This window comes from Spinacia oleracea, chromosome 2 (genome assembly GCF_020520425.1).
Source record: "Spinacia oleracea cultivar Varoflay chromosome 2, BTI_SOV_V1, whole genome shotgun sequence".
Lineage (NCBI taxonomy): Eukaryota > Viridiplantae > Streptophyta > Magnoliopsida > Caryophyllales > Amaranthaceae > Spinacia > Spinacia oleracea.
The window spans coordinates 6,314,912-6,387,000 of NC_079488.1; the positions used below are offsets into that span (position 1 = coordinate 6,314,912).

At 37.2% G+C, this 72,089-nt stretch overlaps 4 protein-coding genes, 1 non-coding gene and 2 pseudogenes across 5 annotated transcripts; 2 read left to right on the forward strand and 5 right to left on the reverse strand.

Annotated features, from left to right (window-relative positions):
- Positions 1-5,007: 5,007 nt before the first annotated feature.
- On the reverse strand, positions 5,008-5,107 carry LOC130468211 (uncharacterized; annotated as a pseudogene).
- A 20,170-nt stretch (positions 5,108-25,277) lies between these two features.
- TRNAT-UGU (transfer RNA threonine (anticodon UGU)) lies at positions 25,278-25,350 on the reverse strand. The gene has a single exon. It is a non-coding gene; the product is annotated as a tRNA-Thr (tRNA).
- Positions 25,351-27,247: 1,897 nt separating this feature from the next.
- LOC130466761 (NAD(P)H-quinone oxidoreductase subunit J, chloroplastic-like) lies at positions 27,248-27,883 on the reverse strand. Its single transcript, XM_056835362.1, is given in 2 exon segments — positions 27,248-27,820; positions 27,823-27,883. Coding segments are annotated over 2 exon segments (474 nt in total). The 3' UTR covers positions 27,248-27,407.
- Positions 27,884-27,999: 116 nt separating this feature from the next.
- Positions 28,000-28,833, reverse strand: LOC130466760 (NAD(P)H-quinone oxidoreductase subunit K, chloroplastic-like). Its single transcript, XM_056835361.1, is given in 3 exon segments — positions 28,000-28,416; positions 28,418-28,535; positions 28,537-28,833. Coding segments are annotated over 3 exon segments (831 nt in total). The 5' UTR covers position 28,833.
- Positions 28,834-30,873: 2,040 nt separating this feature from the next.
- On the reverse strand, positions 30,874-43,770 carry LOC130467199 (ATP synthase subunit beta, chloroplastic-like; annotated as a pseudogene).
- Positions 43,771-47,596: 3,826 nt separating this feature from the next.
- On the forward strand, positions 47,597-53,159 carry LOC110777208 (UDP-glycosyltransferase 74E1-like). The gene is made up of 3 exons (XM_021981816.2): positions 47,597-48,007; positions 50,653-51,053; positions 52,139-53,159. The coding sequence occupies exons 1-3, from the start codon at positions 47,683-47,685 to the stop codon at positions 52,859-52,861; spliced, it is 1,449 nt and encodes a 482-aa protein (XP_021837508.1). The 5' UTR covers positions 47,597-47,682; the 3' UTR covers positions 52,862-53,159.
- A 1,014-nt stretch (positions 53,160-54,173) lies between these two features.
- Positions 54,174-57,403, forward strand: LOC110777207 (UDP-glycosyltransferase 74E2-like). Its single transcript, XM_056836428.1, has 2 exons — positions 54,174-55,292; positions 56,157-57,403. The coding sequence occupies exons 1-2, from the start codon at positions 54,915-54,917 to the stop codon at positions 56,877-56,879; spliced, it is 1,101 nt and encodes a 366-aa protein (XP_056692406.1). The 5' UTR covers positions 54,174-54,914; the 3' UTR covers positions 56,880-57,403.
- Positions 57,404-72,089: the final 14,686 nt, after the last annotated feature.

Here is a 72,089-nt window from a genome sequence, read left to right on the forward strand (position 1 = left end):
CGGGGTTAGGCTGACGGCGAGGCTGCAGCGTCGGTGGCTGAAGCAAGGTGGTTCACGGTGGTTGCTGAAAACAGAAACAACCGAGTGAGGGAAGAAGAAGAAAAAAGAAAAAAGAAAGAAAGTAAAGACGAGGGGGAGGAGCTACCGACGTCGCAAACTGTGGTGACAGACCACGGTGGGTGTCGGCGAGAGTGTAGGTCGCTGGTGGCGGCGGCTTGGCAGCGGCAGCAGCAAAGGGGAGGAGAGAGTTACGTGAAGGAGGGAAGGGTTTTGGTGTTTGATTTCACGTGAATGGAGTAGGAGAGAAGAGGGTTTTATTTTTTTTTGTTTTTTGTTTTTTTGTTTTTACTTGCAATTGAAAGAGGGAGTAAAGAGTTATGGGCTTTATCATTTGGGCTTCACCCAATTGGGCTACAATTAGGATTTAGGTTGTTTGAATCCAAAAGGGTTAGGATTGGTTTCTAATTTCAATCGAACGTGTTTTCGTAATTCGAATTCTTTTCAACGTAAAATTCTAAAATTATTCTTGATTGCACAAATCGTTAAAATATTTAGAATATATTTAAATAAAATTAAATATACATTAAATATATAAATATAATAAAGTTCAAAAATCGTTAAATATTTAGAACGTACTTAAAATAAAATAAATATACGTTAATTATATATTTATTACTTAAAATTCATAAATTCTATTTAAATATAAATAATATACGTTAAAATATATTAATAAAATTTATAAATTTACGGGGGATTACAATTATGGTAAGTGCGAATCATGTTTACTTGGCAAAATGACAAAGCAACCTTTCTCTAAAGTTGGAGAAAGAGCAACTGAACTATTGGGTTTAATCCATACAGATGTATGTGGACCAATGAGTACAAATGCTAGAGGTGGTTTTAGCTACTTTATCACTTTCACTGATGACTTCAGTAGATATGGTTATGTCTACCTAATGAAGCATAAGTCTGAATCCTTTGACAAATTCAAGGAATTTCAGAGTGTAGAGAATCAATTAGGCAAGAAGATTAAGGCACTGCGGTCTGATAGAGGCGGTGAATATCTGAGCTATGAATTTGATGATCATTTGAAAGAATGTGGAATTCTATCAGAATTGACTCCTCCTGGAACACCACAATGGAACGGTGTGTCGGAACGGAGGAACAGAACCTTGCTAGACATGGTTAGGTCAATGATGGGTCAGGCCGAACTTCCAATAGAATTTTGGGGACATGCACTAAATACAGCTGCACTCATTATAAATAGAGCCCCGTCTAAAGCCGTTGAAAAGACTCCATATGAGTTATGGTTTGGAAAGCCTCCAAAAGTGTTTTTTCTTAAGATTTGGGGATGTGAAGTATACGTCAAACGATTAATTTCAGACAAACTTCATCCAAAATCTGACAAATGTATCCTTGTGGGCTATCCAAAGGAAACAAAGGGGTATTACTTCTACAATACATCTGAGAACAAGGTGTTTGTTTCTCGAGATGGTATCTTTTTGGAAAAGGATCACATTTCCAAAATGACAAGTGGGAGAAAAATAGACCTCGAAGAAATTCGAGTCGAACAAACTCTAGAGAATGCTCAAGATGACATTCAGGATGAAACTCAGAGATATTTAGAAGTATCTGGTGAGAATCATGGTCAATCTAGAGATGTAACCCCGCGTAAATCGCAGAGATATATATCTCAACCGGAAAGGTACTTAGGTATTTTGACGAACGAGAGCTATGATGTTCTATTACTTGAAAGTGATGAACCTGCGACTTACAAACAAGCTATGACGAGCCCTAGCTCCAAGCAATGGCATGAAGCCATGCAATCTGAATTAGACTCCATGTCTGAAAACCAAGTATGGGATTTGGTCGATTTGCCAGATGGCTACCAAGCCATTGGAAGCAAATGGGTTTTGAAACTGAAAAAGGACAAGGATGGGAAACTTGAAGTTTTCAAAGCTAGATTGGTTGCAAAAGGTTACAGGCAAGTCCACGGTGTGGATTACGATGAAACCTTTTTGCCAGTTGCAATGCTAAAGTCTATTCGGATAATGTTAGAAATCGCTGCATATTACGATTACGAAATATGGCAGATGGATGTCAAAACCGCTTTCTTAAACGGCGTTTTAACAGAAACTGTGTTTATGACACAACCTGAGGGTTTTGAGGATCCAAAGAATGCTAAAAAGGTATGCAAGCTAAAGAAATCAATCTAAGGATTGAAGCAGGCATCCAGGAGCTGGAATATACGTTATGATGAAGCAGTCAGTGACTTTGGTTTCATCAAGAACGCAGACGAATCTTGTGTATACAAGAAGGTTAGTGGGAGCAAAATTGCTTTCCTAGTATTATATGTCGACGACATATTACTTATTGGAAATGACATTCCTATGTTAAACTCTGTCAAGATTTGGCTTGGGAAATGTTTTTCGATGAAGGATCTAGGAGAAGCACAGTACATATTGGGAATCAAGATTTACAGAGATAGATCTAAAAGGATGATTGGACTTAGTCAAAGCACTTATATTAATAAGGTGCTTGATAGGTTCAAGATGGCAGACTCCAAGCGAGGCTACCTACCCATGTCTCATGGAATGACTCTAAGCATGACTAAGTGCCCAAAAACACTTGATGAGCGTAGACGAATGAATGAGATTCCGTATGCATCATTGATTGGTTCAATAATGTATGCTATGATATGTACACGCCCGAATGTTGCGTACGCACTCAGTGCTACGAGCAGATACCAGTCAGACCCAGGAGAGGCACATTGGACTGCTGCCAAGAATATTCTGAAGTACCTGAAATGACACAAAGATGACTTCCTGGTCTATTGATATGCGCGTTTTATATAGTATTTTCACCCCCGTCCCTTAGTACTTTTATGCGTCAATTGAGCTCCTAGGAGCCGTTTTTAGTACTAATCTGTGCATTTGAGTGTGCCTTGAGTTTCAGGACTACTTAGTGAGAAATTGGTCTTTTTAGACCCGTTTCATGATGATTTAGGCCACTACACGATCCCGATGGGATTCGGGACGACTATTGTCTACTTACGGGAGCCCTAGATGTTCATGATCGAGCCTCAAGTTAGACTCGGTGTTGCGGACGAAGGGCGGATCACTTAGCCCTCCGCCTGGTGGATTGCCCCTCGCCCATCGGGCGAGCAAGCAGAAAGAAGCAACAGGCAGCAGGCGCTCGACGGGCGGTGTTTCGCCCGGTGCCCACCGGGCGCCCATCAGGAGCAGCAGCACAAGAAATGTCATCTCGCCCGACGGGCGAGTGGCGCCCGACCGGGCGCGTGCGGATGAATCCCAGAAGTCTCCCTCCGCCCGGCGGGCAGACTTGCGCCCGACGGGCGGATTTCGAGCTGGTCGCCCGTCGGGCGGAAGGTCGCCCGACAGGGCGACGACAACCCAGGAGCGTTTGTGCGCGCGTTTGCCTTAGTTTTTCTGGTTTCCTAATTTTATTTTGGGCAAAAACTATAAATACTAAGCCCATATGTTTTAGTTGGATATCTTATTTCCTAGTATTAGACCCTTAGTTTATTTCCTTAGTTTAAATTCTCTCTAGATTTATGCAAACACTTAGTTTTCAATTTCAATAAAAATTCAAGCTTTCCATTCCTCTTGTTCTTCAATTAAGGTATTATTCTTTATTTCAATTCTTTGTTTAGCTTTAATTATGTTTTCAATCATGCTAATTGCTTTGTTTATAGTTAATATGCTTGAGTAGTCTAATTTCTAGGGTTTTGGGATCCATGAATGATATGAAGGGATATTGAATAATCATGATTGTTGGCATTGCAATTGATTCCTATTGATTGGTTTATTTCACTATACAATTAGATTTGCGCAGGTTTAATTGTGGTAGTTATGCAATATCAAATTAAGAATCGAGAGATGCAATTTGATGTTTAGGCTTGTGTCAATAGGTGGAATTAGAGTTAATACGTAGCGAGAGCCCGTTAATTCTAAGTCTATGATTAGTATCGATTTGAGAGAGCATGCTAATCTAATTAATTACTTTGTTGATTATCGTGATTGTTCATTGTTCTGGATTGTTATTTGTTGGTGAACCTATGCCCTAGATTCCTTAATATATTGATTCATACTCGTTTAATTATCGTTCGTAGTCTTAGCATACAAATCACCAACCAACTCTTGTTCACAATAGTCTAGATTAATTAATTGATAGTAGAAAGAACGCCTGTTTTCCTGTGGATTCGATCTTGACTTCCCTTGCTACCTAGCTAGTGGACTTATGTTATTTTTGATTAGGTGATACGACTTTAGCCTGTCAAAATTTGGCGCCGTTGCCGGGGAGACGGTTTTATTTTCTATTGTTGATTGCTTATCCTAGATTATTGTTTGTTACTACTCAAGGAACTCACTTTCCTTGAGACCGGATCTCACATTGTTTTGTAGTCTTTGTCTATGCCCAGGACCTTAGGTACTAGTAATCTCACTCCATTCGATCCTGAGCCCGAAAGAACCTTTCGTAGACGAAGAACTTTCATTGCACAGTGTGGGAGTTACCCTGATTCTGATCATAATATTGGCAATCTTTTTCCTTCAGATACAGATTCAGTTTCAGAGATAGAGATGGGTGACGAAAATCTTCTGCCGCCACCTACCCCACGGCTTACAGACTATTCTAAGCCAAGTCTGTCCGTGCTACCAAAGGCGATCATGCCTTCTATTGCAGCTGAGACCTTCAAGATCGAGCCTGCATTGATTAACATGATTGAGAGACGCCAGTACGGTGGGGAACCAGGTGAAGATCTGAATCTTCACATTCAGTCCTTCATCCAATATTGTTCCACCATCAAGCAGAAGGGATTGACTCCGGAGCAGACTATGGAGATACTTTTCCCATTCTCTTTGAGTGGGAAAGCTAAACTGTGGATAAATGGGTTGAATCGGGCGATTTTGAAAATCACTAATTGGGAATCCTTGGCTCTTGCTTTTTATGTTAAATATTTTCCACCTGAGAAAACGGCTCGTCCGAGGGGTCAGATATTAGGTATCTCGCAACAAGCGGATGAGAGCTTGTTCGAGGTCTGGGAGAGATTCAAGGATTTGCAAAGAGAATGCCCGCACCATGGTTTGGAAGATTGGTTCTTGATTCAGCAGTTTGATAATGGTTTGGGCAATGAGTCTAGATGTTTGTTAGATTCGGCTGCCAGTGGGAGGTTCATGCAACTTGAGGTGCCTAGAGCTATGGAGGTGATTGAGGAGATAGCCATTCACAATGCCCAGTATGGGAATCCTAGAGTTCTATCTAATAGGGGTGGTAAGCATGATTTAAATTCTATTGAATAATTAACTTCCCAATTGAATGCTTTACACTATAAGTTTGATAATATGCAAGCAGCCAATGCTCAACCTACCCAACCTGCTAGTGTAGCTGCTATGAGTGCCCAACCTGCTACTGTTTGTGAAAGTTGTGGAATGTCTGGTCATTATGCACAGGACTGTAGGAGCTATGTTGAACAGTGTAACGCATTTCAATCCTACAAACAAAATAACCCATTCTCCAACTCTTAAAATGAGGGCTACAAAAACAACCCTCTACTAGCCTACAGGAGCAACAATATCCAGAACCCCCACCAAGTCCAACATCCACCACAACAGCCATACCAACCCCCACATCAACAATCCTACCAACCACGGAACATCTACAACCAACAGTCTAGTGGACCACCTGGGTTCCCTAGACAACACACATCACCTCCACCACCACAACCTCAAGCCACACAGCCTGACCCTATGCTAGTAGAGATGCGAAACATGATGCTTCAAATGCAAAAATCTCTAAGTGAAAAGGATGCAAAGATCGATGCTCTTACTGCTTACAACAAAATCATTGACACACAGTTGGCACAGATGGCTACTACTATTGCAGGGAGGCCACCAGGCCAATTTCCTTCACAGCCCGAAAATAGGGAGACTGCTAATGCAATTACATTGAGGAGTGGTAGGGATTATGATGGTCCTTCTATGCCGGTTGAGGTTGATCCTGGGGTGTCTGTTAGTGATCTGGTCAGTGAGGAAATCCCGAAGATAGTTATGGATAAAAAGGAAGCTGAAAAGGTAGTCAATGAGAATGAGGCTACAACTGAGGTTAAGAAGGGGGCAGATATTCAAGCACCACCTATTGCACTCCCCTTCCCAAACCGACAACTCAAGAATAAGCTAGACAAGCAGTTTGGCAGATTCTTGGAAGTGGTCAAAAATTTGCAGGTAAAGGTTCCTTTTATTGAATTAATTTTACAAGTTCCTGCTTATGCTAAATTCATGAAAGATATTTTGACCAGGAAACATGCTTTTTGTGAGGTAGAGACTGTAGCTTTCACTGAGGAATGTAGTGCTTATTTGCAAAACAAGTCTCCACCTAAACTTAAAGACCCCGGGAGTTTTTCCATCCCATGTAACATTGGCACTGTATTTATTGATAAGGCTTTATGTGATTTAGGTGCTAGTGTGTCTGTCATGCCTTTGTCTGTCTGTACTAAACTGAATATGGGTGAGCTTAAGGTTACTAATATCACTCTACAAATGGCCGACCGTTCTGTCAAATACCCCTTAGGTGTTTTAGAGGACGTCCCTGTTAGAGTAGGTAAATTCTATATACCTGTAGACTTTGTAGTACTAGACATGCAGGAGGATTCTCAAATTCCCATAATCTTAGGTAGACCCTTCCTTCACACGGCGGGGGCGGTCATTGATGTTAAAAGTGGGAAATTGACTTTGTCTGTTGGGGATGATAAGGTGACTTTTAATCTGAATAGTGCCTTAAAAAGCCCCATGCTAGAGGAGGAACAATGCTATCGTATAGATGTAGTTGATTTTATTACTCGTGATAACGTCTCCCAAGTTCTCGAAAGAGATCCCTTGGAGGCAGTGCTTTGTTGTGAGTCTTCTGCAGGTGATAGCAGTTCTTGGAGTGCTGAAGTGGATGCTCTGGAGTTGGCTCTTAATGGTGGAGAATCTGAGCCAGAGAGCACCAAATTGAAGAGGTTAGTTCGGCCGGTTTGTTCTGTTAAAGAGGTAAAGAAACCCGAACTTAAGCCTCTTCCTCCTAACCTTAAATATGCGTTTTTAGATGATGAACAACTTTGCCCTGTGATCGTCAGTACTGCACTTGATGCAGACCAGTTATCCCAACTTCTTGTTGTGTTGAAAAGGCACAAAAAGGCCATTGGGTACAGTATTGATGATTTAAAGGGTATTAGCCCTGACTTTTGTATGCATAGGATACATCTAGATGAAAATAATAAACCATGCATCCAACCCCAGCGTCGTTTGAACCCTGTCATGCAAGATGTTGTAAAAGCCGAAGTTATGAAATTGCTTGATGCGGGTATTGTATATGCTGTGTCTGATTCTAAGTGGGTGAGTCCTGTTCAGGTAGTGCCTAAGAAAGGGGGGACAACTGTGGTGAGAAATGAAAAAAATGAGTTGATACCAACTAGGGTAGTCACAGGTTGGCGCATGTGTATTGATTATAGGCGTCTTAATGTTGCTACTAAAAAGGACCATTTTCCCCTTCCCTTCATTGATCAAATGTTAGAAAGGCTGGCCTGTCACAAGTTTTTCTGTTATCTGGAGGGTTATTCTGGTTTCTTTCAAATTCCCATACATCCAGACGACCAGGAAAAGACTACCTTCACTTGTCTCTATGGTACGTTTGCATATCGTAGGATGCCTTTTGGTCTGTGTAATGCACCCGCTACTTTTCAACGTTGCATGATGAGTATCTTTTTTGATTTTATTGAGTCTATCATGGAAGTGTTTATGGATGATTTTAGCGTCTATGGTACTTCTTTTGGTTCTTGCTTGCTAAATCTGACTAAAGTCTTGAAAAGATGTGAAGAGTGTAATTTAGTCTTGAACTGGGAAAAGTGTCATTTCATGGTTACTGAAGGGGTGGTTTTGGGACATTTGATATCTGATAAGGGCATTCAGGTGGATCGAGCTAAGGTCCAAGTGATTGAACAATTACCCCCTGCAGTTAATGTGAAGGGTGTTAGAAGTTTTCTTGGTCATGCGGGGTTTTATCGCCATTTTATCAAGGAATTTTCTAAAATTGTTAAACCACTTACCCAGCTCCTCCTCAAGGATGCCCCGTTTGTGTTTACTGATGCTTGTCTCGAGGCTTTTGACAGGATCAAACAGGCACTGATTTCGGCTCCCATCATTCGTTCTCCCGAATGGGACCTTCCGTTCGAGATAATGTGTGATACAAGTGACTATGCAGTTGAGGCAGTTTTGGGTCAGAGAAAGGAAAAGGTTTTGCATGCCATCTACTATGCAAGTAAGACCTTAGATGAAGCTCAAGTTAATTATGCTACTACTGAGAAGGAGCTTCTAGCCATAGTCTATGCCTTGGACAAGTTTCGCACCTATCTGATTGGGTCCAAGGTGATAATCTATACTGACCATGCGGCTCTTAAGTATCTGCTCTCAAAGAAGGAAGCCAAGCCCAGGCTTATTCGATGGATACTACTGCTACAAGAGTTTGATCTGGAGATTCGCGATAAAAAAGGGGCTGAGAATGTTGTTGCAGATCACCTGTCTAGATCGAGGTATGATGATGGTAAGGGATCTACACCGATTGATGATTCATTTCCGGATGATCATTTACTTGCACTTGCCAGTCAGTCGCCATGGTTCGCAGATTTTGCTAACTACATTGTGGGGGGAATTCTTCCGGCCGATCTTACATATCAACAGAAGAGGAAATTCCTACATGACGTCCGCTTCTACTTTCGGGACGACCCTTATTTGTTTTGTGAGACTGCTGAAGGGATGTACAAGCGTTGTATTCAAGAATGGGAAGTTCAAGGTGTTATCAGTAGGTGTCATTCTTCACCTTATGGTAGTCACCATGGACCGTCTAAAACAAACGCTAAGCTGTCACAATGTGGTTTTTACTGGCCTACTATGTTCAAGGATGCACAGGCTTTTATTATGGCTTGTGATGCGTGCCAGAGGGCCGGCACTATTTCGAGGAGGTATGAGATGCCACAGAACGGGATCCTTAAGGTTGAGGTTTTCGATGTATGGAGAATTGATTACATGGGACCATTCCCATCGTCCAAGGGTAACTTGTATATCCTTGTTGCTGTAGATTATGTGTCAAAGTGGGTGGAAGCCGTTGCCTCACCTACCAACGATGCAAAGACAGTCATTTCTATGTTCAAGAAAATCATCTTTCCGAGATTCGGGGTTCCGCGTGCTTTGATTAGTGATGGAGGGTCACACTTCCATGAAAAGCATCTGGATGCGCTCCTGCGCAAGTATGGGGTTTATCACCGCACTGGGCTAGCCTATCACCCTCAGACAAGTGGGCAAGTTGAGGTCTCTAACCGAGAGATCAAATCTATACTCGAGAAAGTGGTGGCAAAGTCTAGAAAGGATTGGAGCGATAAGTTGGATGATACTCTATGGGCATACAGAACCGCCTTTAAGACACCTATTGGTACCTCCCCGTATCGGTTGGTGTATGGCAAGGCGTGTCACTTACCAGTAGAAATGGAGTACAAGGCTTATTGGGCAATAAAACAACTCAACATGGATGCCAAGTTAGCCGGTGAGAAGCGGTTACTTCAATTGGGTGAGCTCAATGAATTCCGACTACAAGCCTATGATAGTGCCCAGATTTATAAGGAAAAGACCAAGAAGTGGCACGACAATCACATTTTGCATAGAGAGTTCGCGGTGGGCGACAAGGTTCTACTCTTTAACTCTAGGCTTAAGTTATTTCCTGGAAAACTTAAGTCTAGGTGGTCTGGGCCGTTCACCGTGACTATGGTAAGCAAGTTTGGGTCCGTTGAAGTAGAGAATGATAATGGTGAACGATTCAAGGTCAACGAGCAACGTCTGAAGTTGTACCATGATGGGGCTACTGTAGGAGTGGTTGAGGTCCATCACCTCAATCCCTCCGCCTCATAAACTGCATATTCAAGGTAACAAGGTCGAGGGGGACCTATGAATAAACCAGCGCTTTGCGGGAGGCAACTCGTATTTCATTGCTTTCGATAGTTTAAGTTTTGCTTTGTGTGTTTTGTAGTTTAGTCTCTTTTCTTATGAGTGGTGAGGAGAGATTATTTTTACGGTCTTTGGGTGTTTAATGATGTACAGGTTTAGCTCCTAAGCACGAAAAGATAGAAAAATCCGCGAGGAGCAAAGTCGCAATAGGCCCGCCGGGCGAGAGCCGCCCGACCGGGGGCGAGGAGAAGATTGCAAAACGTCTACCTCCGCCCGTCGGGCAGACCTGCGCCCGACGGGCGGAGAGAGAAAAGCCTTTTTCGGAAAATCGCCCGTCGCCCGCCGGGCGGGAGCTGCCCGACCGGGCCCGTGCGGAATGAGAAACCAATGTCGCCATTCGCCCGACGGGCGGACCTGTGCCCGTCGGGCGGCCTACGAGCCGCAGGCCCTTCGGGCGAGAGGAGAATTGCGCATTATTACCACGGGATTTTGAGTATTGGATCACTTCTCCTTTCAATCATCTCCTTCAACTCCTCTCAAAATCCATTAAACCCCAAACCCTAAGAACTTCAACTCTCCATATCTCCCTCATCTCTCACTCAAATTCATCAAGCCACACACCAACATCATCCTCATCACATCCTCTTCAACCTCCACCAAACAATTTTCACTCTTTCTCACTCTCCACAAAAAACCCAATTTCACCAAAAACATTTCAAAACTCAAATCATCTTCAACAATGGGTTCAAGGCCAAAGAGAACTTGCACGGGAGCAACAAGGAGACAAGAGGAGGCTTCCACAAGCCGTCCACCACCACCACCTCAGTTTGCACCGGATTCGGCCTTCCCGAACATGATTCTAACTAGCGAGGAGCAACAAACCCGTCTTGCACACCTCAAGCTTCGGAAGGTAGTCCCTACTCGATTTATTTGTCAGAAAAATTTGCATGATATGGGTATTGAGAGGGATGTTAGGAGATTATTTCATGGGGTGGGCATGAAGCACATGTTTTCCATGGTTCGATTGACATTTAGGGATCTTACTCTTGAATTCCTTAGCCCATTTAATGTCACAAAAAATGGATATAAGGATGTCACTAGAGTTTCTTTTCGATTGTTGAATAATGATTTTAATATGCCTATTAAAGATTTTGGTGCAATATTTGGATTATCTGTTGAGCATGATAGGTCCCCCGTGGAGGGACATCTTAATAGTTCAATTTGGGGAAAGTTGACTGGGGATTTCAATCCCAGTAGCATGCAGCATTTGCACGCATCTAGCGTGCAACACCCCGTCCCTTTTGTTTGGTTCCGATTCATGGCCTTTACCATCTTTGGGAGGGACCAAAAGGAGAATGTGAGGAGCACAGAGTTAGAGGTGCTCGGGGGGTTTTTGTTGGATGGAAATGAAGGATACAAGATGAATTTGGCCCCTCACCTTGCCATGCATTTGCTCACTACTGCTAACCACCGCTACTTGACCGATATTGCTTTAGGGGGTTTAGTCACCCACATTGCCATAGCGGTGGCAAACTTTGCTGAGAGGGACTGTGCCGCGGTCCGGGGTAACAATCTGTTAGATTTGGAGTATTTTGGGAGCCTTTACAGGGTGCACTCTGAGTACGGGGAACTTCTTCCCGGTCAGATGTCATGGATGTTCCAGAGGAACGCTCTCTTTACTCTACCGGACACCACCGGGCTCACCAGTTTTACGAGGGGTCAGTCCCATTATCTGTATGTAGGTGAGCAGGCACCACCCTTAGCCCATCCCCAGCCCCAGCCACAACCCGAGGCCGCGCCTCGCACATATTTCCGGCGGGGAGGGCGTAGAGAGAGAGGGTCGGGACAGAGAGGTAGTCCGACTCCACAGGAGGAGCAAGGGTCTTCAGAGGAGTTGGGGGCCATTCATGAGAGGCTGGGCAGACTTGAGCTCGGTTTCCATGAGTTTGCCGCGGATCACCAGAGGACTATGTTTCCTTTCTACGATCAGTACGCCAGGCAAGGCTACATAGCCCCAGATCATCAGCACCTTCCTGGTTTACTTACCCCGCGGAAGGGTACGGAGCCCCCGGTTCCATGGGCACCTTCACGCCCACCCACTACGGGGGGTTTGGAGCGGGCAGTAGCGGCTATGGTGGCCAAGGTGGCTAAGGTGGCGATGGTGATGATGGTGATGATGGCCAAGGCCATCAGTGATGCTGTTGATGATGATGATGGTTCAGTACCCCTTGAGCCAATGAGGACATTGTCTGATTTGGTTTGGGGGGGGGGGGGGGTTCACATTACCTGTACATATTAGGTATGTTTTCCTTTTATTTCATCATTTACTTATTGTTGTGTGATTATTTTGGTGTGTTTATTGCTTTGTAGAGTAGTTTATTGCTTTGAAAAAAAAAATACAAAAATACGTTCCGATGAATACAATATCATGCTTCCCTGTGCCCCTTGAGCGGAAATTGATTTGATTCTTGGTATTTGATGATGGGAAATGTAGATGTGTTAGCCATGATTTGATATTCGATTGCTGTGATGCCTTAACATGAGTCAACTCCGACTAACTACTTGTGGACTTGGTGCTTGACTAGTTGACTTGGTTAGGATGTGTGATAGCTTCCTGGTGTGTCATTGATTTTGAGTATTGGTTTGCAACTATTAGTAGTGTTCTATGACTCATATACATGCACATTGTGGAGGACGAAGGCATTTTTCTATTTAGGTAGCCTTCAGATGAATTTAGATATATTTGTTCCCTCTTTTTCTACCCATGTTGTGCTTGTGTCCTTTATTCGGTGACTAACCATATTACAAGCCCATGAAAGCCACATTGGTTACTAGTCCCAAGCCTAGCTTGGGGGAGCTAATAGTAGTGAGGCGAGGGAGTTGTAGTGTGGTACATTTTGAGCATATTGAGTATTGAAAAGGGAAGTTCTTCTTATCATGATTGTAGTTGAAATAAAAAATGAGCTGAAAAATGAATGAGATGAGGAGAATAAAAAAAAATTTGTGAAGGTTCCAAAAGAAGAAAAAAAAAGAGAAGAAAAAAAAAAAAGAGAGATTGAGCAAAAAAAGAAAAAAATCGTTATTCTCAAAATAATTCAAGCTTTTGTCACTCCGGTATTACAATTTCTTATCTTCATGAGTGATTGGTTATAATTGTGAAATCAAGGCAAGAAAGTATAGTGTGGTTTGTTTGTTGTTTTATTCATGTGTTGAGTGGGAGAGTTGTGGTCATCGTTTGTGATTGATCATGGATTTGCTAGGATTTATGCTCCCCAAAGCCAAGGCTTTAAGCTCACATTTTACCTAAATTTACCACACCCTTACCTAAGCCTATCATTACAAGCTTGAAAGACCTCCCGACCTTTGTGCATAGAGTTGTATTAATGTGAAAGTAGTTTTTTATCAATGCAAGTTATGACATGACACATTCCGAGTCGACTACTAGGTTGAGTGTATGCTTTTCTAGACACACGAGTGTGTGAGTTTGGGAGGGCATTGCTCACGTATATGTTGGGAGGGGAGCGAACGGGTACATCTTTTATCCGCCATATAAATGAGTGACGAGTGTGTGAGCACTAGTCTTGAATTCCATTGTGCATTTGTGGTTCGCTTTGCGTGACGATTGTTAAGGTGGATTAGCGATTGAATGGATTTGATTGGTTGACATTGATGCATGCTTGTTGGATTTTACCTTGGATTATGTTTTCATTTTGAAATATGTTGGGGGTGAAGTTGGTCTTGTGTTCATCGATGATTTCCTTGCTTAGGGACAAGCAAGGATCTAGCTTGGGGAGGTTTGATATGCGCGTTTTATATAGTATTTTCACCCCCGTCCCTTAGTACTTTTATGCGTCAATTGAGCTCCTAGGAGCAGTTTTTATTACTAATATGTGCATTTGAGTGTGCCTTGAGTTTCAGGACTACTTAGTGAGAAATTGGTCTTTTTAGACCCGTTTCATGATGATTTAGGCCACTACACGATCCCGAGGGGATTCGGGACGACTATTGTCTACTTACGGGAGCCCTAGATGTTCATGATCGAGCCTCGGAAGTTAGACTCGGTGTTGCGGACGAAGGGCGAATCACTTAGCCCTCCGCTCGGTGGATTGCCCCTCGCCCATCGGGCGAGCAAGCAGAAAGAAGCAACAGGCAGCAGGCGCCCGACGGGCGGTGTTTCGCCCGGTGCCCACCGGGCGCCCATCAGGAGCAGCAGCACAAGAAATGTCATCTCGCCCGACGGGGGAGTGGCTCCCGACCGGGCGCGTGCGGATGAATCCCAGAAGTCTCCCTCCGCCCGGCGGGCAGACTTGCGCCCGACGGGCAGATTTCGAGCTGGTCGCCCGTCGGGCGGAAGGTCGCCTGACCGGGCGACGACAACCTAGGAGCGTTTGTGCGCGCGTTTGCCTTAGTTTTTCTGGTTTCCTAATTTTATTTTGGGCAAAAACTATAAATACTAAGCCCATATGTTTTAGTTGGATATCTTATTTCCTAGTATTAGACCCTTAGTTTATTTCCTTAGTTTAAATTCTCTCTAGATTTATGCAAACACTTAGTTTTCAATTTCAATAAAAATTCAAGCTTTCCATTCCTCTTGTTCTTCAATTAAGGTATTATTCTTTATTTCAATTCTTTGTTTAGCTTTAATTATGTTTTCAATCATGCTAATTGCTTTGTTTATTGTTAATATGCTTGAGTAGTCTAATTTCTAGGGTTTGGGGATCCATGAATGATATGAAGGGATATTGAATAATCATGATTGTTGGCATTGCAATTGATTCCTATTGATTGGTTTATTTCACTATACAATTAGATTTGCGCAGGTTTAATTGTGATAGTTATGCAATATCAAATTAAGATTCGAGAGATGCAATTTGATGTTTAGGCTTGTGTCCATAGGTGGAATTAGAGTTAATACGTAGCGAGAGCCCGTTAATTCTAAGTCTATGATTAGTATCGATTTGAGAGAGCATGCTAATCTAATTAATTACTTTGTTGATTATCGTGATTGTTCATTGTTTTGGATTGTTATTTGTTGGTGAACCTATGCCCTAGATTCCTTAATATATTGATTCATACTCGTTTAATTATCGTTCGTAGTCTTAGCATACAAATCACCAACCAACTCTTGTTCACAATAGTCTAGATTAATTAACTGATAGTAGAAAGAACGCCTGTTTTCCTGTGGATTCGATCATGACTTCCCTTGCTACCTAGCTAGTGGACTTAGGTTATTTTTGATTAGGTGATACGACTTTAGCCTGTCATCTATGGTGGAGATGATGAATTAATTGTTAAAGGCTATACGGACGCAAGTTTCCAAACCGACAAAGATGATTTCAGATCACAGTCTGGGTTTGTCTTCTGCCTCAACGGAGGTGCAGTAAGCTGGAAAAGTGCTAAGCAAAGCACCATTGCGGATTCTACAACTAAAGCGGAGTACATTGCTGCACATGAAGCAGCAAAGGAAGCTATATGGCTACGGAAGTTCATAGGTGAACTTGGTGTAGTCCCCTCCATTAAAGGACCAATAGCCCTATATTGTGATAATAACGGAGCTATTGCACAGGCAAAGGAGCCTAGACACCACCAAAGAGTCAAGCATGTACTTCGTAGATTTCACCTTCTACAAGAGTTCGTTGAAAGAAAAGAAGTCGAGATAAGCAAGATTGGAACTGATGACAACATATCAGATCCATTGACTAAACCTCTGCCGCAGGCGAAGCACAACTCGCACATTGCAGCTATGGGAATCAAGCATATTGGAGAATGGCTTTGATGTCCTTATTTAATGTTTTAAAGTTTTAGAGTTTAATTCTTTGTAAAACATTATTGGTTAATCATTCACAATAAATGAATAGAATTCATTTTTCCATTTAATTTGTGGTTTATTAAATTATGAGTCCCTTCAATTTGACGATATATTCAAGATAGACTGTCAGGAACAGTCCTGTGACTAAGAAATGTCTATCAAGTGAACTTGAATGTCAAAAGTTGAAAATGGTCCCTGGTCGGAGTTTTCTATAAAATTGGACGTATAGAAAACGTTAGACGATTAGAAAGCAAGATGACTAGTAGTTCTGTTTCTTGAACTATGTGGACATGGCAATGTCATAATCATTTGCATAGATACTTACTTTGGGAAGACTAGTATCGGACAGACCTATGAAACTTTACTGTAAGAGATGAAAATCTGTCATAAGTAAATTTCATTAAAATTATTAGACACTAAATCCTCAATACCTGAGTGATTTGAGATTACTTGTTTGAGAACTGGTTGCTTTGACGTTGACCAACCGTCGCACCGTAAAAGGAGGCTATAAAGCCAACGCTCAGGTAATCACCTATCAAACGAAGTCTAATCTCAAGATTGGGATTGTCCTCCCATAAATCGGGATGAGATGCTTAAAAGTTGTACAAGACCACTCGGAGAGCTAGAAACTGTAAAATGCATGGCCGTGCTCGGATGAATCATAGGCTATGATTATCTGTTTATTTGATCAGTTGAACTCTGAAACCGAGAAACACCTCTGGACATAATAAGGATGACAACTCTTACCTTATGGTCAAGACCAAGCATCGAGCGACAAAGGAATTAGGTAATGCACACTTGTCCCTAAGGACAAGTGGGAGACTGAAGGAAATAGTGCCCTTGGTCCAAGTATGCAGTCTAATAAATGCGGTTCAGTATTAATTAACAAGTTAATAATTCAGTGAGATCAAGTGAGCTGAATGCCTAGCTAGAGGCCGCTTCAGTTCAAGTGGAATTAATTATATTAATCCACAGCTTACTCTTGACTGAACCCGTAGGGTCACACAAATAGTACGTAAACGGATCAAGTATTTAATGGCATTAAATACTCCATCTATGGATATTCGGAATCGACGGATCTTGGTTTCAGTGGGAGCTGAGATCGTCACAAGCAAGAAATGAATACTCCGGAAACGATGATATTACCGAAAACGGAAATATGGATCGTATCGGAAATATAAATATTATCCAACTCGTAAATGTTGCCGGAAACGGAAACATGGTACGTATCGGAAAATATTAATGGAAATGGAAATATTGCCGGAATCGGTAATATTGCCGGAAACGGAAATATTGTCAGAATCGGAAATATTATCGGAATCGGAAAATAATTCCGGAATCGGAAATATTAAATATTGGTCGTATCGGAAATGATTTCCGAAATCGGAAATTTAATCGGAAGCGTATCGTACGAATTAGCATCGGACGAGGCTCTCTAGACAAAGGCCCAGCACGAAGCCAGGCCATCGCCCAGTAAGCCACACGCATCACCAACACACGCCAAGCCTCGACCAGGCCCAGCGAAAGGCCAGGCCCAGCCAAGGCCTTGGGCGCGCGCGCGGACACAGGCAGCAGCATGGGCCGAGTGCTGTGCGCTCAGCGTGGGCCGCAAGGCCTGCGCGAGTGTGCGGTGCTCGTGCGATGCTCGTGTACGTGCTATACGAATCCTAAAGCTATCAGGATTCGATATATGATTAAATTCCTAATCCTAAAAGGATAAATTAATTAAATAAGAGTTCTACTAGGATTCTAATTTAATTAATTCGTATCCTAGTAGGATTCCAATTCTCTTTCCATACCCCTATAAATATGTGGCTTGGGTTCACAATTTATAACGAGTTTTGAAGTATTCAAAGTGATTTTTGAGAGCAAAAATTCAGTCACATTCTTGCCCATAATTGCCGAAAAGTGTAGCACCTTAAGGGCGATTCTAGTTGGTCAATCTTAAGGCGGATCCGGACGTGCTGTGGACTATCTACGGAGGGACGGCACTTGGAGTCCTAAAGACTTGTTCTTGTTCGGTTCGGGCGCAGCTAGGGAGGGCACGCTACAAAGTGTATGCACCTAAATTATGCTATATGATTATGTGTAAATAATATGTTTCCTGGCTTTATGGTTTTTCCGTATGATTTATGTTTTGTCATATGTATCATAACCTAACATGTACATCATAACCGAAAAGCACCAAGCAGTCACAACGAAAAGAAATGGTGATCCGGTACTGATATCTACAAAACCAGATGAAACAGTTCCTTCAGAAACTTCAACATTTTCTGACTCATCCTGCAGATCGAAATCAAAAAAATCATCTTAACAACCAACATCTTCCAACAAGAAAATATGCAACCATATAAAGATTGCAAGGCAGAACCTTTAACATCTTTTCAGGAAAATAAATTTAAAGATAACTGTTGAAAAATTGAGGTTTAAACTACTAACAACTACAGAGAATAAAATCTAAATCTTGCCATTTTCCATGATTACATTCGAGCTCGATTGATCGGCATTCTGTACCTCTTAATTTCTCCGTAGTCTACTGTAAATAAATTTAATCTAAAAAAAAGGTAAATAGAAGTAATTAGTGAAAGTGTGAAACCCGTGTCCCTTCTTCTGGGTTACTGTTCTTAGGTACCGTATACATATTTAGCAATCACCCTAAATCTGTACCGAGTATGTTGATGTACCGTATACATATTTAGAAATCACCCTAACAAATTAAGATAGGCAATAGAAAAAACAAAAACTACACAAAAGAATCGCATAATTAACACTCACGCACAATACCATGAAGCCATTTTATTAAGACTTCCTAATAATTGTAAGAGAATCAAGTAATACAAAACAGAACAACAAAGATCATTCAAATACAACATGACATTATAGGATTCTTATCTTTTAGAGTGTCTCATTTAGAAATTCTGATAGAGAAAAACAACTACACTATAGAAAATTATTACCCTAAATTCACAAAAAACAAAGAAATCATTGATTGATAAAACCCTGTATGAATTAAGTTTTCGCAAAAAGAACCTTTAACTAAAAAGTAGTGTGCAGATTAAATGATTCCATCTCTATTTCATAAGTTTGAACTAGATAAGTTGCAGTGGTCCATTTCTAATCATTAACATATACAGTAAAACAAGTACAAATAACGATCTTCTAATCGAAGTCTTGACTCATGACAATAACATAGAAGTATCTTGTATGCCAAGAAAAATCCGTTTTCACTATTAGTCGCCAGTGGTGTTGCCTCTCATAAATAATCAAATAAATTCATATTTGTGTTCATGAACTGGTTGGCACAAACAAACAAAATCCCAGTAACTCAGCAAGGCAATAATGGGAGCATCAACAACCTCACAGCTGCCAACAACTATTTCTGTAGCAACCACTTACCAGAGTTTAAACACTTCAATGCAGCTCATGGGAACTAGATAAGTTGCAAATGATGTTTCTCTACTAGTGTGAAGACAAAATCCTGAAATCCATAAAGAAAGGGGGAAAGGAAAAAGGCGGTTAGAGTGTAATACGGGAAAGACTTGAAGAGAAAGAGTGATGCCTTTGGTTTGTGCTCAAATAGAATGGAAAATTATCATATCAGCATAACACACATTTCTATGGGAACGGACGTCTCTTCTAAACTACCACTAAAAGAGAAATAATTTGAAATCTATATAGCGAAACAAATATACCATTATCAAAACCCTTAGAAGACCCTTTATAATAGTTGGATTGCTTAAACTGATTCGAGGTAAAATATTTCTACCATATCTTAGATGTGTGACTATTTTCATAGAAAGAGTCATACAATTATGATACTATAGTATCGATACAGGGCAGGCGTAAATATAAAAAGAGTAATACCATTATACTACAGCTTTGTTTTGGTACTATACTATTTTCATAGAAAGAGTCATACCATTATGCTACAGGGAAGACGTAATAGAACCAAATCCACCAGGGAAGGATTAACTAATAGATAAGAGAACAGAAAACGATAAATGTGTGCAAGCTTTATCAAGTACACTAAAACAGATGCCATCAAACTTGACTGTCAATTCTGGTTTCTGTGAACGTTTTTTTAAAATTGGTAGTAGCAGAAAGGAAACAAAACTACACTCGAATTAGGAAACCAGATAACAGATTCCAGGATGAGTAAAATAGTGAAAATGAAGTCAATGAAGAGAATTTCATAGAAGGATTAAAAGAAAGCACCTTTCACCCAATTTATTCTTATGTAAAAAAAATATAAAAGTGCATACACGTAACAAGGATTCATTATTAGCTTACAAGAACAAGACAATCATACCTGGCAACCAAGAACCCTGTAAAGAAGTTGTTGTAATGTTGGTAATTGATCAAGCAAGTCAACTGTATATCCTTTGTTCTCTGCACAGAAGATCAAAGGTCAATAATTATATTATGACTAGTCTTATATGCACGCGATGCGTGCGAGATAATATCATAACTTTAAATTATTTTATTGCCACTAATCACCAAAAATAATAAGCCGCAAAATTTGTTCTCAAAGACAAATTATACATTATCCCTAAATGCTTTTGGTAATATAGCGAACTTTATTACCAAAAGGTAGAAAATAAACAAAATACAACCAAAGAAGCAACAAACACCAGTTAAGGGAGCATAGCAGCCCCCTAAACAAAACTAAAAACAAAGCAGCAGATTAGCATCCAGCCTGCGTGGTATTAGATGGAAGAAATTCAAAGTAAGCTGCAGCTAGGAGGATGACAAAACGGGTCACCTCAGGATACTGTATATTGATCATGTTGATACCCACACAACATTCTGAAACAAAATATTCACCACCTAACTGATCTATCTTAATTTTCATAGTTCCTGTATTATGAGACACTTTTGATGTGACTAACCTTAATCTAATCTCTATGTAACAGGATCAGACAGTCAGTTACGACGGAGATTGGAGACTATGTTAATGGTTTTAATAGGCTGATTTCCGGTATCTATCGACTATTGGTGATTGGCGTTGTAGTCTGCAGTCCATTTTCCAAATTCATCTTTTCAGCTCTAGGACTTTAGGCAGCATATCCTTTGACTACAGTTGAAGTTTAGCAGTAAGGTTGGAGGCACGGTAAAATTTTAGCTCAGTTCAGTACACTAAGTATGAGGTTAAAACACCATTCCCAACTGCCCAAGCTTGGTTGAATTTCTGTACGGAAAAGATCAAGCATATTAAAATCACAAATTAAATACCTATAAACAACTAATGCAACTCGAATCAAGATCCCAGCAGTTAGACCCCATATCACATACTTTTTGTTAACTGTTTCATAATCAAAATAATGAATCAAGTACTTGCATCACATCCATTCTCTTTCCTCTGCTCTGTGATTTTCATCCTGAGATAAGATTCCAACAGAATATGTCAAAAGAAAGAAAGCACGCAAAAACCTGTATCTTGAAGAAAGATATTAAACCAAAGAGCAAACCTTGATGAACATTTCCAAGGGAGCATCACATATTGTTTCTACCTCAGCAGCACTTGAATGCATCCTCATTAGACAGTAATAACTCCGGCAAAAATAAGGGACGGCGGCGATCCTGCAGCAATGAAAGTAAATTACAGCCAAACTTGTCAACACCGAAGATTTGAGGGAAGTAGATCGAAGGAGATCGAATATTTGAGAGAAGGAGAGAGAAAGTGTGTGAGAGTGATAGGGAACGGCGGAGGAATGAGATATGTGTTAGTACGCGAAGTGGATTGACAGTAAAAAGCAGAGGGTAACTCAGAACTACGACTATCCAATTTATTCACTTCAAAATTATAATTATTATTATAAATCATTGTTAAATATCACAACACAAAAGAAATTAAGATCCTTCTAAATCAAATCTAAATCATTTTTTTTTTGAAAAATCGAATATAAAAAGATAAATGAGTGCAAGCTTTATCAAGTACACTAAAACAGATGCCATCAAACTTGACCGTCAATTCTGGTTTCTGTGAACTTTTTTTAAAATTGGTAGTAACAGAAAGGAAACAAAACTACACTCGAATTAGGAAACCAGATAACAGATTCCAGGATGAGTAAAATAGTGAAAATGAAGTCAATGAAGAGAATTTCATAGAAGGATTAAAAGAAAGCACCTTTCACCCAATTTATTCTTATGTAAAAAAAAATATAAACGTGCATACACGTAACAAGGATTCTTTATTAGCTTACAAGAACAAGACAATCATACCTGGCAACCAAGAACCCTGTAAAGAAGTTGTTGTAATGTTGGTAATTGATCAAGCAAGTCAACTGTATCAAGATCCTTTGTTCTCTGCACAGAAGATCAAAGGTCAATAATTATATTATGATGATATCCGAGCCGTTATGGGAAAGTTCAAGCTGAAATTAAGTTGCGGCATAATGGCAAGTTATGAAAGTTAACAACACAAGCAGCCAGGAAAACCGAAATGCATAAGGAGAAGAATTTAAACTTCTTACAGGACGTTCTGTCTCAACATCATATTTCAAGACAAGAAAACATTCCATTCTAGCCTTTCTTCCAAAAACAAGGCATGAGCACGAATGAATCAACTATCACCCACTTAATTTAACTTCACTAATCCACAAAAATTTACTCCAAAACCCTTTTCCCAATTTTTTTATTTTCTGGGCATCAAAATTTAATAAAGATGGGTATCAAATTACAGGCCCATGAAAGAATTAGCCACAAATTTGGAATTGTACCTTCCAAAATTGGGACAAAATTACGCATACCCAGAAAGAGAAACAAAACAATGAACACAATTACGAGATGAATTATCAAAATTGAGAGAAAGAGTAGAGAAATTACAGACATGAAACCATCAAATTGCACAGGTCAAAGAAAATCTCATCGCAGGTGATTCGAATATACGAAAATCAAACAAATACGACTTGTGTGTATTCCAAATAACCAGACACAATTTGGCCATAAAATCAACCGTATAACTTCAAAAACCTAAAAATTAACCCTAAATGATCTAAGTTAATAGCTCAATCGATTAAACCCCAAAATTTTACATCAAGTCAAAGGAAGAACAACAAATCAACCCTAAACACAATCAAAATCAACGAAACAAAATAAATAAATAAATAAAAATCGAAGAAAAACAAAGATTTTAGGCGTCGAATCCCTACCGCAATGGGCGAACAAATGGTAGGAACATTGAGCCATACCAAAAGGTCACCATCTTTCTTTCTCTTCCACCTTATGTTTCTCTCTCTATGACCGGGGTGGAAAGACTTAGACACGAAATCGAAGAAGATGAATCCATTAAAGATTTGGAGAGATTCAGGGGGGGAGGAAGAAGAACTCTACCTAGGGTTTGAGAGAGAATTGTGAAATTGACGGAGAGTTCGAGGGCTTGTTTTTTCAGATTTGAAAAGGGATTGCAACGCGCGAGTGTGTGAGTTGCGACTATAGCACGATTGCAGCGCGTAGAAACATGGTCCAAGCTGCGATTAATTTTTTTATTTATTTTCTCTATTTCTCGCAGCGTTCGATGGTAAGCAAACGCTAATAATAACTCATTTAAAGTCTGACCCGCGTTGACCAAGGATATTTTGCAACTTCTGTTCATTAGATGAGTTGTAAATGATGGGTTGCAAATGATGTTTTTTCTACTAGTGATATCTATTACTATATACTAAAAGAGACACCAGGAATGACACGTGTCATTTCCTGGTGCGATTTTTTCCCGCTAAAATGTTTTATTTTTTATTTTTTACTTTAAAATCTATTATCTATTATTTCTATTATTATATACTAAAAGAGACACCAGAAATGATACGTGTTATTTCCTGGTTCGATTTTTTCCCGCCAAAATGTTTTTTTATTTTTTTATTTTTTACTTTAAAATAAATAAATTACATTACGTTTTTTTAGGAAACTAAGATAAAAATATATTTTAATTACCATAGATGTGAATGAATAATATATTATTGGAGGAAAGCTAAATCAATATTATTTTTTCCTTTATGATATAATTTTATTTATGTATTATTATAACTTTTTAATCTGATAAGAAATATAAAAAATATTGATAAATGAACTTTTAATGTTAGTCTACTATTAATAATATAACATGGTAACTGGTAAGTAAGAATGTTAATTAAAATAATAATGCATGGTAAGTAAACTAACATATAAGTTTATTTATCAAGATTTTACTCAATTCAAAATATGTTGTATTTGACTAACTCGGTTACGCTCGGGTCTTTTCAAAAATTAGTCTTGAGTCATTCGGGTTTGGTTAACGTTGTTAGATCGTTCTACATACAAGTAAACGACTATAATTTTTAACTTTTTATACTAATATGCAAATTTAGTTCATTCTAACTTTTTAACGGCTGCAATGCTCTCTATTTTATTTAGGGCTACGTCTGACGAGAATAATATTCTACCACTAGTAATTCATTTATTTTTTAAACCGACCCACTTACTATCTATTATTTGATTAACTAATCCTTTATATGGGAATGGGTTAAGAGTCAAATGTTTGGGTAATTCCTCGCGGGGGGATAAATCAAGAGAATTTTGAATTAGAGCTATGGATTTTTGTTCATCCCTCGCCATAATAGTATCTTGGGGTTTGCAACGATAACTTGGTATATCTACTATGCGGCCGTTAACTAAAATATGTCTATGGTTAACTAATTGGCGGGCTCCAGGAATAGTCGGAGCCATGCCCAATCGAAAAAGGATATTATCCAAACGCATTTCAAGTAATTGTAGTAAAACCTGACCTGTTGACCCTTTGGCTTTTCTGGCGATACGAACGTATTTAAGTAATTGTCGTTCTGTAATACCATAATAAAAACGCAATTTTTGTTTTTCTTCTAGACGAATACGATATTGAGATCTTTTCCCGGAACGTGATTGGTTTCTAAGATCACTTCCGGCTCTAGGCCTTTTATTAGTTAGTCCAGGTAAAGCTCCTAGACGGCGTATTTTTTTGAAACGAGGCCCTCGGTAACGCGACATAAAGACTCCTTTCTTTATTTATTTTCTTTATTTCTATTTATATATATATATATATATATATATATATATATATATATATATATATATATATATATATATATATATATATATATATATATATATATATTCCATTTTACAAAAAACCCTAAATTAAAACTGAACTAAATGATAAATGAAACGAAATCCCCTGAAATGTTGGATTTCGAAGTGTTGGATTCCAATGAAATGGATTGTATATACATTAATATACAAACCTTTTTATATATTATATATTTTGTATTACAATATGTAAGTTAAAAAAAAAGGAAAAGAAAGAGTTTTTCCGGATTACCCTTTGCTTTTCCTTTTCTTCCTAGTTGTAAGTTGCTACGACATAATAGATTGTTTTAAAGAAGGCAAAAACACCCTTATTATTTTCTTTGGTCTTCGATTTCAAATAAGATAAAAATATATCTAAAGAACAAAGAAAAATAGAAAAAAGCCGGCTATCGGACTCGAACCGATGACCATCGCATTACAAATGCAATGCTCTAACCTCTGAGCTAAGCGGGCTCCCAGAAATTATACATGCACTGACACTATATTTTAGTTTTAGGCTTATTCATTTTTATTCTTTATATATATGAATTTCAAATAAATATTTGAAATCAAATAACAAATGAATAGAATGTATATTCTATACATTATAAAATATTTTTCGTCTAAAATAATTCGATTTAGAAATTATATATTCTCTTTTTCGTAGAGCTATGAATTTTCAAATTAATTTAAAATAGAAATAAAAAAATTAGAATTGAGAAAGATGAACTCCAGATTATATTAACATAATAAGATATTCTTCTGCTTGCATTCGTAGATGATGATAACAAAAAAAGAATCGACCGTTTGAGTATTAAAAATTGCACGGGAAAATGAACGGGACAGAGGATATATATGGTATATATCCCTCTATATTGAATTGTAGCTACAAAAATGATAGAATCAGGTCTGATTAGACAAAATCAAATCTGATATAAATGCAAGAAGGTAGACAAAAAATAAAAAGGAGGAAGCATTTTTCGGTATAGTAAGCCATATTAAATCGAATTAATTCGAGGGTTCCGTCAGAAATGAAAGAATAAAAGGGAAGGACATGACACGGAGATCTTAATAAAAAAAAAGGGGATATGGCGAAATCGGTAGACGCTGCGGACTTAATTGGCTTGAGCCTTAGTATGGAGACCTACTAGGTGAAAACTTTCAAATTCAGAGAAACCCTGGAATTAATAAAAATGGGCAATCCTGAGCCAACTCCTTTTTTCAAAAGCAAGAATTAAAAAAAAGGATAGGTGCAGAGACTCAAAGGAAGCTGTTCTAACAAATATTCATTCACCAAATAATTCACTCCATAGTCTGATAGATCTTTGGGAGGAACTTAATTAATATTAATCGGACGAGAATAAAGATAGAGTCCTGTTCTACATGTCAATACTGACAACAATGAAATTTATAGTAAGAGGAAAATCCGTCGACTTTAAAAATCATGAGGGTTCAAGTCCCTCTATCCCCAAAAGAGTTTTTTACTTCCTAATTACTTCTCTTTTTTTTCATTAACGGGTTGAAGGCGGTTATATCCCTAATTTTCTCTTTTCACAAGTCTTGTGATATATATGATAAACATACAAATAAATATTTTTGAATAAGGAGTACTCAGTTTAGTGATTCACAATTCATATTATTACTTGTACTAAAACTTAAATAAAATTATAGACAAATTTGGAAAACTCAAGGGATTCCGGTACGCATATAATACTTTATAATACTTTTCATCCGTTTAATTGACATAAACCCGAGTTATCGAGTAAAATGAAATGAGAAGATGATGCGCCCGAAAGGTGAATGAATGGTCGGGATAGCTCAGCTGGTAGAGAAGAGGACTGAAAATCCTCGTGTCATCAGTTCAAATATGGTTCCTGGCACATGTTTTTTTGATGGATTGATATACATATTATATTCATTAATAGTTGAGATCATGACACATACATAAGGTATTTCGCTAGGTATCATGCGATATGATAGACCCCATCTATCTATAAAATAGATGGGTAGAATGTTTATAAAAAAAAAAAAAAATTGATTATGGTTTCTTTTTATTTTATATTTGTTCATATTGTGTTTACTCTCAGGCAAAATAATATTTTCATACATATTCAAACAAAATATGCCAAAAGTTTAAATTAGGCAGTTGAAACACTCAAACAAAAGTCTCGAAGAATTAAAGGATGAAATAGAGATAAGATTTATCTCAGATAGAGTGCAAATAGAATCAGATTCTCTTTGATATCTATTTCTTCATTTCCTAATACATTATATGACTTTCTGGAACCCGTCTAAGTCTAATTAAGTAATTGATGGATATGCGGTACAAAGTTCATAATATAGAACTTTTTAGTTCATTCTACCGGTTATTAGCTCATCCAAAAGACAACTTTTTAGAATCTCAATGAATTTTTTATCTATCCATAATAGAATACCGGCGGGACATCAATTATTCTGTTTGATCTAGAGCAGAACATATAAAAAGTCTTTAAATATCTGATATCATAGAAGTGAAAAGAAGTTTCTTATCATCAATAAGCATCTTGTATTTCATAAAAATTTGGGACAATATAATCCTTACGTAAGGGCCATCCTATCCAACTTTCGGGCATTAAAATACGTTTCAGGCGTGGATGATTATCATAAGAGATTCCAAACATATCATAAGATTCCCGTTCTTGAAAATCCGCGCTTTTCCAAACCCAGAAAACGGATGGAATTCTAGGATTCCGCCTTGGAGCAAATACTTTTATGCATACCTCTTCCGGTTGATCCACGCCGTACTCTATTCTCGTAAGATGATACACACTAGCTAACAGCCCGCCCGGTGCTACATCATAAGCACATTGAGAACGTAAATAATTGTAACCATATACATATAAAATAACAGCAATGGAATGCCAATCTTCGGGCTTTATTTGTAAAGTCTCTATTCCTTGGTATCAAAACCCAAGGATCTATGAACTAACCCGTGTTTGACTAGCCAAGCAGACAAACGACCCTGCATTTTGTTTATATCTCCTTCCCTTGTTTATTTGTATAAATATTTTATATTTACTTTACGATATGATGAAATTTATGAAAATTGACCTGCTGCTTACAAGTCCAAAAAAAGAATCCTGTTTAATTCACTAATTCGCGGGAAGATGCTGCGTTTTTGTATTTGAAAAATGTTTCAGGAGGAATCTCTGAAGTCGATGGAGATTTATATTTATATAATAATGCTTGATCATAATTTCCGGTATGAATACTCCGCCCAACACGAAACTTGTGATTGATAGTAAAACATCGATTCTTCGGTTGAGACTTAATTCTATCTTCATAGATTTCCCGAGATATTTTCTTACGAAGTTTTGTTATAGCATCTATAACTGCTTCGGGTTTAGGTGGGCAGCCCGGCAAATAGACATCCACGGGAATTAATTTATCAACTCCTCGAACAGTACTATAAGAATCGGTACTGAATATCCCCCCTGTAATTGTACATGCTCCCATAGCAATAACATATTTTAGTTCAGGCATTTGCTCATATAATCTAAAATAAGGAAGGCGCCATTTTCATTGTTACGGTACCGGCTGTTAAAATTAGGTCCGCTTGTCTAGGGCTCGCTCTTGGTACGAGTCCATAATGATCAAAGTCAAATCGTGAGCCTATTAATGAAGCAACAGCTGGTACCGTAGAGAAGCGGCCATAAACTTGAGAGTCTTGACCAATTTGAAAGATCGTTTGATGTAGTTGAAATAACAGAATTTTGGGCTATTTGATCAAGCAGTGGAAACTCAATGGAATTCATAACTGTTTCAATCTTCTTTTTTTTGTCGGAATCTTCGGGAATTAAGACCATTCCAATGCTCCTTTTCGCCATGCATAAACTAAACCAACAATTAGGATAAGCACGAAAATTAAAGCTTCTATAAATACGGAGACACCCAATATATCGAAACTCATTGCCCATGGATAAAGAAAAACCGTTTCAACATAAAAAACAATAAAAACTAGAGCAAACATATAATAACGGATTCGAAATTGTAACCAAGCATCCCCCATAGGTTCTATACCCGATTCGTAACTAGAAAGTTTCTCGGGTCCTTTGCTAATCGGTGCTAAAATTCCGGAAAATAGAAATGCTAAAATAGGAATAACACTTGATATTATTAAAAATGCCCAGAAAATATCATATTCATAAAGTAGAAACATAGACGGACTCCTTATGAATGTGGAAAATATGTCGAATTATTTGATTCGAATTGACAAGTTATCCATAACTCTTTAGTCAAAACAACAATTAAGTTTGAGTGAACTACCTAAACCGAGTTTCGTTTGTTTACTGCGGGATGTGGCTCGTTTCAAGAGTGATTTACTGAACTCTTATTTCCTTTTTTTATATTCCATTTTTAATTATATAGAAATATATAAATTATTTCTTGTTCTTATCTTATACATATACAAAGAAAACTTTCTCACTTTCACCTCTATTTTTTCTAACTAAACAAATAAAAGAATTCCAAATTGAATTCTCATTTTTTTTTCTTCGAAGAGAGAATTCACGCGTAAGATTAAAATAATGTTTAAGAATTTCAATTTCAGGATTGGACTCTTGTTGGTATAGTTTATTTAATTCGAATTCGGACAGAGTCGTTTCTTTTGCTTGTATAAGGAAAAAAACGACTACTTGTTTTACACTTTCATAGGTTAGGTTAGGTATAGGAATTTGAAAAGTCTCTTTGACAATATTAATATATATTTATTTTGAAAAGAGCCAACTGATCGTTTCTAAACAATAACCGAATGAAATATACAAATTTATTAAACTATTTAGTTTAATAAATTATATATATTCATTCGATAGTATATAAATTTACTAGGGGTATACGGACTCGAACTGTAGACTTTCTCGGTAAAACAGATCAAACTTTTTATTCTCAAAATGATTTGAACTGTTTCAAAGACCCAACATGCATTTTTTTTTTTTGCATTGGGCTCTTTCATTAATTGATATAAATATCAGCTAGTCCACCATATTTTTTCTTGATAGAAAGAAAATGGTTCCATGTGCTCCGATTCATTTTCATTATTTATTTGAACTTTGATTCAAAAGCACTACCAAAGTGTTTCAAAGAAGAGTTATCTTGACGTAGGTCTGCTTTTGGCCTGAATTCAATTTAAAATTAAATGGAGTCTCTATCGTTCTGCTTAAAGAATCCAATATGAAACTTCATACACCTTAAAGTTCATAGGACGAAAAGAGATTTTTGAGGCCCTTATACTCATTATGCCTAGCATTGAATAGGCTGGGTATTCACCCTATCAATATCTCAAATCAATAATGGGTTCTATTTGGTAACTAAATGGACATTTGAATCAGACCGAACTAGAACTAATTGTCAGGCTATTGTTCTCTTCTTTCCTAAAAGGCATAGAGTAAGACATGGATTTATCAAAACGATAAATTCTTTTGATTGTATGATGGACTCCCCTGAAAAACATTGGCGCACGTGTAAACGAGGTGCTCTACCTAACTGAGCTATAGCCCTTGTGTTTATGCTACATATTTTAGTATGTAGATAATTTCTTGTCAAGATAATTATTCCACGATCCACCATCATAGCTCTTTGATCTGTTTGATTTATATTACTTACATATAATATTTGATTTATAATCAATCTATGGGATGGTTATATTTAGTCCTCTTTGTAATTTGTAATGATAAAAGACCTACTTAACTCAGCGGTTAGAGTATTGCTTTCATACGGCGGGAGTCATTGGTTCAAATTCAATAGTAGGTAAATCTTATTAGATACCCTCGACTCTGGCATCTAATAAGTTTTTCTACTCACCCTTGGATTATTAAGGCTGTTAAATTAATTATCTTTTTATTTATTTGATTCAATCAACAAAATAAAAAGATAATTAATATCTTCTAGAATATAGATTCTAAGGGGTCTATAAACGGAACTTCTTCTGGTTATGATTATTCGGACGCGCGCATCGACTGGTTACGAAGAAATCGTATTTCTAGCCTCGACTCGTGTCCTAGCTCGTCTGAGAGCTAAATTTGTTTCAATTTTTTATCTCTTTCCTTCCGCTTTCCTCAAGTTAGCTTCTGCTATTTCAAGAGTTTGTTGGGCTTCTTGGGGATCAATGTCACTACCCCTCTCAGCATCATTTACTAAAATAGTAATCTCATTATTGCCTATTCTAGCAAAACCGCCCATCAGAGCCAATGTTAACCATTGGTCGTTAAGGCGTATTCTTAAAATTCCTATATCTACCGCTGTGGCAGTAGGGGCATGGTTTGGTAATACGCCAATTTGGCCACTATTAGTAGATAAAATGATTTCTTTTACTTCTGAATTCCAAATACTTCGATTCGGAGTCAGTACACAAAGATTTAAGGTCATTTCTAAGTTCATAGCTTTCGCGGTAGCTTCGTCGATGTTACCTACAAAATAAAAAGCCTGTTCAGGAAGACTGTCTAATTCTACGGAAAGGATCAATTGAAACCCTCTAATTGTTTCTGCTAGACCAACATATTTTCCTGGAGAGCCTGTAAATACTTCTGCTACGAAAAAGGGTTGTGATAAGAAACGCTCAATTTTTCGTGCTCTTGCTACAGTTAAACGATCTTCTTCGGATAATTCGTCCAAACCAAGGATAGCTATAATGTCATGAAGTTCTTTGTAACGTTGTAAGGTTTCCTTAACTCTTTGCGCAATTTCATAATGTTCCTCGCCAATGATCCTAGGTTGGAGCATAGTTGACGTTGAATCTAGCGGATCTACTGCTGGATAGTGAAGGAAATAATGCCCTTGGTCCAAGTATGCATTCTATGTTAAGTCTAATAAATGCGGTTCAGTATTAATTAACAAGTTAATAATTCAGTGAGATCAAGTGAGCTGAATGCCTAGCTAGAGGCCGCTTCAGTTCAAGTGGAATTAATGACATTAATCCACAGCTTACTCTTGACTGAACCCGTAGGGTCACACAAATAGTACGTAAACGGATCAAGTATTTAATGGCATTAAATACTCCATCTATGAATATTCGGAACCGACGGATCTTGGTTTCAGTGGGAGCTAAGATCGTCACAGGCAAGAAATGAATACTCCGGAAACGATGATATTGCCGGAAACGGAAATATGGATCGTATCGGAAATATGAATATTATCCAAGTCGTAGATGTTGCCGGAAACGGAAACATGGTACGTATCGGAAAATATTATTGGAAATGGAAATATTACCAGAATCGGAAATATTGCCGGAAACGGAAATATTGTCAGAATCGGAAATATTACCGGAATCGGAAAATAATTCCGGAAACGGAAATATTAAATATTTGTTCGAAACAGAAATTAATTCCGGAATCGGAAATATTAAATATTGTTCGTATCGGAAATAAATTCCAGAACTGGAAATTTAATCGGAAGCGTATCGTACGAATTAGCATCGGACGAGGCCTGCCGGACGAAGGCCCAGCACGAAGCCGGGCCATCGCCCAGCAAGCACGCGCGCCACAAGCCCAGCCAAGGCAGCGCCCAGGCCTACCGCAAGGCAGGCCCAGCGCGCGCCAAGGCCACGGATGCGTGGGCCGCGCTGCGTGGGCTGCTGCTCGCACGCGCATGGGCAGCCCTTGTGGCTGCCGTGTGTGTGTGAGTTTGTGCTCATGCGTGATTCCTAAATCTACAAGAGTTAGTGTATGATTAAATTCCTATTCCTAATTGGATAAATTAATTAAATAGAATTCATGTAGGATTCTAATTTCAATTAATTCGTATCCTACTAGGATTACGATTCCTTTTCCATAACTCTATAAATAAAGGCCTAGGGGTCATTATTTATACACAAGTTTTAAGTATTCAAAACTAAGATTTTTAAGCAGAAAAATCAGCCAATATTCTTGCCTACCTAACCGAAAATATTAGAACCTTAAGGGCGATTCTAGTTTGTCAATCTTAAGGCGGATCCGGACGTGCTGTGGACTATCTACGGAGGGACGACACTTGGAGTCCTAAAGACTTGTTCTTGTTCGGTTCGGGCGCAGCTAGGGAAGGCACGCAACAAAGAGTATGCATCTAAACTATGCTAAATGATTATGTGTAAATAATATGTTTCCTGGCTTTATGGTTTTTCCGCATGATTTATGAACTGTCATATGAATCATAACCTAACAGTGGTATCACGAGCCTCTTATTATTTTCATAATCTAAATTGCATGAACATGGTTAAATATTACAAATTTGCAAGAATTAAAAGGGGTGATTAATTTTCGTAATTGTTAATTAATTGCAAATTGCGTTTATTTAATTATACGTACGCAGTTTTTCGGCAGTTTCTTCGTTACTCATCCAAATTGAGTGATTTTTGTGTCAATTCCGCATGTAAAAGGCATTCTAAAATTTTGACAAAAAAGAGTATTTTTCTGCCGAACCCAGAATTCTCAAATTCGAAGCCTAACTATGACTTTTCGAAGGTTTTAGTTTTTCGAATGCAAAATTTCGTAAATTTAAGATGTTAAATTAAATATTTGCGATTCTTGTTGATAAATCTTGAATTTTTGATTGACCTACTGCATATGTTTAACAAGTTTGAATGCCTAGTCTTGTTAATTATGCAATCTAATTTGTAATTATGATTAATTTGTTGAAAATTAGAATAATTTAGAATTAATTTGATTTTCATAATTAATTGTAATTTAATTAGAAACCTATGATTAAAAACCACCATAAAAATTGTAAATTTACGATAAATTTTAAATTTTTATGACCTAGACTTGAATCCATATCAATCGGAAATCAATTGGATAATAAATTTTCGATTTTTCGCCCTAAAATTATGAAATTAATATTATTTATTAATTTGTCATTAATTTTAAATATAAATTTTAAATTTTTATGCGATTCGTTCATAAAACTTGCACGCACGAAGCAATGGACGCTTCGTGTTACCCTTAAGGGGTGTTGTATAATGCGGGCATGCGACGACGAGCAAGGGAGCTCGTCGCTCGTGCGGCACGAATGCAATGAGCAAGGGCGTAGTGCACGAGCACAAGGCAGCAGCCCTGCCTTGTGTCGTGTGCCACGAGCAATGAACGAATGGGCATGGGCGAAGGGCAAGCCAAGGCAGTCGCGTGTGGGCAGCAAGCGAGCTGCGCCACAACGCGCGCTGCCTCGCACAAGAGCGCGCAGCCTCGCGCGCAGCGAGCGCAAGCTCGCGTGCCACGAGCGCTGCGCCCAGCATTACTCGCGCGCACAGCGCGCGATGTCGCCCGCCCAGCGAGCGATGTCGCGCCCCAGCGAGCGATGGCTCGCGCGCACAGCGAGCGATGTCGCGCGCCCAGCGAGCGATGGCTCGCGCGCCCAGCGAGCGATGTCGCGCGCCCAGCGAGCGATGTCGCGCGCGCGCACAGCGAGCGATAGCTCGCGTGCGATGAGCGCTGGCGCGCGCAGCGAGCACCAATGCGTGCGGAGGCTTGCGATAGGGAAGCAGCAGCTATGCGACGAGCGCATGGGCTGCGCGCACATGGCCAGCAATGGCTGTGTGCGTACGGCCCATGGGCGTGCAACGCGTAGGATGTTTGCGTTACGATTAGATCGTTTTGAATGTTTAATTTGAAAATTTCAGTTCACGTAATTTTAATTAATTTTAAAATTAATAATTTGAATTATTTTCTTGGATTTTAATTTTGAATATTATAATTATAATAAATGTTATTTATTCTAATTATTTTACTAAAATTAAAATCATGAATTAATTTAAATGCGACTGAAATTAAATTAAACTTTTTGGATTCAATTATAAATTTATATGAGCTTTAAATTTTAATTAAATTTGTATGTTTCCGGTTAGACTAGAAATACATTTTTATGTTTAAAATTGGTAAAGCATATGAATTTATTGGTTTAAGTGGGAGCGCTTTTTAGTCATAAACTCTTGATTAGGTCTACAAATCCTTAAGGTTAAAACAACTTGATTAGAATTAATAAGGACTGAATAATTGGTAGATTATTGGTGCCCTTGATTAATTGCTGCAAATGTTTACGTGATGCATAATGTGTTTTACTAACCAGCTATGTGGGCCATTCATGATAATGAATGGGTGAATGGTATATATTGTATATGTACTGTTTTGCAGGTTATGAAGTGACTAGTATGGCCAAATAGGATAGAAAATATGGTCTGCGTACCATTAATTTGAATGTAATTGGTCCAAAGTACCAAAGTTATTTTTCAATTCAAATATGGTCTGCGAACCATCAAATAGTTGTAATTAGTTATAGCTTATCCTATTTGAAGAAAATGGTGCCTCCCACGGAGATTTTCAAGACGGACTTTGAAGTCAAAGCTTCAAGATGAAGTCGGGCCATACTAGATCACAAATATCTTATGCATGTTTTAAGTTATTTATTGTTTTAAATGTGTCTTAAAATGCATGAGATCAAAAGCTTGATTATGTTGCATGATTAAGGATTTTAGTTCACTTAAAATCTAACCAACATAGTAAGAGCCTTAAGTTCCAAACTTAAAAATTGAGTTAAAAGGTGCCATGCCAAAATATACACTTGCTTGGATATCCTTTACATCAATCTAGTAATAGTTTTCGCTCAGCGAGGTGTTACTTATTGGTCCTAAAGGGGCAAGGTACACAAATAATTGTGAGTACATGTTAGTTTTGGTGAAACTCAACGATATAAGTAAGGAGTCCTTTTATGTCGTGGCAAAATTCGATAGGTTTACCTAATAAGTTCTTAGACGTACCTATCAACCAAGAATAGTTTCTAGACTATTAGCAAAAGGCTTTTGCTTACCTAAGATGTTCTAGGATTAAGTCGACAAACTGTGCTTAGTTCTTCAATGATTTTAGGATCTTGGAATCATTTTATTCACACCTGCCGGAACAATAAATTCGAATAAAATGCTAATAACTTGTTGAAATTGCATGATTGCTTTGATTTTCAAGTTATTATTCATGATAAATGTTTAGACTTTGCATGCTTCAATGTATGTTTTAATTATTGTTTATAATTAAATATCTTGCACTGCAATAAATCCTTTTAGAAAGGTAACAGTAAATTTCCTCGATTGGTAGTGAATCCAAGAACGATTCACGGAAATGAGAGAAAGTGAGCAATTTAAAATGTACGTTTCTTATAGCAACTTTTATGGTTGTTTTCGAATATCAAAATCGAATGGCAAACCAATTGGTGCTTGTGAATTCAAAATACAATGTAGTTTTGAGATCATAAAGCATTGAGTTTAATACGCTCAGCCTTACCAATGGTTAACAACCTAATATCTTTGTCCATTTAATTCTCGAATGAGTCTAGTCACTAGACATTCGAATAGATCGATACTTAGAGAACTTTAGAAGCTTCTGGTAAGATCATCTAGTTGAAACAAAATATTCAACATAAATTAAAATGGAAAAGAACCTTGTTGGTGACATTGGACATGTCTAACAAAGTATAAAAGTCAACACTAAAGAATTCAATTCTTAAGACTATAAGAAAGGGTACAAGAAATAGGAAAACAAAGGAACATATGAAAGGAATTTACGATTCCGTTTCTACCTATAAGTTTATGTTTAAAGAGGAGTGACCTAGTAATCAAACTTCCTTGGTATCATATACCGCTTGAGGTTCTTACTTCGGTAATAACTCAAACAATGGAAGCTAGGATACACTAATGACCTACAAGTGGGAAATGAAGCATGGCAATGCTACATTAATTGTAGGGTCATCTAAGTTTGTTTTAAGTCCTTTCAAAGGCTGGAACTTAATGGCTATTTTGTTCCATAATCAGCATACCTAAATTTCTGCTTCAAACACAGAAAGACTCACATTCAAAGAAAAACAAAAACAATGTTTGTTTGTTTATTTGAATGAAATGGTCAATTACAGGTTGAGTCAATATGCTTGATTAAAACAAACAACTCTTTAAAGAACTTTACTAGGTTCAAATCAACCCCTTGATTTGAGTTCCACAAATCTTTGGCATTGTTGCTTAGACCATATCAACAAGTTAACATTCATAAGCTCTATTTTGATGGACCTTTTGAAAGTTGGTTGATTTCTAGATCAACTTAAGACAAGCTAGTCTTACTTGTTGAAAGTAACAAAGAATATGAACTATTGTTAGAACGCCTAGACAATAGAGTTCAAAGCTAAAGAAAGATTTTATGACTTTATTATTTCACATGGATTTGAGTGAATATAGGTTTATTTACTCAAATGTGATATAAGTTGAATCTGTTTGGCTAGTTCAAAGATTCAGAAGTATAAAATCCACTTGGCAAGAAATCATAAAGATCTAGGTTAGATCATGTTGATGATTACTTGAGACCAAATATGATCATCAATGATTGTGTGTTGTAATTTCACAATCTAGGTCCATAAGATATGGCATAATCAAAGTCAATTAGTACTTGATTCGATCAATGATGGATCATAAAGACTTTTCCTATAATTTCTAAAACAAAATGCTCAACTACCACCAAACTAAACCAAATTCGTCAAAGCTATTGAAAAGTAATTTCAGAATAACTTTTCATAAAATATCTAGAGAGTTGCAAAACTCAGTGGAAGCTTAGTGTTTGTCATTCGACAAACTAAGGCCCAAGTATAGATATATGTTTCATTGTGATTTATTCAAATGAGACACAAGGGTATTGTTTCTACCACAAATTTTTGAGAACATAATGTTTGTTTGCTCGAAATAATGTCCTTTTGGAGATTCGTTTCCAAAATGACAAGTGGGAGAAAATAGACCTCGAAAGTTTTCGAGGCGAACAACAAACATAAACGGACATTCCGGAGGCTTTTCGAAGTGCTTCAGAAAATCCGAACTTATTCTTTAAGGACTTTAGAAGTGGCTTTAAAGAATAGACATCTCTTAGAAGACTTTACAAGTGCTTCAAGGAGAACAGAATATTCAAAGGACTTTCAAGTGGCTATTGATATTCTATTGATGTTCTATACCCAAGTAGGCATAGAATTCAAGTCACTGAAACTATGAGATTCTTCTATTAGATAGTAAAGAAACATAGAGATCAGGTCAATGAAACTATGAGATTCTTCTATTAAATAGTGAAGAAACCTACAACTTGCAGTCAAACTATTATCATGTAGATTAATGAGTTTGTGACTTGTAAGAAAGCTATGACGAAACCCAAATTCCCTAGCTTGGTTAGAGGCCATATATAGACTCAAATGTTTTAAATGGTTAGAGGCCATAAAACATACTCAATGTTTTGATGACAAAATTGAAATTTTGTTGATTTGCAAGAATAGGTTCACACCTATTGGTTGCAAGTTTGTTTTAAGGATAAAAACCATCAAACATGAAATTGTGTTCACACACAAAGCTAGATTAGTTGCTAAAGGTTACAAGCAAATTCACGATGTGGATTGTGTTGAAACCTCATGCAAAATCGTAATGCTTAAGTCTATAATTCAAGCAATGATTACATATTGGTACATATGGCAATTGGATGACAAAACATCTTCCTCAGTCAAATGTTGGAAGAAACTATGTACATGGTATGTCATAGGATTTGTGGATCCAAATAAATGCTTGAAAGAGAAAGCTAGCTTATAAAATCTAAGTACAAATTTAAGCAAGCAATTGGGGATTGGAATTATATTTTAATGAAGCTAATAAGTATTTTAGTTTCATAAAATGTACATAATTCTTATACATATATAAGAAGTTTAGTGGGAGTACTTAAAACTTAATTGGTCCTATGTGTATCACACACATATCTCTCTATTGTAATATAACACTCAAATGCTAATGACTTAGATTTGAAATTATTCATCAATGATGGACCATGGCGAAACTTAGTACATACTGGGTATTAAGATCTATTTACAAAGATCTTATGATATTGTTTTGGATTAAGTAATGGCATTTACTAAATCAAACACGAAAGTCTCCATTGGAGATATTCGACCCATGTGAATAAATCTAAGTAAAGGATGTTTGAACTATGTATAAGCATTTACTAAGTTAAACATCAAAGAGTCTAAATGAGATTCTTAACCTATATTATATGTCAAAGAATTTAGCTGAATTTAGTATCTACTGAAACGAGATAAGCTAAAGTTACATGAATAGAATTCAATTGGGAATTATTCTGCAAAAGAATTTATCATGTATGATATAATATGAGGATCGCCAAAAGCGTATCGTATGACTTTAGGCATGACGAACATATACCAATCTCTATTGATCTAAGTGAAGATCAACTAGATTGAGATCAAGAATACTTATGGTACTTGAAAAGGTACATAGGAATAGTTCTTGATTCAAGGAAATAAAGATATGCTAAATATTGATGCTACTCGCATAAACACTGGCAAAGGATCAAGCAAGACCCTTTGGAGTTAACCATTGATAAGGACGAGCTATAGAGCATCGTGTTTTGAAATGGCAACATGGGTTGGAGACCATGAGTTGTTGCGTGGGAAATTAAAATATTAATTTCTATGTTCTAAGATACAGCTGGAAAGTCTTCCACATGTCTGTGAACTGCTTGGATAAGTAAATCCAAACAAAGCATCACTAGCAACCTAAACAGTTGAAGTAAAAGTACTTATTGCCTAAGAAGCAATAAAACAGAGTTGTTTATATTAATGAGTTCTTTATTGAACTTTGGTGGATCACATGTCTGCTAACTTGATGGCTCTTCATTGCAAAATGCGTAGAACCACTATCGAAGTAAGAAAGACTAGATCACATAATAAACAAACTCAAAAGATCTTATCATCATATCTCAAAGAACATTCGATGAAAAGGATATTAAGATTGGCAAAGCATGATAACTAAACCTATGCAACAAGTGAGAAGCAACACTCACGTTGTAGCACTGGAAATCAAGCATAGCTTTGAATTCCATGAATTGTTTTAGAAGATGGGTTTGAGGCCCATGGTTATAAAACATTGGGGTTGAACATTTATCATATATGAAATGTATTTTCATATTCCATTTAATCTTGGTTTAGTATTAAATGATGAGTCCCTTCAAATTTGACGATATATTCAAGATAGACTGTCAGGACCAGTCCTGTGACTAAGAAATGTCTATCAAGTGAACTTGAATGTCAAAGGTTGAAAATGGTCCCTAATCGGAGTTTTCTATAAAATTGGACGCATAGAAAACGTTAGACGATTAGAATGCAAGATGACTAGTAGTTCTGTTTCTTGAACTATGTGGACATGGCAATGTCATAATCATTTGCATAGATACTTACTTTGGGAAGACTAGTATCGGACAAGACCTATGAAACTTTACTGTAAGAGATGAAAGTCTGTCATAAGTAAATTTCATTAAATTATTAGACACTAAATCCTCAATACCTGAGTGATTTGAGATTACTTGTTTGAGAACTGGTTGCTTTGACGTTGACCAACCGTCGCACCGTAAAAGGAGGCTATAAAGGCAACGCTCAGGTAATCACCTATCAAACGAAGTCTAATCTCAAGATCGCAAGATTGGGATTGTCCTCCCATAAATCGGGATGAGATGCTTAAAAGTTGTACAAGGCCACTCGGAGAGCTAGAAACTGTGAAATGCATGGCCGTGCTCGGATGAATCATAGGCTATGATTATCTGTTTATTTGATCAGTTGAACTCTGAAACCGAGGAACGCCTCTGGACATAATAAGGATGACAACTCTTACCTTATGTTCAAGAGCAAGCATCGAGCGACAAAGGAATTAGGAAATGCACACTTGTCCCTAAGGACAAGTGGGAGACTGAAGGAAATAATGCCCTTGGTCCAAGTATGCATTCTATGTTAAGTCTAATAAATGCGGTTCAGTATTAATTAACAAGTTAATAATTCAGTGAGATCAAGTGAGCTGAATGCCTAGCTAGAGGCCGCTTCAGTTCAAGTGGAATTAATGACATTAATCCACAGCTTACTCTTGACTGAACCCGTAGGGTCACACAAATAGTACGTAAACGGATCAAGTATTTAATGGCATTAAATACTCCATCTATGAATATTCGGAACCGACGGATCTTGGTTTCAGTGGGAGCTAAGATCGTCACAGGCAAGAAATGAATACTCCGGAAACGATGATATTGCCGGAAACGGAAATATGGATCGTATCGGAAATATGAATATTATCCAAGTCGTAGATGTTGCCGGAAACGGAAACATGGTACGTATCGGAAAATATTATTGGAAATGGAAATATTACCAGAATCGGAAATATTGCCGGAAACGGAAATATTGTCAGAATCGGAAATATTACCGGAATCGGAAAATAATTCCGGAAACGGAAATATTAAATATTTGTTCGAAACAGAAATTAATTCCGGAATCGGAAATATTAAATATTGTTCGTATCGGAAATAAATTCCAGAACTGGAAATTTAATCGGAAGCGTATCGTACGAATTAGCATCGGACGAGGCCTGCCGGACGAAGGCCCAGCACGAAGCCGGGCCATCGCCCAGCAAGCACGCGCGCCACAAGCCCAGCCAAGGCAGCGCCCAGGCCTACCGCAAGGCAGGCCCAGCGCGCGCCAAGGCCACGGATGCGTGGGCCGCGCTGCGTGGGCTGCTGCTCGCACGCGCATGGGCAGCCCTTGTGGCTGCCGTGTGTGTGTGAGTTTGTGCTCATGCGTGATTCCTAAATCTACAAGAGTTAGTGTATGATTAAATTCCTATTCCTAATTGGATAAATTAATTAAATAGAATTCATGTAGGATTCTAATTTCAATTAATTCGTATCCTACTAGGATTACGATTCCTTTTCCATAACTCTATAAATAAAGGCCTAGGGGTCATTATTTATACACAAGTTTTAAGTATTCAAAACTAAGATTTTTAAGCAGAAAAATCAGCCAATATTCTTGCCTACCTAACCGAAAATATTAGAACCTTAAGGGCGATTCTAGTTGGTCAATCTTAAGGCGGATCCGGACGTGCTGTGGACTATCTACGGAGGGACGACACTTGGAGTCCTAAAGACTTGTTCTTGTTCGGTTCGGGCGCAGCTAGGGAAGGCACGCAACAAAGAGTATGCATCTAAACTATGCTAAATGATTATGTGTAAATAATATGTTTCCTGGCTTTATGGTTTTTCCGCATGATTTATGAACTGTCATATGAATCATAACCTAACAGATAGATCCCTTTGGCGGTCAATCCTCTTGATAGTACGGTAGTAGCATCTAAATGTGCAAATGTCGTAGCAGGAGCGGGATCGGTCAAATCGTCCGCAGGTACATAAACTGCTTGAATCGAAGTTATGGACCCTTCTTTTGTAGAAGTAATTCTTTCCTGTAACGAGCCCATTTCGGTACTAAGAGTAGGTTGATAACCCACAGCGGAAGGCATTCGACCCAATAAGGCAGATACTTCAGATCCTGCTTGGACGAAAGGGAAGATATTTTCAATAAATAGAAGTACGTCTTGTTCATTAACATCTCGGAAATATTCCACCATAGTTAGGGCAGTCAACCCAACTCTTATACGCGCTCCTGGCGGTTCATTCATTTGCCCATAAACTAAAGCCACCTTTGATTCTGCGATATTTTGTTCATTGATAACTCCGGATTCTTTCATTTCCATGTAAAGATCATTTCCTTCACGAGTACGTTCACCTACTCCGCCAAATACGGATACGCCCCCATGAGCTTTGGAAATATTGTTAATCAATTCCATAATGAGTACTGTTTTACCCACTCCCGCTCCCCCCAAATAGTCCGATTTTTCCTCCACGGCGATAAGGGGCTAAAAGATCTACCACTTTAATTCCTGTTTCAAAAATAGATAATTTTGTATCTAACTGTGTAAAGGCAGGCGCCGATCTATGAATAGGAGATGTTGTGCGTGTATCTACTGGACCTAAATTATCAACAGGCTCCCCAAGCACGTTAAAAATTCGTCCAAGAGTCGCTCCACCGGCTGGAACGCTTAAAGGAGCTCCTGTGTCGATAACTTCCATTCCTCGCGTTAGACCATCTATAGCACTCATAGCTACATCTCTAACTCTATAATTTCCTAATAATTGTTGTACTTCACAAGTCACATTCATTGGTTGACCAGCAATATCTCGACCTTTAACTATTAGAGCGTTGTAAATATTGGGCATCTTGCCTGGAGGAAAGGCTACGTCCAGTATCGGACCAATAATTTGAGCGATACGCCCCAGGTTTTTTTTTTCAAGTGTGGAAACCCCAGGATCAGAAGTAGTAGGATTGATTCTCATAATATATAGTAAAGTATGTCGAAATTTTTTGCAAAAATGAAAATTATCGAATCCAAAATAAAAAAATGTCCGATAGCAAGCTGATCGATTAATTAAATAAGAAATAGGGGTTAGCAATAAATTTTGTTGGTACCAGCAAAAAAAAGGACTCCAATTCAATTGTTTACTTTTTGGAATTGAATTATTCTATTTCTATTCAATTTGAAATTGCAATCCGCCTATTTTCAAAATATCAAACGGATGACCAAAAATCCCGAGAAAGTCTTTTATTTGCCTATCATTATAGACACTCCTTTCTAGATTATCTATGGAAATCGAACCCGAACTCTAAAACTATATTTTTTTATGATTCATTATTTCTATCGTACTGGGACTTAGTTTCGATTTAGTATATAGATTTATGAGTAGCCTATTCTTTTATCCTTTCATGAGAGAATTTTGCATATTTTCACATCTAGGATATACATATACAACATATACCACTGTCAAGAGTAAATTTCGAATTATTTAGTTCTTTCGGTTCAAATGGGGGTACGAAAGTAGAAACTTGAAAACCAACGGTTACGGTTGGGTTGCGCCATATATATGAAAGAGTATACAATAATGATGTATTTGGCGAATCAAATACATGGTCTATTAACGAACCATTTTGATTAGTTGATAATATTAATTGAGAATTTGATGAAAGATTGCTATAAAAGGTTTCATTAAGGCCTAATTTATGTCGAGTAGACCTTGTTGCTTTGTTGTAAAAATTAAAATTTGAAGTTGTAGGGAGGGACTTACGTCACCACAAACAGAGACTAAAGCAAGTGTTGGATTTAAAGCTGGTGTTAAAGATTACAAATTGACTTATTATACTCCTGAGTATGAAACCCTAGATACTGATATCTTGGCAGCATTCCGAGTAAGTCTTCAACCGAAGAAGATAAATTGAAGTTTTTGATATTACAGGATGCTATCATGGCCTCTCTTGGTATTTCTAAAGGTTCATTGCCTTTTAGATACTTGGGTGTTCCATTATCTAGCTCTAAACTCACAATAAGTCAGTGCAAGCCCCTTATTGACAAATATCATACCAGAGTTTCTTCTTGGGTGGCAAAGAAGCTCTCCTATGCTGGCAGACTACAACTGGTTAAGGTTATCCTTTTTAGCCTTCAAACTTACTGGAGTCAGATTTTTATGCTGCCAAAAAAGGTTGTGAGAGAACTTGAGAGGATTTGCAGAACTTACCTATGGACTGGTGATACCAAAACTTCTAGAAAAGCTCCTATTGCTTGGGACTCTATCTGCAAACCAAGAGTTGCTGGTGGGCAAAATGTTAAAAACTTTCACCTATGGAACAAAGCTGCCATTCTAAAGCTTCTTTGGGCTTTAGCTTTCAAACCTGATGCACTCTGGGTCAAGTGGGTGAATGCTTATTACATTAAAGGTAAAGACCTGTTTACTATGGCTTTACCTGTTTCTGCTTCTTGGATTCTTAAGAAGATTTGGGGTAGTAGAGAAACTGTGGAAAATGACTCTGTGTGTAAGCAGATTTTCTTCTCTGGTCAGTATTCAATTAGGAAAATGTATCAAGGTCTACTTGTCAATTTCCTAAGGTACAATGGAGAAGAGTTTTGTGTAATAGTTCTGCCAGTCCAAAGAGCTTATTTATTCTCTGGCTTGCACTTAATGGCAGACTGCCTACTAAGGATAGGATCCTGCAGTGGGGGATTGTTATTGATGGCTTGTGTAGCTTTTTTGGTAGTGAGCTGGAATCTATCCAACATCTGTTTTTTCAATGTAGCTTCTCTAAGCAAGTGTGGCAGAAGTTCTTACAAGGTCTTCACATTAGTAGAGCTGTGCAGAGTTTTGATCAAGAGATCCAATTTGAATCAGAATGAGTAAGAGCACTACTGCTGTTAGCAAGCTGTTTCTTGCTGGTTTTGCTGAAACTGTGTATGGGTTGTGGCTGCAGAGGAACCAAAGAGTGTTTGCTGGACACATTCAAACTGCTGAGCATATTAGTAGGGATGTAATATTTCGAGTTGCCTGTAGATGCAGGGATTCTGATTTACATTTATTGCTGTTTTGATTTTGCTTAGGCAGTTTTGAGTTTTTGTTGCTTGGTAGTGGTCCTGTTGGGGACTTAGTGTACTGGTGTTGCTTGTACTCTTGAGCTGCTGCTCTTCTCCTTTTGGTAATATAATCTTTATTTGCCAAGAAAAAAAAAAAAAATTTACACAACTTTGAATTTATACTTTTTCATATATCATTTTTACTTTCATGTTTTTCTAATATCACAAGTCTTTTGGTTAATTACTATTAAAATAATTGCACGGGCCCTAAACTAGTATATATATAATCATCATTATCCCATTGCCTAGAGGTTGTTTCCAATTGACCTAAAAGTGATAACGAGACGATAACTGAATGACCATCTTCTACTTCATGAAAAGGAAGCGAAGAAGTTTTAAGAGCCATTTTGATTTAGTCCATTACAGAACCCTTGGCTCCATAGGAAATGGAAAAGGAGGGGTATTTTAATAAAAATCATTTTTTCAAAATCATTAATATTGTATAAAATTAATCATTTAACACTTTAGAATGTTTATCCATCAATCAAAATATATTAAAAGCTATACAAAATTAAAAGTAGGTAAAAAATTTTAAAAAAAATTGAATAAAAATTATCATAGTTTAAAATAAATTTATTATACACCTTGTACATGCAATATCTTAGTTGAATACTCGTAATTACCTTGGAATTTTCAAGTGAGACATGCAACTCTCTTTTGGGATGGTGGCATGGTGGGAGCCTGGGAGGGGGTTGTTTTGTCGGTCCATACTTCATAGTGGTGTACTGGTGTACTACTTATGAGTAGGGATGAAAATGGGTGGGATTTGAGTCTGGTGGAGCATCACCTGCATCCATTACCCGTTTTCATCCGCCCCACCCGCTCATCAGTCACCCGCTTTACTCATCACCAGTATTCCGTCCATCTACCACCCGCGGGTGATTCGGGTAGATCGGATGATATTCGGGTGAAAATTATTAACTATTAAAAATTCACCATCTAATAATATGCATAATATTTAACGAAAAGAAAAATATTACATACCTACACATATTTCCGAAACATATAATTAGTTTTTATCATGCCTAACTTATAACCAAAAAGCAAAATTAAATAAGCACTAACTTTAATAAATAATGGATTTATCAACTCATTTTATGTTTAAATATTAATATAAATTATATATTTAAAATAAATGGGTGACGGATCGGGTGATAAACGGGTGATGGATCAGGTGATGGATAAAAAAACATCACCGGCATCCATCACCCACTTCACCCATCACCCGCTTTTCATCAATTTAATTCGAGTTTTAACCATTTAATTATAGCGAGTTATCGGGTTAATGAATCATCAACTGGATATTTCCATCCATACTTATGGTGTTGTTTTTCAAATGAGCTATGCTTGGCCTTTATCAAACGAAAGTAAAGTAATAATCATAAAATAGTGTTTTGGGAAAAGTAGTTAAATTTCTTATAATAAATGGGAATTAGATCAAGTGAAGACAAACAAGCTATAGGAAGTTACTTGGGAGGTGCAAATTCCTTTATGACAACCCAGCAACAAATGAACATATTCTAGAAGTCAACTCCCATAATTAGCTCCGTAGTTATGTTTCTCGAATTGGGCGATAGAAGTTCTAAAATTATATTTCTATTTTTTGCCGTTAAATTCTCCATTTTCACATGTAGGAAGTACTATATTAACTAAAAATACAATGAAAACAGAACAAAACAAAAACATATATTTCGTATTATATTACTCTTTTTCTCATGTACTATATCCCTTTTTTCATGTACTTCTATATTTCACTTTCTCATGCAAATTAGTTACTAGTATACTAATTTCACTTTTCTTTAAACCCGTAATTTTAGTCAAACAAGACTATAAATATAGGACGGAGGGAATACAAGGGAAGTAACTTCCCATGAAATAAAACTTCCCATGAAAATTTACTTCCTATCCCAACCAAACATCACCTTATATTGGTGGATTTTTGAAATGGACTAATATTCAAAAAGGACAACGTATAATTAATTGAAAGAGAATTATGTCCTGCCTCTATTTCATGTGAGGAGAAAATATGATAAGGACCATCATTAGGCATACAACTATACAAGTACTCTTGGGTGCACTGTACACTCAGGCGTACATATAAATACTTTTGGGTACACGATACACTCGGAAGTACACTGTAAATAATAATTTTCAGTTTGGATGTGCATGTGCTACCAAACAATTGCTGAAAAATTAAATGGGAGGCCACCACTAAAAAGAAGTTGTGTATCTCGAGGCACAAGATCAATTCTGGAAGCAAGTACCTTTGTGGAACTCGCATAACACGAGGCACACGATCAATTTTAAGTATAGGCAGAGAAGTATGGACTATATTATTATTTTTTTGGTGTAAAAGTACGGACTATATGTCTATATATATTACGGATCACTATGGCAAAAGTCATATACGTACTTGATACTCCCTTCGTACCACTAAGATCGCCTACGCCTCCACTCCGGAAGTAATGACGGGAAAAGGAAGAACGATGGAGGTGATCATGATGCCATTTCACCACCAAGGTCACTTAACCCCGATGCTCCAATTCGCGAAGCGCTTCGCTTGGAAAGGTGCTGGCTCGATCCGGATCACCCTCGCCACCACCCTCTCCACCGCCCAAAATATGACCAATTCCAAAAACAACAACAACAATAACGATTACGATTTCCTGACGGTCGAAAGCATCTACGACGATACCGATGATTCTCAGCTCAAATTCATGGGTCGTATGGGAAAGTTCAAGTCCGAAGCCTCACTCCAACTTGGCCGTCTAATCACTACTAAGAGCATCGGTAAGCAAATTCATATGTTGCTTTCATTTGTCACATCAGATTTTCATGCTACTCCCTCCGTATTTAATTAAAAGATACGCTTTAAGAGGCACACTTTTCTTTTGTGGCATGTCATTGTCTCCACTTCTAATTATATTAATATGTCTTTCCTTCTCGTGGTCCCTACACTTACTCTTATTATTTTTTTTACTACTCCGTATATAATAAACAATTTGATCATCCACTATCTCACTTTCATCTTATTTTAATAAATTCAACCCACTCTCCTAAAACTACGTGTCGGTCTAAATGTATCTTTTAATTAAATATGGAAGGAGTACTGTTTTTCTGCGTGTGTTGCTTGAGTTTTTAACCATTTTTTAAATTTATTTTTATTATTCAATTCACATGCTTAGCAATATAACAATAGTTTTATTCCGTTCTTTTTTGCAAGCTAGTTATCTTTGTAGAGATAATTTGCTTAGTTTGGTTAATTGCTCATATGTAGGGTTGAGCAAAATTACCTGAAAAACTAATAGGGTCTACGTCAAGCCTACAAAGAACAAAAACCTAACTTGATCCATCTAATAGGTAGAAAGGGCAAGCAAAGGTCGATACGCATGGACTAAGGGAGTAAGGGGAGCACCGTTAAAACATTGACATATGATAGGCTAGGCCAAGTCTCTTTTTGGATGATGATTTTTGGGTTAAAACGAACATAATTAAAAAAAGACCTTGGAAAAGGGTATCAACCAATCAAATAATTCACAAACCAAACAATCAAAATGCGAAAGAAACAATGCAGATCAATTAAGGGGAATCATTCATCAAAGGGTACTCTAACTACTCTTTCAAGCTAGTTAGATTGGACCAATCTCCAACCAAAGACCTATTTTCATAGCTAAGACATTCAACTAAACATATCCATTGACATGATGAACATAAACAATCAAAGAAAGTCCCATAGACTATGTAGTCCATATTTTCATGGTCTTCCAAGCCTAATGATCGATTTGAGGCAACCCCTTAACTTCATCTTTCAATCTTTCACCAAGGGTACCTAATTAATGCCTTTATGGTGGTCAATCACGCAAGCATTCATGAAGTACCAAATCAATCAACCAAATTTAATTTATCCCAAGTAAAAACCCCATGTTCAATTTATAGGTTAATAAGCTCATGAATAGCTTCAACCCATTCCCAAGCAAAACAACTACTCACAAATCATTCTAAATAGCAAGAACAAAGATATTATAACTAACAACATGAAATCAATACTAATCTAAGACAAACAATTAATTACAAGTGAAACAATACAAAAAAAAAGTAAATTAAACAAAAAAACAAGAGATAGAGTAAGAAATTCTCATTTATATTGACAGGAGTCTCAAAATCATCAAGTTTCCTTCTTAGATTCTTCAAAATCCAAGCATTCAACAAGTTTCTCTCACTTTATCTCTCTAGAAAATGAGAGTTTCTCTCTCTAAAACCTATAACTTAAGCTTAAAACTGACTAATACATGGCTATCCTTTGAAAATGTTGTACAATGAGTACATAAACCAAGCAACATAGTAATCTCCATCAAAATAAGAGTATTTGTAGAACAGTGGTCGCGGCCGTGATGAGACGGTCGCGGCTGCGAAGAGAAAACTGGGCGAAGAGGCAGAATGTTGTAGTAGCTAAATCTCGGCCGGGGAGGAACATGTCGCGGCCGGGACGGAGATGTCGCGGCTGCGACAAGAAAACTGGGCGAAGAGGCAGAATGTCGCATGCAGTAGATAAATCTCGACCGGGGAAGAACATGTCACGGTCGGGATGGAGATGTCGCGGTCGTGGCTCGTGCGCGGAGAAATGTACATACCCTGCTTCGAATGACCATCACTACTTCGTTTCTCGTCGAAATAAGACTTGTCATCACTCATTGGAAAGCTCTTGGAATAAACTATCATCTCCAACTTGAATCACATGAAAATATTGACTATAAAAATATATATTATCGTTTTAATTTGTTTGTTATGCACTAGTCTTGCAAAACTCTTCCAGGTGGCTTTATTTCTCTTCGTTGTACCCTTCCATGCTTTGTGCGTGGCATGAAGACATCTAAGATCCAAACCTACAACATTAACACAAGGGAGAAGTACCAAATCAAAGAAAAGTCAAAAAATTAACTAAAATTTATAAAAGACCTACAACTATAACAATTATACAAAACTAAGGAAAAAAGCTAGAAAATGCACAATGAGGATGGAAAAGGGAAAAAATGGGAGAAAATAAGCACTTAATAGTTGACAAAACTACCACTTATCAAAAACACAAAACCCGATTCGATATCTGGTCATGTGATAATGTTGGTATCTAGTGTTGAATGATATCACAATAATCTAGTTATAAAGTCTATTTTTTCCACTAGGATATCATAACGAGTACCCGATATCCGATCCAATTTTTTTAATAGTTCGGTTCATGGATATCAATTTGAGCATATTTGGTTATCGGTTACCCAATCCGATAAAGATTTTGGTCCACGTACCCGACCCATGCTCACCCGTACTCATATGTACTCCAAAGGTTGGCTCGTACTCTAACAGCTATAAAATTTATGAAAATTGTAAGTTAGTCCATCTATGTAACCATTGAGTATACTCTAATACATCCGCCTTAACAGACAATAATAAATGTATGCTCGTTTATGATGCGTATCTGCCTTGGGCACTGGATGTGGGCAAGGACCATAACATACAGGCTGCGGCTTTCTTCGTCCAGGCTTGTGCGTATATGGCATCCTTTTACCCTATGTTTTTAGAGGAATTTGGGTCGGATGATCAACATCCTGTTGTTGCGGCTGCTAAGGCTGAATCTGTTCCTAGTTTGTCGGTTGAGCTGCCGTCGCGGGAGGAAATGGAACGATACGCGCCGAAATGTGCACAATCCCCGAGTTCTGATGATAAACCCAATACTGTTAAGAAATCGCTTCACCCTGTCTACCGGATGGTGGTTTCATCAATTACAACCCTTCATCTTGCTGATTTCGTGCTCATCAACTCCTTTGATCACCTTGAACATCAGGTTAGTTTCTCATTTCAGTAACTTCTAATTTTTTCGGTTAGTCTCATATCAGATGGTATAACACATGCTTAATAGTCGCTTTGTTCCATAACGATGTTCCAATTTCTACTTTCACGTTTGTCAATGCACATTTTGTATAAATCTCAAATTATACATTATTAAAATATATAAAATTTTGATATTAATGTATTATATTACTCATTGAGACGAATCAAAAAAGATTATACACGAATATGTTTTTTTTCTTATGTATTGAAAATAATTTAGAAAATTCACTTAAAATTGTGAGTATTGTGAAATTTTTAAATTGGATCATCATTATGGAACATAGCTAGGGAGTATTAACCACATATGATCATCTTTTATAATTTCAATGTGTACTTTCACATGTATGTAACTAAAAATCACCGCTACATTGATTTTGTAGACTATAATCTACTTCCTCTGTTCTTTTTTAAATGACACAATTATTTAGGCACGTTTGTCAATGCATGATTTCAAAAGTTAATATCTCCAATTATATAAGAAAAAATTATAAAAAGTTGATATTTAAAAAATATTTATTTAGACGAATCTAATAAGACCCCACACGACTATGTTTTTTCTTAAATATAAATCACAAAATGAATTCAAATGAGTTTGTGTAAATAGTGTCATAAATACAATTGTGTCATGTAAATAAGAACGGAGGAAGTATTAATCACAATCACATATTTTAAGTATCAAATCTCCACCGCTCACATACTTCATTAAAAAAAAAAAAATTGGTACGACCGACAAAGAAAATGAGAAATTAAGGGGAAGGGTTGGGAACTAAGGAAACAACTATTAGTACTCTAGCATTACCTCCGTTTTTTAAAGTTCTTTACACTTACTATTTGAACGTACTTCAAAGCAATATATATATATATATATATATTATATATATATATATATATATATATATATTTTATAATATTTAAATACATACCGTGACCAATCTAACAAGATCTTACATGATAATGTTTTGATGTAAAAAATGGTAAGAACTTACGGTCAAAGTTTTCATACTTTGGTCAAATGGATATGACTAACACGACTTACAGGTTGTCAAATGGATGACAAATCTATGGCGTGTGAGGACTGTTGGGCCCTTGCTACCATCATCGTACCTCGACAAACGTATAAAGTCTGATGTTGACTACGGTATTAATCCCTACAAGCCAAACAATGAAGCTTGCATGAACTGGCTAAACACGAAACAAGCTGCCTCAGTTGTGTATGTTTCATTTGGCAGTGTGGCTAATTTGAGTGTAGAGCAGATAGCAGAAATAGCAAAAGCCTTAAAGAAGATTCCGAGCAGTTTCTTATGGATTGTAAGGGAAGCCGAGCAGGAAAAACTCCCTGAGGATTTCATTACTGAAACATCAGAGAAAGGTTTGGTGATGTCTTGGTGCACTCAGCTGGATGTCTTAGCACATGAAGCAGTAGGGTGTTTCATAACCCATTGCGGTTGGAACTCGATAATTGAGGCGACCAACTTTGGGGTTCCGATGTTGGGGATGCCACAGTTCATGGACCAGTTTTTGGATGCTCATTTTATGGAGAAGGTTTGGGGTGTTGGAATTAGGGCTAAGGCTGATGAGAAAAACTTTGTTACTTGTGACGAAATCAAGTGCGGTGTCAATGAAATTATGTACGGAGATAAGGCAAATATGATCAAGGAGAATGCAGCAAAGTGGAAAGACTTGGCTAAGGAGGCAGTTGGTGAAGGAGGCAGTTCAGATAAGAATATCGACGAGATCATTAACTGGCTTGCGTCCTCCTAAGACTTGTTTTAGAAGTACATTAGCAACACATCTAAGTTGCATTCGGATGCACGGATCACCAATGGGCATAGAAATGCCCTTGGGTCACGATACAACTTGGTACACCTATAACTTTCTAGTGGGGTCTTTGAGTTTACTTGTATTTGGTTTGATGATGAGGAGTCTAGCATGGTTTTACAAGTTTATTTTAGGTCTCCTTTGCTGGATGTTTTAGAAGATTGATTGTTCATGAATTGTTAGCCTATTTAAACGCCTCCTGATAAATGAATAAAATCAGATTTCGGTTGATCGAATTGAATTGATAATCGAGCACTACTATCTATGGTTCAAGAAATTAAACCAAGCATACAAAATTGAGAGTTTTAGATGAACAAGACTCCATCATCATCAAGTTCACTGTAACTCTTTGAATCCTTGTTTGATGTGGTTTGTAGTCCATTTGTGTTCTTATCGGCTTAACTAACTTGTGTTTAATTCCTAACATTTTTTTATACAAATATTTTTTTATCGATGAAAAAGAATGTCCTTCCTCGGTTCCATAGATATCACACCATGGTTGACTTAACTAAGTTGTAGTGTGAATATCTCATGCAGGAGAGCTGTTTGGGTGCGCAATTTGGATTATACACCTGGATGCACACTATGCACCCTAATGAACATTCATTGAACACCTCATGAACATAGAGAATGATTTCAATGTACTCGTACAAGTAAAATATTTTAATATATGTTGTTTGGATTTGAAGTATATGTTCATTTACTATTTGTTTTTTTAGTGTAAACAATATGTTGTTTATATTTGAACTAAATGTTGATTTAAAAACAAGGCGTTGGAATGAAAATTAACCAAGTTTCACTTAAGCTGTGCCTATGCTACCACACAAATGCTGGAAATGGGAGACAAATGCTGGAAATGGGAGACATTTATTGATTGTAGGGGGCCAGGCTAGTCAGAATTGTTGACAGAAATGGAACTCGAGTAACACGAGCCACCACAAGATACAATTTTGGCGTAGGAGAATAGGAGTATATATATAATAGTCTTACACATATCCATGTTGTATAATTAATTCATAAACTTACTTACTAAGATTGTATTTGTCTACACCCTCTTTTCCACTCTAGAAATAATGATGGAGAAAGGCAGAACAATGGAGGTGATAGTGATACCATTACATCACCAAGGTCACTTAACCCCGATGCTCCAATTCGCGAAGCGGTTAGCCTGGAAAGGCGCGGGTTCGATCCGGATCACCCTCGCCACCACTCTCTCCACCACCCAAAAGATGACCAATTCCAACAACGGCAACGACAATTTCGATTTCCTAACAATTGAAAGCATCTACGACGACACTGATGATTCCCAACTCAAATTCGTGGCTCGTATGGGAAAGTTTAAGTCCGAAGCCTCAATCCAACTTGGTCGCCTAATCACTAATAAGAGGATATTTAATAGTAAGAAAACTGATATATTGCTTTCATTTGCCACATCATATTTTTATACTACGTAGTACTATTTTTTCATGTGTGATTTGCTTAAACGGTTAGCAAGTTGCTTGAATATAACCCATTTTTTTAAATTATTTTTATTAAGGAAAATTTGTCAAAAACTACCTTATAAAATAGTTTTTTTTGCGAAAAAGTACATTATAAAAAAAAAATTGTAATTAACTACAACCTTATAAAAACAATTATGTGGTAAGATACTACATTTTTCCGAATTATGAACGTTGAATCAAAATTCCAGAATTGACTTTACCATATGCATCTCTACGTGCCATTTAATTACCTTTTTTATAGTTAGATACCACGTGAGATACACCTAATAAATCAATCCTGAAATCTTGAATCAATGTTATTATCTTTTCGTTATGTTTTTTTTCCCCCAAGCTAATTAGCTTTGTAGAACTGATTTGCTTAGCTTGTCTAATTACTCATATGCACTCCAGTGTTTGCCTGTAGCTAGAAAATTTATTAAAATTGCAAAATAGTCCTTATATATAACCATTGGAGATTCTCTAATACAACCGCCTCAACAGATAATAATAAGTTTATGCTCGTTTATGATGCGTACTTTCCTTGGGCACTGGATGTGGCCAAGGACCATAACATACTGGCTGCGGCATACTTCGTTTCGTCTTGTGCGTATGTGGCATCCTTTTACCCCATGTTTTTAGAGGAATTTGGGTCAGATGATCAACATCCCGTTGTTGCGGCTGAATCTGTTCCTGGTTTGTTGGTGGAGCTGCCTTCGCGGGAGGAGATGGAACGATACGCGCCCAAATGTGCACAATCCTCGAGTTCTGATGATAAACCTGATACTGGTAAGAAACCGCTTCACCCTGTCTACCAGATGGTGGTTTCATCAATTACAACCCTCCATCTTGCTGATTTCGTGCTCTTCAACTCCTTTGATCACCTTGAACATCAGGCCAGTTTCTAATTCCTAACAAGATCTTACATGATGACGTTTTCATGTATAAAATAGTGAGAATTTACGATCAAATTTTTCATACTTTGGGCATGTATTCCAAAGCGTAAAGAACTTTTAGGAACATAGGTAATAGTTCATACTTCATAGCAATTTAATCAAGCTATCATCTTCAAAACTGAAAGTTTTGGATTTAAATTAATTTCAATTGCCACAACTTCAGTTTAGCCACTAAAAAGTTTTCCGTAATAAAACATACTTCCTCCGTTTGAAAATACTTGCAACGTTGGTCACTTTCACGCATGCTAATGCACAATTTTGATCTTTAATATCTTCAATTTTGTTCAAGCAAAAATTATAAAAAGTTGATACTATGAAAATATGTATTGAGACGAATCTAACAAGATCCCACATGACTATGTTTTATCTGACATACAATAGTAAAAGTGGAATATGTAAACAGTGAAAAAATATCAAACGTTGCGAGTATTTATGAACATAAGTATTAAAATATCAAAGTTGTGCACTATCAAGTGTGCTCAGTTCCCTAAAAAAAGGGTGCTTAGTCAATTTGATGCATCTATTGAAAAACAAGGAAATCCACCTATGATATTATAATTCCTAGGCTTTCTGTTCGGTATGTGATATTTCACACCTAAGGTTGCGTTATATTTACCTGATTTTCACTTATTTTTTTTGAACATAATTGAACTTATCAAAACTTATATTAGTTATAAATTATAATTAAACAGTCCTTATTTTTCCTAAACTTGTCTTATCTGAACTCAATTTTTTTAAAATAAGTGGAAATAAGATGAATAGAACATAGCCTAATTCTAAAGATATGACTAACCCGTCTTACAGGTTGTCAAATGGATGACAAATCTATGGCGTGTGAAGACTGTTGGACCCTTGCTACCATCAGCATACCTTGACAAGCGTATCGAGTCTGATGTCAACTACTGTGTTAAACCCTACAAGCCAAACAACGAAGCTTGCATGAGCTGGCTAAACGCAAAACAAGTTGCCTCGGTTGTGTATGTTTCATTTGGGAGTGTGGCTAAATTGAGTGTAGAGCAGATATCAGAAATAGCAAAAGCCTTAAAGCAGATTCCGAGCAGTTTTTTATGGATAGTAAGGGAAGCTGAACAGGAAAAGCTCCCTAACGATTTCATTACTGAAACATCAGAGAAAGGTTTGGTGATGTCTTGGTGCCCTCAGTTGGATGTCTTAGCACATGAAGCAGTAGGGTGTTTCATAACCCATTGCGGATGGAACTCGGTAATTGAGGCGACCAGCTTTGGGGTTCCGATGTTGGGGATGCCCCAATTCATGGACCATTTTTTGGATGCTCATTTTTTGGAGAAGGTTTGGGGTGTTGGAATTAGGGTTAAGGCAGATGAGAAAAACTTTGTTACTTGTGACGAAATCAAGCGTGGTCTCGAGAAAATTATTTATGGAGAAAGAGGAAATAAGATCAAGGAGAATGCAACAAAGTGGAAAGAGTTGGCTAAGGAGGCAGTTGGTGAAGGAGGCAGTTCAGACAATAGTACTGGCGAGATCATTAAATGGCTTGCATCCTCTTAAGATTCGTTAGTAGTATATTAGCAGCATGTCTAAGATGCATCCTTAGGGCACGGTTACCAATGGGAATAGAAATACATTTTGATCACGATACACCCTGGTACACCCATGACTGTTCTAGTGGGGTCTTTGATTTTACTTTTATTTGGCTTGAAGATGAGGAGTCAAGCATGGGTTTACAGCTTTATTTTAGGTCTCCTTTGTTGTATATATGTTTTACAAATTATGTATGGAGAAAGATGAGACGTTTGTGGAATTGTGGGTCTGATAATTTCGGTTTTGAGTAGGATAATGGTTGTTCGTTACCCATTTCCAGTAGTGTAATTTTTATTTTACTTTTTTTTATTTTTTTTTATTTTATGTGTGTTAGCACCCGGTTCACCTTTAGAGCTATAATCTGGATTCGGGGCGAATTTTGAGCGGATAGGTTCCAATAGTGTAAATTTGGTCCGACTCAGTTTTTGGCTTCTTTGTTGTATTGCCCATGTGATTTCATCTTCTATGTATATACTCCCTAGTTTCATGAGTATTGGCCTCCACCTTGATTTTTTTGACACTTTCGCACATTTTAAATTGACCAACATTTTTTATTTATAAGCAAGGAAAAATAGTGTCATGTGAGATCTTGTTCGTTTTGTCTCCATATATATTTTCAAAATATCAAAAAAAAAAAAACAATGTAATATCCCCAAATTCAAAACTAGAGATATTAATGTTCAAAATTTTAATTTAGTAAACGTAAAAAGGTGAAGTGCTACATTAAATCGAAAAGAGGAGAGTACTTACCTGGTAGGCTCTTCTCTAATATATAAAGGAACTTCTGAGTCGGCATTAAAATAATGTTTACCTCTTTTATCATTTTATGCAAATCGGAAAAAAAAACTATGTAAAATATTTTAATTTTATACTCCCTCCGTCCCAAATTACTTGTTACACTTTCCTTTTTTGTCTGTCCCAGATTAGTGGTTACACTTCTAAATTAGGAATGAGTCCACAATTATTATATTGTCTCTCTCTTCCCACTAAATTTTTCTTGTCCCCACACCCTCTCTCATTCATTTAAAAAAAAAAATACCCCACTAAGTCCTACCATGTTTACTTTTTCAATAAAATAACAATCGATAACAAAGCAATCACTTATCACCTAAAACTTTGTGCAAAGGTAAGTCTAACGAGTAAATTGGGACGGAGGGAGTATTAAAAAGGGAATCAATACAAAAAAAATGATTTTAACTGCGGGAACAAATATATTGACCAAAATCACAAATATCAAATAAATAGATAACTAAAAAATATTATTTTTTGTGGTTTTCATATTTTGGTTTTTAGTTTTGTAAAAAACGATACCGAACGGACCCGACTGCATATCCTCTACTTACTAAAAAAGCCCCAACTCCTCTTAAGTTTTGCATCATTTTTTCCTATTATACCCCTTAGTTTGTTTATTATTTTCTGTATTGCCATGACCTTACAACTCATTGATAAACTTTTTTTTCTTTTAATATAAATACTTGTATTTTTTTATCTTTTCTCTATTAATTAAAAAAGTCAAACACTCACCCCTCATTTGCGTATTTTTTGTTTTTCAAATTTTCTCCTCGTCAATGTAATGACATGCTTAGCTTTGTTTAGATGCCTATTGGACAAATCCATATAGCATTGACGTACTAAGATTCTCTATGACCCTCATTTTCCCGAAAAACTTATAATAAATATATGGCCATATCCCATATTACTTTTAACCATATTAAAAAAAATTAGTTATGATGTAAGAGTATGATCGATTATCAAGACTTAAGAATCAAGAGTGTGTGATCGATTTATCTTATTCCCATACGTCAAAAACATTTTCAGATTAATAATTCTTTTGCATTATGTTTCCTTGTTTGGCATAGAATTACATCATACAAAAATATATACGCATAATTTTAAATATTTTAAATGAATATAATTATTAAATACTCTATATAGTTAAGGGGTATTAAGATAAGGAGTGGATTCATCGTGTATAAATAGTCAAAACTGATGGAGTCACCAGTTAATAAAATTAATATGAATCGATTAACTTTGAATAGACCTATTTCGGGTTCACTCGGAGCTTTAGCATTGAGCAACACAATGTACGTAGAATGTAGTTCAAGCTTTCGAGAAGTTTCACAGCTTTATTATACGTAAAGATCATATACGAATCGAGTACTTAATCGTCAAATTTTGATTAATCTCATAAATAATTCATATGAGGAATATTCATTTTCTTTTAATTAATTTTTTTCCTAAAATATTTAAGTACATCACTTTTGTGAAAATAACATCAATATTACATTACACATATAGGGACTCACCTTTTAAGTTTTTCACCGTTTAGGACCTATAACTTTTTTTTTCACCCTTTAGGACCAAATATTCACTTTCCGGTCAATATTAACCTAGGTGAACTAAAGGTTAGTCCTTTGGTTAAAAGATTAGTCCCCTTGATTAAAATACACGTGGAGGCTATTGATTTGCTTTCAATTAAACAATTCAAGCCCATTGGCCAATGAGAATTATCATTTTTTTCCAATAAAACTACCATTAAACCCAAAAATAAATAAATATAAAAAAAAAATCGTATTTTGTTCTTAAAATCCCATGTCAAGGCATCTCAAAACAGAGAGACTTTCCACTCCAATCTCTAGAACAGAATATTTATTTCTCTGTTTTAAAAAAAATATTATAATCGAAAAATCACAATTTTAGATAAAATATTTATGTTTTAATATTTTGTCAAACCTTCTCTTGCTATTACTGGTGTTTTTTAAATGAGCTATTCGTTTTTTTTATTTGCATTTTATCTATATTTGAATGGAAAAAAATATGAGCTGTTTAAAAACTTTGTGATTCAAGGTAGTTTTTTTTTAAAAAAATTCATAAAATAATGTCATGAAACTATTGTGGAGCTTCAAGGAACTACGAAATGGGTGATGATAAAGGTCGCAAGTTGCGACAATATTTAATTGTCGCAATCTTACGTGTCGCAGTTTAATTGGTACATATAGGCGCCACGTAGGCTATGCGTCATCAAAATATTTTTACTATAAAAAAATATAAATAAGGTAATCGAAGGAAACAAATTAGAATATTAAGATTTTCCTAACTTTTGTTTTGAAACATATATAATAGATTATATAAGTTAAATATTTTAGTTTCCAATTTAAATCATGACACATAAGCATGTCATGTCATCATTGTGACACGGCTTAAAGGTCGCATGTTGCGACCTTTATCATTTTCGCTACGAAATACGGAGTAAAACTTAGGTTGTTGAATTAATGATGCAAGAGATTCAGAAACTATGACTATAAATTACTATACAAAAAGATTGACAAGATTGAAGTGGGTGTTTGATGAACACCGATTAATTAATTTTGGTGTTTGATGAAGAACAATTAATTAATTTTGATGTTCGATGAAAAAGCATAGCAAGAAGCAAGCCGAGTTTTATAGCAAGGATAGTATACTGTCATATTTTATTTAACTAGTTGTTGGTCCCCCAAAATATAAAAAATAATTATCAAATCGCAATGCAAATCACGAGCCTATTAAATATATGAAAATAGTTGCGCGTGAAATGCTGAAAATGTTAGGCGTCGGGTGGAAGCATTCATCATCGTTGGCCTGGCTGTGACAGCCATATCATCCATGCTTCCACATTTCAAACTTAAAACTTGAACTCCTTGAACCACTATATGCTCATATACTCAAATGCAATGTACTTTGTTTCAATTCTTTATTTTAAGATTGCATATCAACATTAACTACTTGTAGTATGCATGACTTAATGAGGAGGTTGGTGTATTTTCGAATACCATGGTCCCATTGAGAAAATTACTGGCAAGATCAAATTCAATAAGTTCAAAGAGTTCGGTAACATCAAGTTTGATGGGGGCATTCATTTCCTGAGATCAAGCACCTGTGGCTGTGGCCACTTACTTGCTTTTCTAAACCAGACTCACGTGCAACTATATGCCACGTTCATTGCAATTTCACGCTTAGCTGCCTTCAAATAGCGAGAAGCAAAAATTGTATCTTACAAAGGGTCAATTGTAGCCTCAAATTAACTAAGAGATCTTTTGATGTTGAAAGATGAGATGCCCTGGACATGTTCTGTCCGCTGATATCGAGTGTTGATAGTAAGGTCTTGTACTCAATCGTTTCATCTGAGATGTTCTTGCTAAGGAACCTTCACTACAAAGTTTGAAGTTTGTTGCTGCCCTGTGCTTGTACCATTAGCTTGATTGAGCACGTAACTTACTCCAAAAGTCTTATCGAGATAACTTATTACATCCCGAAGAAGAAACAAAAAGGTGGATTTTAATCACTCGAGCAATAAACAATAGACAAGACTAAAACGTAAAACTAAGATTTCAAAAGTTACACTGTATATAAAATATAATAACATTTCTAACAACTGCAACTGTGCTAGTTACACTTTCTAGTACAACCAATCAACCATGCAGGATTCAGCTCTTCAAAAACTTATCCGCCTTAACTTAAAAAGTTATACACGAGAAAGAAAAAACAAAGAACACAACCTATCTTCACTACACAAATCAACACCAGACCCAGTTTTAGTGCGAACAGCAGAGCCTTATTTCATGCCTTAACCCTAAAATATTTACCTACAAGGATTTGTAAGTGTGTGTAGAGCACATAAAAAAACATTAACCCATGCTCTGAGTTCCCTCACTAAAGGAAGTATATATTCCGACAGAAAGGAAAATCATTGAGCAAATTTTTTCTATGAACGATGTCCAAAAGACATGTTGACCAGTGACCACTCAATGTCAAAGTTTTTCCACGATCAATACAATGAGCCATCTACCACAAGTCCATAACTACTCGACAACACGTTTCTTATGCACAATCTAAGGTAAACCCCATTATCACGAATTTCTCTAATTTGGTTAGCTTATCAAAGACATCAAGAAATGGGCCATAGAAATTGTTGCAAGGTATTGAGAGATTCTCGAACGAAGCCATGCTATAGATAAAGCTTGGGAGCTCACCAGAAAGCCAATTGTCACCTACATGCTTATATTGAACAGATAAAGCTTAAAGATCACCTCTGCCTATTGCTGCTTCCCCTTCATCCTTGACTTTCAGCAGCTGAAAAATACATTTTCTTGTTAAAGTAAACCAATACTTCGAATAAAGTTACGCTTTTTCTAGCTATCAGTCAGATGTTCAACTATACTTTTAAAGGATTCCCCACCCTGTGACTTCCTACTGGTTGAAAACATAAGGATTTTCTCACACAGTATGACAATGCCGCTATCAGGATGCACTGAGTGTTGGAAATCATGGTCTGTGTGTGATGACAATTGACAACTGGCAACAATTACCATATTAGTCAAAGAGCCTATAAGACTGAGACATTTAACTTTACTTCTCCAACAAGCTTCTTTTATTGTGTATAAATGATTCAACTATTTTCTTTCACTCTAAGCAAGGCAGAAGGAAGGAAGTAAATTCTAGCGCTTCTGCTACAGATATGGTAAGCCAGTAATAAGTAATAACACCCCAAAGACTGGTGTTCATTGCATGTGGCTCAAAATAGTTTTAGTACATTTTTCCAACTCATAAAGTGAAAACTAATAGCATTCGCATTGTAACATAAAGCTAAACAAACATAATTATATATTTTTTAGCATTCAACAATGAGTGTAAAACTATAGACAGACAGACAAACAAACAGAGACTGAGGAGAATGTGAGACAACCCATAGTATAAGTCTTCTCGGAATGAGTTTACCCCTAAGCAAATACAGATGCATTATAGCCATCAAATATAGACTGTATAAATGATTGAACATCGGTGAAGTCTTCAGCTGCAGCAAAATATTACCTTTTATAAAGATACTACTAAAGCATGCCTCTAATCCATTTAAACTAATATATTTCTATGTAATACCCCGAAATTTTTAAACGTGATTTATTAAAACTAAAAATATTTATTAGCTTGGTTTTGTTTTAAATAATTACGAATAATCGAATTTCGTTATTTTAATCGTTTTTACGATTTATTTTAAACGATAAATTTATAAACAAAAATTTATTTATTTTTCGTTAACGATAATTTTTATAAATAGTTATTTTAATTAAACGTTTCTATTTTTAGTAGTATCCAAAAATAGCAACGAATTTCAGAAATTTTAGCCTAATCTTGTGAAATTATGAAAAAGCCCTTAGAAGAGCCAAAATCTCACTTCACTTCTTCTCTTTGCTTTCCACGTACAAAGTAAGAAGGAAGCATTTTCCTTCCTTCCTCTTTTCCCTTGAATCTGTCTACATTCATTTACATAAGCCCCAAGTTCTTCACCTTCTCCTTCACTCTACATGTTTTCAAAACCAGAAAGTTATATTGAAAATTCAACCCCAAAACTCAATCTCACCTCCTTTTATTCTTCTCTGATTCGAACCACCACACCACCACCAACCACTACCACCACCGTCTGCCACCACCCCTACCACCTACTTCCCATCATTACCCCAACCACCCGACACCACCTGACCCCAAGCAACCACCACCTCCCCCTGCTCTCTCTCCTCCTTCGCGACCCACCTCCCATGCCTCTCCCTTTTCTCTTCGCTGCACCACCATCACCGACACCACGCCACCACACCACAAACACATTACCACCTCCTAAACCCAACTCCATCCTCAATCTCCGGCGATACGCCGCCCAAAACCACCACAAAACCCCACCCCCAAACTCCCCTGTTCTCTCGCCTCCTTCGCACCCCCCCTCCCTTTCTTTCGTCGTCCTACCGCCGCAGACCAGCCACCACCACCTTCGCCTTCACCGGAGATTTCTGGCGCCACCAAACCCAGCCCCATCTCCCCTCCTATTTGTGCTCTGCTCCGCCGTGCACCCCCTCCTTTCTCTTCGACTCCCCTGTTCTGCCTCCCCTGTTCGCGGTTCCATTTCCTCCTGAAGGAAATAATGCCCTTGGTCCAAGTATGCATTCTATGTTAAGTCTAATAAATGCGGTCCAGTATTAATTAACAAGTTAATAATTCAGTGAGATCAAGTGAGCTGAATGCCTAGCTAGAGGCCGCTTCAGTTCAAGTGGAATTAATGATATTAATCCACAGCTTACTCTTGACTGAACCCGTAGGGTCACACAAATAGTACGTAAACGGATCAAGTATTTAATGACATTAAATACTCCATCTATGGATATTCGGAATCAACGGATCTTGGTTTCAGTGGGAGCTGAGATCGTCACAAGGCAAGAAATGAATACTCCGGAAACGATGATATTGCCGGAAACAGAAATATGGATCGAATCGGAAATATAAATATTATCCAAGTCGTAGATGTTGCCGGAAACGGAAACATGGTACGTATCGGAAAATATTATCGGAAATGGAAATATTGCCGGAATCGGAAATATTGCCGGAAACGGAAATATTGTCAGAATCGGAAATATTACCGGAATCGGAAAATAATTCCGGAAACGGAAATATTAAATATTTGTTCGAAACGGAAATTAATTCCGGAATCGGAAATATTAAATATTGTTCGTATCTGAAATGAATTCCGGAATCGGGAAATTAATCGGAAGCGTATCGTACGAATTAGCATCGGACGAGGCCTGCCAGACGAAGGCCCAGCACGAAGCCGGGCCATCGCCCAGCAAGCCAGCGCGCCACAACGCACCAGCCAAGGCTGCGCCAGGCCCACCGCAAGGCAGGCCTAGCGCGCGCCAAGGCTGCTGCAGCGTGTGGGCCTCGTGGCAATGGGCTGCGAGCTCGCGGGCTGCGCGCGCGCGCATGGCGCCCCTCGTGGGCTGCTGTGCGTGCGTGTGTGTGTTTGTGTGCTATACGAATCCTAAAGCTATCAGGTTTCGACATATGATTAAATTCCTAAACCTAAAAGGATGAATTAATTAAATAAGAATTCTATTAGGATTCTAGTTTAATTAATTCGTATCCTAATAGGATTCCAGTTCCTTTTCCATACCTCTATAAATAGGTGCTTAGGGTCATAATTTATAGACACAATTTCAAGTATTCAAAGTGATTTTTGAGAGCAAAAATTCAGTCATATAATTGCCTACATTAGCCGAAAATTCTAAGTACCTTAAGGGCGATCCTAGTTGGTCAAGCTTAAGGCGGATCCGGACGTGCTGTGGACTATCTACGGAGGGACGACATTTGGAGTCCTAAAGACTTGTTCTTGTTCGGTTCGGGCGCAGCTAGGGAACGCACGCTACAACATGTATGCATCAATTCTATGCTAAATGATTATGTGAATATAATATGCTTTCCTGGCTTTATGGTTTTTCCGCATGATTTATGAATTGTCATATGTATCATAACCTAACAGTGGTATCACGAGCCTCTTATTATTTTCATAATCTAAATTGCATAAACATGGTTAAATATTACAAATTTGCAAGAATTAAAAGGGGTGATTAATTTTCATAATTGTTAATTAATTGCAAATTGCGTTTATTTAATTATACGTACGCAGTTTTTCGGCAGTTTCTTCGTTACTCATCCAAATCGAGTGATTTTTGTGTCAATTCCGCATGTAAAAGGCATTCTAAAATTTTGACAAAAATAGCACTGTTCGGCCGAATCCAGAATTCTCAAATTCGAAGCCTAACTATGACTTTTCGGAGGTTTTAGTTTTTCGAATGCAAAATTTGGTAAATTTAAGATGTTAAATTAAATATTTGCGATTCTTGTTGATAAATCTTGAATTTTTGATTGACCTACTGTATATGTTTAACAAGTTTGAATGCCTAGCCTTGTTAATTATGCAATCTAATTTGTAATTATGATTAATTTGTTGAAAATTGGAATAATTTAGAATTAATTTGATTTTCATAATTAGTTATAATTTAATTAGATACCTATGATTAAAAACCACCATAAAAATTGTAAATTTATGTTAAATTTTAAATTTTTATGACCTAGACTTGAATCCATGTTAATCGGAAATCAATTAAATAATAAATTTTCGATTTTTCGCCCTAAAATTATGAAATTAATATTATTTATTAATTTGTCATTAATTTTGAATATAAATTTTTAATTTTTATGCGATTCGCTCATATAACTTGCACGCACAAAGCAATGGAAGCTACGTGTTACCCTTAAGGGGTGTTGTATAGTGCGGGCATGCGACGACGAGTAAGGGAGCTCGTCGCCCATGCTGTACGAATGCAGCGAGCAAGGGCATGGTGCACGAGCACAAGGCAGCAGCCTTGCCTTGTGTCGTGGGCTGTGAGCAATGGGCGCATGGGCAAGGGCGAGAGCAAGGAGCGAGCAGTCGCGTGTGGGCAGCAAGCGTGCTGCGCCACAGCGCGCACTGCCTCGCGCAAGCGCACGGAGCCTCGCGCGCATCAAGCGCATGTGTGCGTGCGACGAGCGCTACGCCCAGCGATGGCGTGCAGCATGCTTGTTGCGACATGCGACGAGCGCTGCGCCCAGCGATGGCGTGCAGCGTGCTTGTTGCGACGTGCGACGAGCGCTGCGCCCAGCGATGGCGAGCAGCTTGCTTGTTGCGACGTGCGACGAGCGCTGCGCCCAGCGATGGGCTGCGGCAGCATGCTTGTGAAGGAAATAATGCCCTTGGTCCAAGTATGCATTCTATGTTAAGTCTAATAAATGCGGTTCAGTATTAATTAACAAGTTAATAATTCAGTGAGATCAAGTGAGCTGAATGCCTAGCTAGAGGCCGCTTCAGTTCAAGTGGAATTAATGATATTAATCCACAGCTTACTCTTGACTGAACCCGTAGGGTCACACAAATAGTACGTAAACGGATCAAGTATTTAATGGCATTAGATACTCCATCTATGGATATTCGGAATCGACGGATCTTGGTTTCAGTGGGAGCTGAGATCGTCACAAGCAAGAAATGAATACTCCGGAAACGATGATATTGCCGGAAACGGAAATATGGATCGTATAGGAAATATAAATATTATCCAAGTCGTAGATGTTGCCGGAAACGGAAAAATGGTACGTATCGGAAAATATTGTCCGAAATGGAAATATTGCCAGAATCGGAAATATTGCCGGAAACGGAAATATTGTCAGAATCGGAAATATTATCGGAATCGGAAAATAATTCCGGAAACGGAAATATTAAATATTTTTTCGAAAAGGAAATTAATTCCGGAATCGAAAATATTAAATATTGTTTGTATCGGAAATATATTCCGGAATCGGGAATTTAATCGGAAGCGTATCGTACGAATAAGCATCGGACGAGGCCTGCCGGACATGGGCCCAGCACAAAGCCAGGCCATCACCCAGCAAGCCAAGCGCGCCACACGAACAGCCAAGGCCACGCCAGGCCCAGCGCAAGGCCGGGCCCAGCAGGCCGTGGCAGCGCGCATAGCGCGCGCAGTGCGCGCAGCTCCTTGCGTGGGCTTGTAGCTCGCGTGGGCCGTGCGGCCGTGTGGGCTGTGCGCGGGCATGGCCTGCACGCTTGCGGGTCATGCTCGCGTAAGTGTTTGTGTTCGCATACGAAACCTAAAACGTGCAGAGTTCGGTTAATGATTAAATTCCTAATTCTAATTGATAAATTAATTAAAATAAGAGTTTTAATATAATTCTAATTTAATTAATTCGTATCCTAATAGGATTCCAATTCTCTTTCCATACCCCTATAAATATGTGGCCTGGGTTCACAATTTATAACGAGTTTTCAAGTATTCAAAGTGAGTTTTTGAGAGAAAAATTCAGCCACACATCTTGCTCAAAAGTGCCGAAAATTCTAGTACCTTAAGGGCGATTCTAGTTGGTCAATCTTAAGGCGGATCCGGACGTACTGTGGACTATCTACGGAGGGACGACACTTGGAGTCCTAAAGACTTGTTCTTGTTCGGTTCGGGCGCAGCTAGGGAAGGCACGCAACAAAGAGTATGCATCTAAATTATGCTATATGATTATGTGTAAATAATATGTATTCCTGGGTTAATGGTTGTTTCCGCATGATTTATGTAATATCATATGTATCATAACCTAACAGCTTGTTGCGTCGAGCGCTGGCGCGCGCAGCGAGCACTGGCTCGCGTGCTCGATTGATGCCTTGCGATGGTGAGCAGCAGCGATGCGACGCAGCGCATGGGCTGCGCGCACATGGCAAGCGATGGCTGTGTGCGTGTGGCCCATGGGCGTGCGTTGCGTGGGATTGTTGCGTTGCGATTAGATCGTTTTGAAATTTTAATTTGGAATTTTCAGTTTACGTAATTTTAATTTATTCTAATTATTTTACTAAAATTAAAATCATGAATTAATTTAAATACGACTGAAATTAAATTAAATTTATGGATTCAATTATAAATTTATATGAGCTTTAAATTTTAATTAAATTTGTATGTTTCCGGTTAGACTAGAAATACATTTTTATGTTTAAAATTAGTAAAGCATATGAATTTATTGGTTTAAGTGGGAGCCCTTTTAGTCATATACTCTTGATTAGGTCTACAAATCCTTAAGGTTAAAACAACTTGATTAGAATTAATAAGGACTGAATAATTTGTAGATTATTGGTGCCCTTGATTAATTGTTGCAAATGTTTATGTGATGCATAATGTGTTTTACTAACCAGCTATGTGGGCCATTCATGATAATGAATGGGTGAATGGTATATATTGTATATGTACTGTTTAAAATAGGATAGAAAATATGGTCTGCGTACCATTAATTTGAATGTAATTGGTCTAAAGTACCAAAGTAGTTTTTCAATTCAAATATGGTCTGCGTACCATCAAATAGTTGTAATTAGTTTTAATTATAGCTTATCCTATTTGAAGAAAATGGTGCCTCCCACGGAGATTTTCAAGACGGACTTTGAAGTTAAAGCTTCAAGATGAAGTCGGGCCATACTAGATCACATTTATCTTATGCATGTTTTAAGTTATTTATTGCTTTTAAATATGTCTTAAAATGCATGAGATCAAAGCTTGATTATGTTGCATGATTAAGGATTTTAGTTCACTTAAAATCTAACCAACATGGTAAGAGCCTTAAGTTCCAAACTTAAAAATTCAATTAAAAGGTGCCATGCCAAAATATACACTTGCTTGGATATCCTTTACATCAATCTAGTAATAGTTTTCGCTCAGCGAGGTGTTACTTATTGGTCCTAAAGGGGCAAGGTACACAAATAATTGTGAGTACATGTTAGCTTTGGTGAAACTCAACGATATAAGTAAGGAGTCCTTTTATGTCGTGGCAAAATCGATAGGTTTACCTAATAAGTTCTTAGACGTACCTATCAACCAAGAATAGTTTCTAGACTATTAGCAAAAGGCTTTTGCTTACCTAAGATGTTTTAGGATTAAGTCGACAAACTGTGCTTAGTTCTTCAATGATTTTAGGATCTTGGAATCATTTTATTCACACCTGCCGGAACAATAAATTCGAATAAAATGCTAATAACTTGTTGAAATTGCATGATTGCTTTAATTTTCAAGTTATTACTCATGATAAATGTTTAGACTTTGCAAGCTTCAATGTATGTTTTAATTATTGTTTATAATCAAATATCTTGCACTGTAGTAAACCCTTTTAGAAAGGTAACAGTAAATTTCCTCGATTGGTAGTGAATCCAAGAACGATTCACGGAAATGAGAGAAAATGAGCAATTTAAAATATACGTTTCTTATAGCGACTTTTATGGTTGTTTTCGAGTATCAAAATCGAATGGCAAACCAATTGGTGCTTGTGAATTCAAAATACACTGTAGTTTTGAGATCATAAAGCATTGAGTTTAAACGCTCAGCCTCACCAATGGTTAGCAACCTAATATCTTTGTCCATTTAATTCTCGAATGAGTCTAGTCCCTAGACATTCGAATAGATCGATACTTAGAGAACTTTAGAAGCTTCTGGTAAGATCATCTAGTTGAAACAAAATATTCAACATAAATTAAAATGGTAATTAAGAACCTTGTTGGAGTGACATTGGACATGTCTAACAAAGTATAAAAGTCAACACTGAAGAATTCTATTCTTAAGGCTATTAGAAAGGGTACAAGAAATAGGAAAACAAGGAACAAATGAAAGGAATTTACAATTCCGTTTCTACCTATAAGTTTATGTTTAAAAGAGCAGTGACCTAGCAATCAAACTTCCTTGGTATCATATACCGCTTGAGGTTCTTACTTCGGTAATAACTCAAACAATGGAAGCTAGGATACACTAATGCCCTACAAGTGGGAAATGAAGCATGGCAATGCTACATTAGTTGTAGGGTCATCTAGTTTGTTTTAAGTCCTTTCAAAGGCTGGAACTTAATGGCTATTTTGTTCCACAATCAGCATACCTAAATTTCTGTTTTCAAACACAGAAAGACTCACATTCAGAAGAACAAAAACAATGTTTGTTTGTTTATTTGAATGAAATGGTCAATTACGGGTTGAGTCAATATGCTTGATTAAAACAAACAACTCTTTAACAATAAGAACTTTACTAGGTTCAAATCAACCCCTTGATTTGAGTTCCACTAATCTTTGGCATTGTTGCTTAGACCATATCAACAAGTTAACATTCAAAAGCTCTATTTTGATGGACTTTTGAAAGTTCATTGATTTCTAGATCAATTTAAGACAACTAGTCTTACTTGTTGAAAGTAACAAAAGATATGAACTATTGTTAGAACGCCTAGACGATAGAGTTCAAAGCTAAAGAAAGATTTTATGACTTTATTATTTCACATGGATTTGAGTGAATATAGGTTTATTGACTCAAATGTGATATAAGTTGAATCTGTTTGGGTAGTTCCAAGATTCAGAAGTATAAAATCCACTTGGCAAGAAATCATAAAGATCTAGGTTAGATCATGTTAATGATTACTTGAGACCAAATATGATCATCAATGATTGTGTGTTGTAATTTCACAATCTAGGTCCATAAGATATGGCATATCGTAGTTGGAATAATCGAAGTCAATTAGTGCTTGATTCGATCAATGATGAATCATAAAGACTTTTCCTATAATTTCTAAAACAAAATGCTCAACTACCACCAAACTAAACCAAATTCGTCAAAGCTATTGAAAAGTAATTTCAGGATATCTTTTCAATTATATATATCTAAAGAGTTGCTAAACTCAGTGGGAGCTTAGTGTTTGTTATTCAACAAACTAAGGCCCAAGTCTAGATATATGTTTCATTGTGATTTATTCAAATGAAACACAAGGGTATTGTTTCTACCACGAATTTTTGAGAACATAATGTTTGTGTGCTCGAAATAATGTCCTTTTTGGAGATTCGTTTCCAAAATGACAAGTGGGAGAAAATAGACCTCGAAAGTCTTTGAGGCGAACAACAAACATAAACGGACATTCCGGAGGCTTTTCGAAGTGCTTCAGAAAATCCGAACTTATTCTTTAAGGACTTTAGAAGTGGCTTTAAAGAATAGACATCTCTTAGAAGACTTTACAAGTGCTTCAAGGAGAACAGAATATTCAAAGGACTTTCAAGTAGCTATTGATATTCTATTGTTTGATGTTCTATACCCTAGTAGGCGTAGAGTTCAAGTCACTGGAACTATGAGATTCTTCTATTAGATAGTGAAGAAACATGGAGTTCAGGTCACTGAAGCTATGCGATTCTTCCATTAGATAGTGAAGAAACCTACAACTTGCAGTCAAACTATTATCATGTAGATTAATGAGTTTGTGACTTGTAAGAAAGCTATGACGAAACCCAGATTCCCTAAAATGGTTAGAGGCCATATATAGACTATATGTTTAATTGGTTAAAGGCCATAAAACATACTCAATGTTTTGATGACAAAATTGAAATTTTGTTGATTTGCAAGAATAGTTTCACACCTATTGGTTGCAAGTTTGTTTTAAGGATAAAAACCATCAAACATGGAATTGTGTTCACACACAAAGCTAGATTAGTTTCTAAAGGTTAAAAGCAAATTCATGGCATGGATTGTGTTGAAACCTCATGCAAAATCATAATGCTTAAGTCTATAATTCAAGCAATGATTGCATATTGGTACATATGGCAATTGGATGACAAAACGTATTCCTCAATCAAATGTTGGAATATAATATGTACATGGTATGTCATAGAATTTGTGGATCCAAATAAATGCTTGAAAAGGAAAGCTAGCTTATAAAATCTAAGTACAGATTTAAGCAAGCAATTGGAAATGATCGAAGTCAATTGGTACTTGATTCGATCAATGA

What these genes read in the sequence shown, in the direction of transcription:
- LOC110777208 (XM_021981816.2), top strand. Translation starts at nt 47,683, where the DNA reads ATGACGGGAAAAGGAAGAACGATGGAGGTGATCATGATGCCATTTCAC. An exon ending in AATCACTACTAAGAGCATCG is followed by an intron (nt 48,008 to 50,652) that starts GTAAGCAAATTC and finishes CCGCCTTAACAG; the next exon opens with ACAATAATAAATGTATGCTC. An exon ending in TTGATCACCTTGAACATCAG is followed by an intron (nt 51,054 to 52,138) that starts GTTAGTTTCTCA and finishes CACGACTTACAG; the next exon opens with GTTGTCAAATGGATGACAAA.
- LOC110777207 (XM_056836428.1), top strand. Translation starts at nt 54,915, where the DNA reads ATGCTCGTTTATGATGCGTACTTTCCTTGGGCACTGGATGTGGCCAAG. An exon ending in TTGATCACCTTGAACATCAG is followed by an intron (nt 55,293 to 56,156) that starts GCCAGTTTCTAA and finishes CCCGTCTTACAG; the next exon opens with GTTGTCAAATGGATGACAAA.